The sequence below is a fragment of the Passer domesticus genome, chromosome 1 (assembly GCF_036417665.1).
Source record: "Passer domesticus isolate bPasDom1 chromosome 1, bPasDom1.hap1, whole genome shotgun sequence".
Taxonomy (NCBI): Eukaryota; Metazoa; Chordata; class Aves; order Passeriformes; family Passeridae; genus Passer; species Passer domesticus.
In genome coordinates this window covers 131,200,341-131,272,429 of record NC_087474.1, presented here as the reverse complement: position 1 = coordinate 131,272,429, position 72,089 = coordinate 131,200,341, and the positions used below count along the sequence as shown (strand labels likewise).

Below are 72,089 nucleotides of genomic sequence, written 5' to 3'. Positions count from 1 at the left end.
CTTAAAAAAACTCACAATGCTCATGTTTCTTGCGATGCAGCAGAAAGTCCTTGTGAGACAGCAGCCACCTTGTGTCCACATGAACAATATTGATTTTCATTTTCCTGGACCTTTAGCCTGAAAAGAAAGGTGCTCTGTATTACCGTGTAGATGGGAAGGACAGCAAGAAATATTTTAAGCTAACTATGAAATTACACCCAGAAATTGCTTTCCTTATTGTTACAGAAAATAGTCCTGCTGTTTATAGCAGACCTGTGGCTGCAGATGAAGAATCCACACATGTGACACAAATATTTTGCACTGGGCATTGCTATTCCACACTTACATGACTGTGTTAAATTGGAAAGAGATAGAACCAGCTCAAGCCCCAGATAAAGCACAAGACCACCATAAAGAAGGATCATAGTTCATGCAGGACCACAAATCAGGTCCATCATGACATGGAACAGTGAGACAGAATTGCACTCGAGCATAATTAAGGACTAAAAGGATTATTACAGCTAGTAATGCTACCCCATTAAATAAGAACTGACAGACAGAGAGGTCTTGCGGCAAATGCCTGACATTTGAATCTGGCAGCTTGCAGTTCACTTGGAAGGAACACAGAGTGGATGTGAGAAGCTAGAGAGTCCTAAGAGGAAAAGGCAAAATTGCAAAGAAAAACTGGAAACACAGCACAAAGCAGGACTGACAGCCATGACTGTTGCATCTTGAAAGAATTTTTAAAGCTTGTAGTATAAGAAAGTAATGCATCATACTCAGAATTACAGAATATGCAGGGCTGGAAGGGACCCTCAAGGATCAATCGCTGAGTCCCATCTCAGGCCCTATACAAGGGCCACACCTTGTGCTTTAGAGCATTGTCCAAACACTTCTTGAACTCTGTCAGACTTGATACTGTGACCACTTCTCTGGGGAATCTCTTTCAGTGTTCAGTCACCCTCTGGATGAAAAACATCCTCCTGATACCTAACTTAAGCCTCCCCCACTCAACTTCATGCTCCTTCCTTAAGTCCTGTCACTGGTCAAAGAAGTGAAAAGCTCAGTTTTCTCATTTTTTGAAAACATTCCTCCCAGCTTAAGACATTTATTTGAGGGCAGCTCTCACAAAATGTGTCACTCTGGCCCTTTTACTCATGTCCGAGTTGTTCACAGAAACTGTTGGTGGCAAGTTAATTCACACCTCTGTAAATTTTATCTTAGAATTTTAAGGGTGGTTGGTTTCTTGATGGTGGGGTGTTTGTTTGTTTGTTTTTTGGGCTTGCTTGGTTGTGTTTGGGTTTTTGTTTGGTTTTTTGTTGTTGTTGTTTTGTTTTGTTTTGTCTTGTTTAATTTTCAGGTTTTGGTTTGGTGTTTATTTTGTGAGGTTTCTTGGGTTTGCTTTGGTTTTATTATCTTTCAAACAAGAGTCACATGACCTAGACTTTTAATTTCTTTTTACATATTCTATTGTGTATTTCTGGCATATATAATACACCACAAAGTGAGTCTGCTTCAAATAACACATTATAACTTGTAGGTTTTGAGTGGGTTTGAGATCAGACAGCTAAATAAAATGAAGTCAGTAATAGTCACAACAGAAATCTAAAGGAAGAACATGAAGGCTTGGTCCAGAACTTTATATAGTTAGGAATAATAACTGAATATATGTCATCAACAAGAAAATTAGGATGATGGTTTTTGGAAGACAAAATAGATAAGAAAGCATCTCTGGAGCAGCTGTAGTGCATTCAAATATGAAGTCATCACATGGAACTCAAACTTGACTAAGGCAAAATGCAAACATATTTGGAAACAGAAAGAAACATGACAAACTAATGCCAAACTGCATGAATAAACAATTAGTTTACAAAGGAACACCTTCCTTTCAGAGGAGACTCTGGAAAACAGTTTTGCAAGAACAGAATCTAAAATGTGATGAAGGAGTTGGATTCTTCATTCCTCCAGTCTTTTTTATTTTCAGAAATTAAATGCCAGGATTTTCTAGTTTTAACAGATTGGCAATAAAGGAAGATACATTCTTTCTTGTGACTTCTACAAAAAGGCTTGATAAGTCTCAATTTTTCCTGACCACTACTCTCCAGTGATGCCTCACACCAAAACATCTTACAGTTCTTAATGTATCTGTTCTTAATGTACTGTCAACAGTATCTAAAAGCAACTGTTCAAACTGCTAATGGAGCCTAATGAATTAATCACCTTCCCAGATAATGAACACATGTGGGAATTAATGTCTGTACAGAATTTGAAAACAAAACACAGGTACTCTCCCTCAAGAATTATCATGGTTGACACTGGCATTACAAAAAAAGTATGGGAAAAGAGCTATCAGGAAATATTTGACCTCCAAATTTATGCCACAAAATCAGTTTGTAAGAGTCTGTAACAGTGACAACCTGCATCTAATGTTATAATTGTAAAGATTATTCAGCAACAAGTCATTTCTGCATTCAGGAGTTACTTCCACATTGCTGTTACAGAGGAATACCACCAATGTACACACATGATCTACTCCTTCTTCCCTCTGTTGCACTGTCACTGCAAATCCTTGAAATAACATAGAAACCCTAATCTTAGGTCCATACCAATGCACCCAAAAGATTTCCTAACATTTCATTTGGCAACCAGGAAATCATATAAATTCACTTGGAAGGTGTGTTCACACACACACTGATTAAATAAGTGTAAGTAAACAAGTGTACTGAGAAGGTCAATGGAAGTGGTTAGAGAGTCAGCAATATTGATGTAAAGAAAAATATTTGAAAATTAAAAATAAAATTTCACTACAGCAGATTAAGTGACATCATAGACAGCCACTGGGATACTAACAATTGCACATATATTTATTTATATGACTGATTTTTATCATTATTAAATAATTTGAAATTACTTTTAAAAGGAGTAACAATAATAATTGTAATTTTTTAAAAGTAGAGAAAAGACTGTCTGAGTATCATGAAACACTGGCAATAAAACCAGCAAAGCAGCACAAAAGCATCCCAGGGGAAGTAGTGGAATCTCCATCATTTAGGATATTTAAAACTAAACTGAACAAAATGTTGGAAAATGTCCTGTAGGGAATAGTCCAGAATTTGTAAGGAGACAGACTGGATGACCTAACAGGTCTCTTTCCATCTGTAATGTCTATTACTCTGCAATTGTCTCATGTCCTCAATCCACACATTAAGCAATCCCCACATAAGTACAGTGCCAAATGGTTTGGTTCCAAAGCTCCCACTTTCTTTACTCATCATTTAAGACTAGCAGAGCAGATGCTACTTAGGAATGAAAATGTCCATAGCAAGATCAACAACGAGGAATAAAATACAATTCTGAGGCCCAACCATGTAATTTCTCTCCCACCAGCAGTTCTCAAGCTGTGTTAGTGCATACAGTGTAACAGGGTACCATTAGGGGAATACAAACAGCTGGTAAATGGTTTGCAGCTCACCTCAGTGTTCTGCGTTTTTAGTATGACTTGGATTTGTGAAATCAGCATTGTTAAATCCTGTTGCAAACTACTGTGCATCTCAGAAACTGATGAAAAATAGTTCTGTAAAATCTCAACCCCATTGTCTCAAGCTCTACATTGATGACAGTTTCTTTCAGCTACAATAATAATCTAAGCAGTATCTACCTCTGCCTTATTCTCAACACTCAATCTTGGCTATGTTTATAAATCCTATTTACATACTGCAAGCAGCAGCAAGAAGAGGGAGGACATTCATTATTACAGACTTTACCCCCGAAGTTCTCTTCTATGACTCCATAATCTGCAGTATTACTTAAATTGGGAAAAATCAGAAAAAGTGCTCTTTGATCAGGGATGGCTATTCTGTTTTCTTAATGGAGAAATACATCAGGTTCCACATTTACAAATGAATGTGTTTCTGAGCATGAGTTTGCAAAGTGTGAGAAAGACTCATATTTCTATCCCTGAACACAGAGAGGGAGGTTTACAGCACTGAGATAACCAGCAGAATCACACCTTGCTTTTTACCAGAGGTGGGGCTTTAAATTTTAAGGGCCCTGTTATATTTTGTTGTTCATCATAAGGAACATGCCATATGTAGAACATCTTAACGTTAGAATTTTACTTGTTTTAAACTACATTTTATTTAATAACAGATTAAATATATAGATTTGACTGCTTTTGGTTTTCTAAATATGAAAGCTTTACTTTGAAAAGTTTTCCAAATATTCAATTAAGTACTGTACAATCAAGTAATAAATTCATTGCTTCTTTGCAAAGCACATAAAATTAAAAAAACACTTGATGGTTTTCACTTTTTATAACAATGTTAACATGCTTTTTACATTGTTTTTGACTTTGCTTCTTTTTATATTCACACAGGGACAATTAATTCATTAGCATAACCAACTTGAATTCCTTCCTGGCACAGTGTATGGGAGTTTGCACATGGCGCAGGTACCTCAAATTGTTTATAGAATATAATTATGAATTTATATCACTAGAAGTTTATCTGTGGCCATGTTTATTCCAGAATAAAAATATCCATACACAGACCCATAAAGACATGTAATAGTTATAAATGTAGGATATAACATTTTCCTGTATATTCATAATCTGCATTGTATCTGGTCTAAATTGCAGATTTTTAAAACAGGGATATTTCCATTGAATCAGGGGAATCCCAGAATGGTTTGGGTTGGGCAGCGTTATGATCCAGTCTAATCATAGAGGAGCAAAGTGAGCTCTCTATGGATTATGGATAGAATCCTTAGGTTTGAATACTCCATGAAACAAGATTAAAACCAAACAAGGTTAAATGTTGACATTAAAAATTTGATATATTTTTTTTAAGGAAGGAAGGAAGGGGCAGGAGGGAATGAAGGAAGGAAGGGGAGGGAAGGGAAGAAGGGAGGATGGGAGGACAGGAGGACAGATTAATTAGAAACATACCAGCACTCCATGGGTCCCAATAATATCTTGTTGATTCCCATCATCTGCTCTTCTTGGTGGTGATGGTTCCCCACCAAAAAATACAGAATTCAATGGATTAATATACATTTGGGCCAGGTGGGAATGCCTGGGTACCTCCCCTGAGGGGGTGCAAATTCGACACTCTTACAAGACTTCAAGTCAGTTGCATCATTTTGCATCATGTGCAGTGCTCTGGTGCAGGGTCTGAGGCACCTTTTTGGGGGCCTTGAATAGACCATGACACCCCCTCACCTGCCACTCGTGCCTTTCCCATGGTGCGGGGCCCTGCAGCTGAGACTGTTTGTGTAAGGGAGGATGGGCGTTCGCTGCCTCTCACCAGAGGCTACTTCACACACCCAAAACCTCTCCTCCACTGTCCTGGGCTAGGGGGGAGTCTGCAAACCTGGCAATGGATAAGTCTGGAGCTATGGCTTCCACCCAGAAGCTGGGCTTGGCTCTTGCAGTGCTCTCTCAGCCTTATCTATTACCTTCCAGAACTGAGGTGCTTGAACAATAGTTCTTTTTTTAACTTGAATAGCCTTAGGCAGTTTGACTCACAATTTTCCGGGTTTCAGTCAGGAGGCCCATTCGGGTTGCACTTCCAAGGGGCAGCTTCGTTACACAATTTTGCTATAATAGGGAAAACCCTCATAAAAATGTTTAAGCCCTAAATCAAAACCTTTCACTCTCTGAAAGTTGGAAGGGACCTTCAAGATAATATAGCTCCAAATCCCCTGCCATGGGCAATGACACCTTCCACAAGACCAGGCTGCGGCAAGCCCCATCCAGCCTGGCCTTGACCTCACCACCCACACAGCAGAGAATTTCTTCCTAATATCTAATCTAAACTTACTGTCTCATCTCAAGACACTTTTTTTTTTCCATTGCTATTATAAATTAATGTTACATACTCTTTTCATACTGTGTAAAGCAAAATCAAAAACCTATGTTTTCTAAACAGTGCTGCATATTTAACTGCAAAGCTAAAATATTAAATTTAATTACACATTTATTATTTATATCTAAGCAAAATGGATAAAAATATTTTCTAATTCCCTTTGGAAGCTTAAAAACACCATTTTAAAAAATGTATCAAAAATATGTGTGACAAGTGAAAAAATACTGAACAAAATCTCAAGTTCATATTAAAAAATTTACTAAAGAGGTACACAATGAGGTTATGTGCAGCACCTTGTCTGAAATAGAGAAAAAACTAGAAATCCTAAAATAAATCTTGAGATTGTCTTTAAAAAAAGCAATACAGGAAGAAAAGCTATTATAATCTACATCAAAAAAAATAGTTTACTAAACCCAATTGCTATAAAAATACAGAATAGGCTAAAACAGAATAAAAACGAAAACCCAAAATTAACTATTTAATTTTCTTTTTCTATTTACCACCTGTGAAGGTTAAAAGAAAGCAAAATAACTGGGATGTTATCTTGATTTTTAACAGCATTTATTCCAAATTACTGCATTATGTTAATTATGTGTTCCAGGAAACCTTCTGCAAGAAGCACCATGCAATATGGCAATCACGGCTTACAAAAGATACAGAAAACAAACAGAAAAAACCTACTCACAACACACAGCAACATGTAGCAGAAAGTCTGCAGTTTTGTAAGCACAAGGATGAAAATTATCTTAGTTTTAACATATTAGGAAGAACAACAAATGTTGCCATGTTAAAACCAAACATGAAAATAAATAAACTAGCCATGTCTTGGTTTGACAACGAAGAATAAAAATACCATTTTGTATAGTACCATATTTTCACTCTTGATTTTTCTTCATAGAAAGAAAGACAATCTCTTATGGTATCTCATTTATATATACTGAATTCCAAGTATAAATCACAGAAATAACAGATACATAGATGATGGATATATACGTTATTTACATAAGTTAAGCGGCAAATTTAAAATGCATTTAAAGTTTGAATTAATTTTTTACATACAAGTTTTTAAGCTACTTGTCCTTTAAATGAAGGGACCTAAAAGAACGTTTCCATTTTTAATTTTTTTCAACATTTTTTACATTTTAAGTTTTTCTAGACTTCAGGGCTGAAATGGACAAGCTGTTTGCTTATGCAGGGTATTGCCTTTGTAAATCCATCACTCCACCAGGATAGCTGGCAAAGCTACCTCCTATAATTCTAGAAAATGATCTCAGGGTAGAAACATCAGACATGCCCAGGAGTGATACACTACTTGTCAGTTCAGCTAAAATTTACACAACACACAGCTAGGGCTAAAGAAAACTCTAACAAATGATATGGCTCTTGGATAGCATACTCTATCTAGTAATTTATAAGCACAATGAAAATTGCTTCAGATGGAGAACAATTTGCCTGTTTATGGTATTTCAGTTAGTTTTAGAGATTCCTGTGTTCTTACCTCTTCATTTTGAATATTTTATTTGAGGAAGCCACACTACAATTAAATGAGGTAGAGGTAAGCATTGGTACCCTTATGCAAATTCAAGTCAAGACTGTTTTCTATTTTTTTTGAGACTTTTCTAAAAACATCTATTATCCCATTTCACATTTTCCTGAATGTGTAAACATTGTTGAGAAGCTGCAAGACCTGGCTGACTATAGACTTGCTGCCTCCCCATGAGGAGGAAGTCATTGTTTGAAAAAATGCTGCTTCTTGCAACTTACAGCTGCTTCTTCTTCCAGGGTTCAAATGGCTGCTTCTCATCTCTAATGAGAGTGCCTTCCATTTCAGGAGAATAAAGCAACTCCCAAGGAGGACAGGAGCATTTCTCTCTTTCCAGCCATAGAAGAATAAGTGAGGATGACAATGAAACACTTTTCAATGACACCAGAACTTAGCACCAACTTCTTTTCCCTTACTCCACACTCCCATCCTACATTCTTGTTGATGCACTCTGAACTTACAGACCAGGTTTCCCATCTTTCAGTAAGGTGATCATTTTTGGATAGTTATCCACAGGAAAAAAGGGAAAGGTTTTACTACACCATGTGAATGCCCTGATAAAAGCAGACATGCTCAGACTGTAAAAGAAGAATGAAGCAAGTGTCTTTCTACCTGCAGCTCAGGTACTTTGCTTTCTTATTGAAGAAAGACATATTAAAGGAGCTAAAGGGATGCTGGGAGTGGTCACCTTACATTCTCACCTTCCATTCTTACAAACCTTTTACCTCTAAAAAGATAAACCAGATATGATTAACTACACTGGTAGTCTATAAATCTACAAAGCGCACATAAGTCAAAATATGAGAGGCAGAGTCATATTAGGATGTTAGCATATCAGCTGGTACTCTTTTTTATTGACTTGACTGGCAGTAAAAATTAATTTGTCAGAGACAACACAAATGCACAAAATCCATTATAAAACTAAACTAACTAACTAGTTAAAAGCAAGAATTCCCAAGAAAAGTGCTATAGTTGCTCCAAAATAAAACAAAATGCGTGATACATTTAATTGATGTTTTTTCCTTGCAGGAAAAGGAGAAATTCCTAAAAAATAAAATCCTTCCAAGAAAGTCAACTGCAACTCCAAGGGCACAGTAAGGCCATGCAACACAATGTTCACATGAAAGACAGCCAAATTAACACTACATCATCAGCTAATATATTTACATGCCATATTAAAATAATATATAGAAGCAGTAGTTTCACTCCTAATAACTTCATTAGTAGCAGACTGTGAATAGGCTTGCATTGCAAGTTGCAGATATGCTTTTAAAATCCCCTTGCATGTCCTATTTTCAGTATCTTCTTCCCATTAGCTGAGTGCCATACCTATGGAACATCATTCTGAGCAGCTATCTAAGAAATGAATGGCAGGTCTTCCGACACAGTATCATTCATGTTCAGGTCTACTGTGCTCTTCCTTTACTTGCCTTGATAATTATTTTGCTCTTTCTTACACAGGTAAGAGGTCAAATTGTAAATTTAGAGAACCTAAGGCTATGAAAATCATCATGACCATCTAGGCTGACCTCCTGAATAATGCAGACAACATAATTATATGATTCCAAATTAAATCTATAAAATCCTGCTAAAGAAATAGTTTATTATACTGAATGACTTCCAATTCCTATTTAAAATATTTCAGATGCTAAAGAGCCTATCATATTCCTAAACCACTTGTTCCAGTGGTTAATTACCCTGAGAATAAAATTCTTATCTAAATCTGCCTAACTTCACCTAACATGCATCAAACCACTCAGCTTTCTACAGATGAAAGACCCTATCCCCAGAAACCTCCTCTACGTCGCTGTTTTACTGAACTCTCTTCATAAACTTCTTTAGACAAATTAGCATTCTAATTTATCTCAGTCATAGTGATAACATTAAACCAATTTAACAAATATTTTTGAGAAACAGTAAACCTAAGCTTATGGAGAAACGTATGAGCAAACATACATATCAAACACAGAAGCAGAAAGACAGAATAACAAGCAACCATAAAGCTGGGAAAATGATCTTACATTAGTTATCTAGTGTAAAAAAAAAATCACTGGACAGAGCAATTTCATCATACTGTTCTTGCAAAATACTCAGCTGTTTGAAGCAAAAAAAAATATTTTGATCATTTAGGTCATTAATACAGACCTGAAATATTCTTACTCACAAACAAATTCAAAACAAAAGAAAAAATATTTTTAAAAGCCATTCAAGATTTTGGCATTTACCATGATTTAATATTCTCATTCATTCTAATCTCTCAACATTATTTCATCACTCCTTTCTTCCTAATTGTCATAATAAGCATGACTATGTAAGCTAATATGTACTGAAAAAAAACCCCAACTAAACAAAATGAAAATATTTCAAATGTAGCCCCAAGGAACAGCTGAGGAAAAGGGCAAGGTTTCATACTTTTATTAACAGTTTAGACTGAACTACAGGTTAAAGGTTCTGTAACACACTAACAACGTGGTTTCCGTTAGGGTATAGCTTTTGGATGGTTACCAAGACAAATTTTAGCTCCTTGTACAATTCTAACCCTGTTTGCTATACAAACTTCTTTGCCTCATTCAACTCCTTCCATAAACTCATAACTGCTACCAAGACTGGAAGAAGTCAAATTATTTTTCTAACTCACAGTGAAAATACAATATTTATCATTTTCTACACCTCCATCCTTTTCCCCATGTGAACGGAATTTTGTCTCCTTTGCAAAGAACCAACATAGTTTCCAGTATATAATGAATAATTATTATATCAGTATTTTAAAACTCAAGGTAGTATACCTAATAGGATTTTATAAATTTCCTACAAGTGAGATAAAACAGTATTGTGTTTGACCAAACCAGATTTCCATGAAGCTAATAACGACATAGAGTTAGGCTTGAAGACTAAATGACTGAAAAAATGCTGAAACCTTATAATGACCAACAGAAAAAAAAATATTTCTGAAAAGGTATGGAACCATGAAATTATTTTCTGGAACAAACTAAAAATACTATCAGGATAAAATTATAAAAGCAAAGTGACCTAGCCAATTATAACCAATGTAAAAATGAGACACTCTGTTCAGACAGAGGAGTTTTCAGAAAAGTTACATTAGCCACAATAAAGCAGGCAATTTGAGAGAAGTCTGAATGAACAAAAAGCTTCAATTTTAACAAGAAAATTCACAAGTTGACCAGAACTTCATATTCCTAGAAACTTTGAACCAAATGTAAGTCTTAAACTTTTTTTTCCCCAAATGAGGACAGTTAATTGCATAATTAGGAAGTATAACAGTTGTTACATAAGAAAGAAGAACCACTAATTTAAAATATAAGAAAGACAGGACCTCAAATGCTGCTTCTCATTTGGCTTCCCCTCAAGGCACTTCACCATTTTTATTGCCTCCCTTTGCACACTCTCTATAATAGCTTAATGTATTTTTTTTATATTGTGGTGCCCAAAACTGTCCCCAGCACTAGAGATGAGGCTGCCCCAGTGCGGAGCAGAGTGGGACAATCCCCTCCCTGGCCCCACTGGCCATGCTGTCCCTGATGTCCCCCACAACAGGCTTGGCCCTCCTGGCTGCCAGGGCACTGCTGACTCAGATTCGACTTGTCAACAGCCAGCACCACCAGATTCTCTTTCCACAGCACTACTCTCCAGCCTCTCATTCCCCAGTCTGCACATCCATCCAGGGCTGCCCCATCCCATGTGCAGAATCCAGCCCTCTCCCTTGTTGAATTTCATACAGCTGGTGATTGCCCAGCCCTCTGATTCGTCAAGGTCTCTTTGCAGAGCCTCCCTGGCTTCAAGGGAGTCAACAGCTCCTCCCAGTTTCAGATCATCTGTGAACTTGCTATGCTTCTCTTCCAGTCCTGTGTCTGAATCATTTGTGAAGATTTGGAAGAGCACAGGGCTGAGGCTGGAGCCCTGCAGAACCCCTGCAGTGACAGGTCAGTCTGATGTCATCCCATTCACTACAATCCTTTGTGCCTAACTCATGAGCTAGCTGCTCACCAATCCCATGATGTGCTTATCCAGTTGTGGGCAAGACATTTCATCAGAAGGATCCTGAGAGATGGTATCAAAAACTTTACATAAATCAAAAAAGATTACATTGGTTGGCTTTCCTTGTTCAGCTGGGTGGGTTACCTTGTCATAAAAGGAAAGCAGATTTGAAAAGAAGGACCTTCCCCTTATGAACCCATGCTGGCTGTGACCAATGACTGCATTGTCTGTCTTTTGGGTGTTGTGCAATACCTGCCAGAAAAATCTTCTGCATAATCTTCCCAGGCACTGAAATGAGTCTTCAGGCTAAGAAGCCTGTCATTTCTAGGATCATTCTTCTTGCCCTTTTTGAAAACTGGGACAATGTTGACCAGCTTCCAGTCAACTGGAACCTTTCCAGATTCCTAAGACCATTCAAAAATCATCAAGAGAGGCCTCATGATGACATCAGCCAGCTCTTTAGCTATTGTCAGATAAATCCCCATCATGCCCTATAGATTTACAGGGATCCAGCTAGAACAGCAGATCACTTACAATTTCAGGGTCAACTTGGAGTTTATCCTTCTCATACTCATGGTCCTCCAGTTCAGGGTACTGGGACGCTTTTAGTCCATCACTGGTGTTGAAGACAGAGGAAAATAAAGCAATAAACATCTCCACCTTGTCTATATCCCTGTTTGTGGGGTAACCGTCCTCATTCTCTAATGTGCCCATGTAATTTCTGCACTGACTTTTGTCATTAATGTATTTTTTAAAAATGGTTTTTAAAAAATGTCCCCCACATTTCTGACCAGCTTCAACTCTAGTTGAGTTTTGGCCACACCAATTTTCTCCCTACAGTGACAAACAGCTATGTATTCTTGTCATGTCACCTGACCTTGCTTCCACAGAGTATATGCCTTCCTTTTCTACCTTATCTCCAAAAGAAGATCCCTGCTTAGCCAAGCTGGCCTTCTGCTTTGTCTGCTTGACTTCTGACGTTTTGGAATTGCCTATTCCTGTGCCCTTAAGATGGACTTCAGCACCTGCAAAAGCATTTTCCAAGGGGACCTTACTAACTACGTTCCTGAGCAGCCTGAACTCTCACCATGTCCAAGGCTGAAGTTTTGTTGGCACTTTTCCTACTGTCAACAGAGATTTTAAACTTGACTGCATGGTCACTCTGGCCAAGATGGCCACCAATCTCTGCTTTGCTCACGAGACCCTCTCTGTTAACAAGCAACAAATCAAGGAGCGCCTCTCTCCACATTGGCTATCTTAGTAACTGCACCACAAAGTTGTCATCCAGGTGTTTTAGGAATCTTCTCGACCTGATTAGACCAGGCCAGAGGGAGGATCAGTTGTTCATATAAGTGTGTGTCTACCTGCTTGTCATTTTCTTATTATTAACTCTCAAAAGAGCTATCAGAAATTTACGGTTGTTCACAGTAAATTACCTCAAGTAAGATTCCCCAATTGCAGCTTGCCTTATGACTGTAATACCCTAAATTCTAATACAGTGACTTAGTTCTACTAAATTTGAGAATGTGAGTTCTAAAAGATATTACAGCCGTTGTGGTAGTCAGTAAATGGGAAATACCAGGGGATAGAAAAGTGAGAATAATCTCTATTAATTCCCTGACTGATGGTAGAACAGGGAGAGTAGATGTTATTCACTTTGACAACAACCAGCAGCTCATGCAGCACATGCATTCTTTGGAATAAGTACAAGCATATGATGCCTTTTGCCCAGCCAACAGAAGCAAAAGGAAGCTGAGGTGCTACAAGGATAAGTTTCAAAAAAACATGAGAAAGATATAAACAAATGCAGAAGGATTCAAAGCATTTCAGAGTGAGTATATAAGGATATAAGCAGTACTGGTTTAGAAAGTTCTAAGGAGATCTAAGGGTACTACTAAACGATACCAAAGGAAGAGAGAGGTAGCAAACAGCTGGATTTTACAGTGTCAGGATAGAGGAGATATACAATACTCACTTCCTGCCCCCACCCCCAAAGAGAAAAAAGAAAGGTAAAAGAAAATTAATTAATTATTTTTGATTGAACAAAGTATTACACCTATTCTAACAACAGAGAAATAATATCGAATAGGAGAGGTATGGGTTATCTTGTCCATGTGAAGATGTATGCTTTAATTTCATGGTGCTCTGGCCACCAAGGATGGGTAGACAATGGGGTACCACTCACTATTCCCACAGCTGCCAGTGTAAGTAGTCAGGAATGTAGGACACCTGGGACAAAGCATGACACCATGAGAAGTCTGCTTTCATATCTTGGCTCCCAAGCATGCTTACTTAACTCTGCGAGATCCACTCCTACATTCACTAAGATTTCACTGTAAAAATGTCAGAAAGTTATCTTTGATGACAATTACGGCATCTTCTTTCAAGACTCATTTGCAATTATTTTTTCTAATAATTTTGATACTACAGATTCTACCCTTACTATCGGCAAGATAGTCCTTATAAGACTGTGTTACATTCTAACCTTTTACTGGGGGAAAAAAAGAAAGTATTTTATGAATAGAATATTTTAACAAACTAATTAGTATGAACTTGAAAGCTATTAACTTGTTGAAAAAGCTATTAACATATTTTCATTACACTATCTTGCAAATTAAATATCTATGAGACTCCAGAATCAGGTCTTTATTCTGAGAGGAAATGTCTCTGCTAAGATTAATTTTTTCCTTTTAATTAGAAAAATAAGGTAACATGACGAATGTGTATGTTTCTCGCAGACATATTTGTAAGTGGTGTTCATTGCACAGTAAATGGTTAAAGACGTCAGACTTTAACTTATGCTAAAACCTAATACTTCAGTTCCCCAAATAATAAATCCTTGCTTTTTGGCATGTTTCTATGCTCATGTGAGAATTACACTTCTCTTTTTTATTAAAGAAAGGAAAGAATTACAAATATGAACCGCAAGAAATGTTTCATGTACTTAAAAATGAAGTAGAAAGAAAATGCTTTATCCTTATCAAAACTGAGGAAGTGTTTTGCTTAAAACAGTAAACCTCATCACAATTTAACACAGAAGTTTTAAATAGTTAACCCCATAATGCCTTATCTCAATACTGTGCTTTCATGAATCCTGCAAAAATTCTCCCACCTTTGGACAAGCTGTGAATCTTTATGTTTTGCATATGCTCAGCAGAAAGTTCCTTCCAAAAGCAAAAGTCTCTTAAAAAAATCCCTACTGAGTACTCTCCAAGCTAGAGATGAAGGAGCTAATCTAGCCCTTTGTAGTTGCCTCTGTTCCAGGCTGTTACAATGCCAAAGACAAGAAGAGACAGCAAGGGAACATTTCCTTCTGTGCCTTTTGTTCCTTCACTAATTGAGTACTGAGAGTTCATAGATGTGAGAAGCATAAAAAAGGCAAGGGAAGACCAAAGACAATTAGGTAGATTAGACAGACAACTGCTATGGGAACAATGATACAAAAGGTCAGAGGGAAAAAAAAATCTTCAGAAGGGGAAGAAACTAAGATGAGACAGTTTTAGACTCGTATTTACTCATGAAGGACAATGAGCAAAATCAGGACACAAAGTAAAGTGGGTGTGATGTCAGGGAAAGAAAAGCTGTCTTAAACAGATGTTGCCAGCTGAGAGGAGGTAGAGGACAATTCTGTACCAATATAACACATCCTGCTTAGAAACTGGATCTCAGTCTGAGTTTGCAAACTCAACCATTGCCAGTGGTCAGCAAAGCATGGCCTTTAACTACCTCTACAAGTTGGCCCCTGTTTAGACGATTATTATTAGTGCTCTCTCAAATTAATTACCAGATGCCCATGTTATCATAATGAGCTATGTGAAGATCAAAATAATTCCACATCATGGATTTTTTTTAGTTGACTTCACTTTAAAACTTAGCAGTCTATATTGAAGAAACTACAATTTTTCTGAGGGATTGTTTTCTAACTGGATATATTACATCCCAATTACTTTTATCCCTTCATTCAAATCATAAAACACTGCTAGAGAAGCACTACTATTACATGTAAAACTGACAAAAATTTGAAATGGCACCACCAGTAATGGGGTAAATATTCTATAAAGATCTTTTTAGTGCCTTGCAGGAAACATCATCATCACTGTCCCAAGCCAATAAATAATTCTATTGTTCGATAAAACATACACTGAATTTGTCCTTCTACAGAAAAATAAAATCTTGTTGAATAAATGTGAGATACCAAGATCCCACTGATCATACATAATGAGGTGAAACGAATAATGTATTTAATAATGTATTTAATTCCCTTACCAAATACAAAGTCATTTAAGAAAAATATCTTTAACAGTAAGCCAATTTAAACAAGAAATTTATATTGTAAAAGCAATCTTTGTATTTATCATATGTTCCTTATCTACGTAATCAGAAAGATAAGAGGTAGATGTGTTTTGATCAATATGACCCCATTTTTTTCCTTTCAATTCTTTCTCTATTTTTCATTGTTGGGAGGTTCATAAAAAAGTATACCATCTTCCTTAGTTGCACGCACCAAACTGAAATTTACAGAGAAGTTTAGACTTTATTAATCTTCTTATTATCATCAAATACAATCAGATACATGGTACTGCCCCTGCTCTTATGAAAATTGACACAAAGTAGGAGACACCTGTATCAAGTGCTGCAAAAGAATGCCAAGAATTCAAAATTAATATTTTAAAATAAAAAGGATAAATATTAAAGGATGGCCTCCCCAAAATGAACAAGATCCAAATAAGAAGAACATGTACCTTTCTTATCTCTGGCTATTCTGAAGAAGAATCTTAAATCTAACTTCAGAGAAATGTTGACTGCGAAGCACAGAAAGCATATTTGTTGCATTAATAGGTACCATTTTACACAGCTACTTTCTCGATTAAAAATGCATTTTACAGTGATGCAAAGAACTGCAAAGCTGAAAAGAGGGATTATAAAACAGAAAGGGTAGTCTTTAGTTCAAGAAATATTTATATTGCTCTCCGAGGAGATTTATTTCATCCACCATATAGCATGTGTCAAGAGTTATGTTGATCCTTCACCGGGAGCTAAGTACCCTGATAGTTTTTACATTACCATGCACCACAATAGCAAGCCTTGACATTGGTTATAAGTGTCAGATGGAGCCTTCATTAATTGTCATCATCTTTAAGACATAAAAGAAACCCTCTCTTCTTGAATGTTATTACACAAAAAGTGTACATGTTATCTATATACAGCAAGAGCAAAAATGTTTTGTATTGTAATAATAATCATTTAGAATATATGGGGTGGAAAGTGTACTATTGTTAAACTGTCAGTCAAAACCCTTGTTATACAAGGATAGAACATCACATCCATCTATAACAGCCTTTTCTGTCAGTCAAATGTGTTGTTCTATACAAATCTAGCATCAATTTGATTTTTAAATTGGCAGAGGCTCTAAAACATTATACTTATGTGATACCAATGTGATCTAAGTTGCTGTTGATATCAGAATATAATGCAGGTTTCCTCTAAAATCTGGTTCTGCTTTTAGACATCTGCAGAACATAGATGATTTTGCATATGTAAGCACATGAATAGCCAATTTAAATTTTTCTTTCAATATGTTCCAAAATAGTGTTTGGTGATAATCTCTAATTTTAAATAATAATTTGAAAAGTTTGTATAAGTGTGATGAAATTATTTTTACTATTACACAAAACCCAAGAAATACTCCTGTTTATCCATAACTTACCTTCACTCGGAATAAGATTAGTCCCTTTATCTCAGCTATGGGTTTATGAAAATGGAGTTAAAAAGCACAGAAGTTCTTCAGCATTTTTTGTGACATTAGACTGAATGGGACACACTATTCACTCACAAAAGAATGCAGAGTTAGACTCTGTTCCTTGTTCCATGGGAAAAATGAACAAAAATAAAAAGCACAGTGAAATTTAAATTTTATTGTATAAAAAATGCAAAATAATAAGACAATCCCTGGCGCTTCTGAACTTATTCCCATGCCCATCCTGACATCTACCATTTTTCTAGTAATTTACTAATTTTCCTACCTGGGTTCAACATAAGCCTATCTAATCAATAGAACGCATATCTAATCAATCTTCCTGTAGACTGCTAACAAATTCAACCACCCTATTTCTCCCATCTCTGAAGTTTGAAAGTAAAGGCAGTAAAAAGTACAGGTTACCAAAAGCAACAAAAGGTTTTTGAGTTGTTTGTTTGGATTTTTTTAAACTTTCATAAATCATTAATCTAGAGTGATTTATTAACATCCTGAAAATTATTTGGGCATATACAACATATCAGACCTTTTCCATAGCCATAATCAGTACATAATCATAAACTTTTAATGTACATGGCATTCACAACAACTGCATGGAATACTGCCTAATGACAGGGTTCTAAAATCTTCAAGAGCCGGGGGGCAAGCACAAACAAATTGCTATTGAGATGATATCACCAATCACTTTTACACTTGGGGCAAATTCAGATGGATTGTTACTGAGATGGTATCAGAAATATGTTTTCCACTTGCACTGTTTCAGTAGCACCTACAGTCAAAAATCAAGGGTTCCAATGCCTAAACCATCTACATTTTCAGAACACTAAAGCTTACAACTCTTAGTTAAGGCACAAAATGCAAGTCCATACTTTAGTTTACCAGCCCAGCCACCTTTTTAAAGAACTGAGATAAAACAGCTGGTTACAGTAACCCTGAGTATATCAGACACAGAACTAAAATATATACTACTCAACAGTAGTTTTCAAAATCAGTCCATAATTCAAAAACTCCCAATACCTTCCTTTTGTTCTGAGCTTCAACATGTTAACTTTCCAGTAAAGGACCTAATATTTCCATGATTCATTTAAAACTTTACACAAAAACTCTCTTATAAGGTTTTACTAATTCATTCACATCAGAACTGTGAATGCTTAATACAAAAGCAGTTTCTAAGGCAATCAAGAGTTCAAACATAAAAAGTAGTAATGTATAATTAACCCAATTAATATTTACAGCAGTATTTACTTAGGTTGCATGCCAAAGGAGGCTATAAAAATAGGCAGCTTGCATACCGGTACTATGTACTGTCTTTCCATTCTGAAAAAAACTGTGCACAGCACATTGTATATATTCAATTGTTAGTCTCACATTTTATATGGTCAGCAATGTTATGTTAACTGCTTGAGTTTCTGTGCTTTTTAATTCAAGACTGAGTAGCTTTTATCCCTATCTCAATTATCATTTGAAATATCTGAACTGGTATTTGAAAGCTGGTCTACAATTAAAAAGTGTCAACAAGTCAACTACACAATTTATAGAATCATGGAATGGCTGAGGTCTTGTCCAGCTCCTGACAAAATCCAGGTTGTAAACAGCTGTGTCCAGTTGAGTTTTACCTGGATGGAGACTCCATAACCTATCTGGGAAACCTGCTCCAGTATTTGATCACCCTTAAAATATGAGGGACAGAGTAAATTACTCGCTTTCAGTTAACAATTATATTGACAATTCTGAGGAAAAAGATACCAACAAAACAAACAACTAAACAACAAAAAAACAAGAAACCAAAAGCTTTTTTTTGGTGCTGTTGCTTATTCTACTTAGAAAATTTATCATAGATACTAGCAAAGCTTGGAGTTTATTTTTTCCCAAAAGAAGTTTCCTTCATAAGAGTGCAAGTTTTTGATATTTTAAAAATACATAGGACACACCTCCTATTTCTGGATGTTTAGAGTATGTCATCAAAACAGAATTTAGGTCAAAGAATCTTAAGTAAATAGAAACACACATAAAACCTTGGAAATTCATACTTACAAAACAGACCTGTTCATTCTTTTCTATGCATAAGCATGCATAGAAAAAAAATTAGGTAAGGTTTGTTTTAACTTTCAACTTTCTTTAAAAATATCTTACATAGCCTAAAATATAACACTAATAAGACTAACTATTTCTTCTTTAAAGAGTACTGGAGAACTAATCACAAATTACTAAAAAACCTAAGGAATTTAATGTTTGAAATTAACATGAGGAAGAAAATTTTATACACTGGAGTCAAATGCAAGGAAATATATTTAGGAAACCATTCACAAGATTTTTCCAGGTATTTTAAAGTACAGAGCTAAAGACATTACTACCACAGTCTCAGAAGATATTTGCTACTTTCTACTAGAAACTAAGAAACACATATGATCAAAAATAAAATAATTATATTGTCAAAAAAACCTCCCAACAAATCAACAACAAAAAAACCCAAAACAGACTCCAGGATCTCTTACTTCTCAAATAGTAAAACTGAATGGTGAAACTGAGTTTATATAATACCTTAATCTGAAAAAAGAAAACAATAAACCAACTTTAAAAGTGAACGTTAGCACACAAACGCCTCTTCTCTTCCAGCAAGTAAATATGAAAATTCATTCTTTCCCCAAATTTGTATTTTCAAACAAAACTGCATCATGGTTGATTTTCAAATGTAGAGACAGTCACAGAAGACAGTGCATAAATTTCCACACTGACCATCAAATTCAAATCATTATTTTGATTCACAAAAATGTCAAATGTCTATACAATGTCCATTTGGCTGTGTGCAATCACTTTCACTGAAAAATCTGGCCCAAAAGATGGATTATATGTATAAAATACCAAAAATTCTTGCACCACCAATACACTGTTTTATGCATCATAAACTATGGAACAGAATTACTTCTCTCAATAGATCTGCATCATCACCAGAGCTTCTGCCTGGCTGTATCAGGTGGTTACTATGATTTTCTTCCTCCTTCTGTACTTCAATAATTATGCCAGCAGAATACACTTAAAACATACCAATCTTAACATTTCAAAGCACAGAACAGATAATAATTTATGTCTGCAACACTAAGAAGGGAGCAGATATTTTACATACCTGGAAATCAAAGAAAGGTGAAGTGCTTTGTCTAAAGGCTCTTGGAAGAAATGAGTAACAAAGCCATAATTAAAATTCAACATCAAGCTTCATGTTAATCCTCTAGACCTAACTGTCTTTTTTCAAAGTGCATGATTTGGAACATCAAAACAAGAATCAATTCAGTCCCTTTTCTCAATACATGCTTTCATGATAAAATAAAACACCACATTCAGCTTCTTCCTACATATTCACATGAACAATCATCTTTCTTAGCAATCAAACTCATGAATTCACTTTGTATTACAAAAAACAATTACAAAGAAAGTCAAGTCACATGTAAAATTTAAATTCCACATTCAATTTGGCTTCTACCTCTGTGTACCGAGGGGCTCACAGGAAAACACACGTACGTGCCAGGTATGCTAGTAAACCAACTTGTACTAGACCAATTTAATTAGTTTGCTTTCAATGCAAAGGTGCAGCACCTCAGCAATTATGAGATCGTTAATACAAGAGAGCATAACAGCACCTTTAGAGATCTTGTCTAACCTCTAGGCACACATATAACTCCCATTAAGACTAATGGGAGTCACATGTGTGTATCCAAGGGAGAAGAGACCCATTAAAACTGATACAACATATCCATTAATCTTCGGGTCACTCTTAAGGTCAAACATTATAAAAATGTTTATGAACAGTACTTGCTAGGTATTCACAGTGGCTACTTTGGTTTGGTACAGACCTGTGAGCAGTTAAGGCCATGGAAAATGTCTGCATTAAAAGCATCACCGTGTTTCAAGTAGTGGCACAGAAATTTGAGAGTGCTTTTCTATAGTCAGAGACATTTTTCTATCATATCCTGAAAGAATTAGAAGGGTAGAAATGACAGGGAAGGTTAGACACAAATGAAAACCTTGGACAAAGGAATGCTTTAGCTTTTCATTTTTCTTCCATCCCCCTCTCTTTCTTCATATTTCAGTACCTTAGTTGTGGTTTTCTGCTTCAGGAAGAATATTAACAGCAGTGACAAAAATTCCCAATCCATGCAGCCTACTACAAAGACACTACAAATAACATTTTGATTACTGAACCACCAGCAAACCACAATAATTTAAGTACTGTTTGCATGGAGGAAAGGGTGTTTAAAGTGTTTCAAAGGGAAAGGTAATCTTAGCTTGCTCTCTATTTCTTTAGAGAGCACACCTGAAAACTCCCTTTTTCATCCCTGTAGTATATTTTACACAAGCATGTTCCTTTCCAGTTTCTGAAAACATAAGTTTATCCAGTCTGTAAAACCAACCTGTTCAGCAATGAAATTGCTGTCTTTATCCACATTCAGGCCTGAGGAAAGACAGAGAATTCTCATCATCAAGGCCAGATGACCTCATATGAACAACGCAGATGTAATAGCAGGAGGAAATGTGAGTGTCAGATGAGTGCAGAAATGAGGAAACACTTTGGATATGAAGCACCCCTATTTGTTTACTGCTTATTTCAGCAACTGGAGTAAACAAGACAAGGTGTCTTCATCAAGAGTTATTCATGGATAGTTCTGAAACTCAGCCTCGAGAACTCAGGTTGAAACTCTTACTCTTCATGCAAGACTTGTTCAGCACTGCCCTTATACTTCCTGCTACAGGGTCTGTAAGTATTCCAAGCATTGACAAGTTAGCCCTGCAAGCTTTAGTTCAGACTTCCTGTGACGGACACAGATAGCCAGCTGCCTCTGCACTGTCAGGTCAAAACAGAGGCAAGGGTTCACCTAGAAAGCTTGGCTCCCAGAGACAGCCACAGCATCAGCCCCACCAAGAAAAGCACTTTGCTTCACTCTTGAGCTGCAGGTCTTCTACTGTCTTCCTCTGTGATGCCCTCCTGACACAAACTCTCACTTCAGAAGATTTTAAATTACACACTCTCCACAGAGCCCCATACAAGGAAGTGTTCTTCATTGTTCCTAATTCAAATATACAATGATAAAATAATGATAATAAATTAATTTCATGATTCAATTAACTACTTCTGAGCAGAATTAAATAATTACATGGTTTTGTTTTAAAAACAAAGCAAACATTACCCTAAATACCTTGGTGTACATAGTGTACTATTGTCTTGGTTTGAAAAGACAGGAGCCTGTGAAGGAAGGCAAAAGCCTCCTGTGAAATGGAGAAGGTAAACCCCCTCCCTCCGAATTATCACAACTTCAGAATTAAAAAGGGCTCTCAGGCAAAGATATGGGAACGGGAATAACAGTTCTTTACTAGGAAGAAAAAAAACTAAATAACAATGTAATTTAGTACAAGCAAAACAACCACGGGCAAAGTGAGAAAAAACCTGACACCCTGAAAAGTCAGGGTGCTGATAGCAGTCCAGCCAAAAGGTGGCTGCTCCTCCTGGAGCGGCGATCTGCAGAAGGGTGTAGATCCCTTCCGAAAATGTGGCGAAGGAGCAGCTGGGCCTTGGTTCCTGATTCCTCTCGGAAATCCAGCGAAGAAGGCTGTCTGTGGTCTCAGAAATGCTTGTTTTATGGTGTCAGGGATGCTTGGCTCCTCCCTCTGGGTGGAGCATCTCTCAATGGGATGATGTAACTAATCTTACCAGCCACAGTGAGTGATTCAATAGCCCATTAGCAGGACATTGTCTTCCTGGCAGTGTCATTGTTCTTGAAAGAGATAAGAAAAACTGCCCAACCCCCAACAGATGGCAAAAAAAGAATACACGCCTATTTTACAGGCCAGGACACCATATAGCCCATTAGCAGGAGATTATCTTCCTGGCAGTGTCATTGTTCTTGAAAGAGATAAGAAAAACTGCCCAACCCCCAACAGATGGCAAAATAGAATATATGCCTACTTTACAAGCCAGGACAACTATTTAAATATTTGGGGGTGATTGTTTTTTATTAGAGGTAATAAGGTTCCACCTCAATGTCTTCCCATTAAACAGAAGAATCTTTCTAGCTCAAAACATAGTTATCTCATTTTGCTTAAAATGCTCTTTTCATACAAAAAAGATCTAATCCCCTTTTTGTGAAATCATGTGAATTCGCCCTATTCACTTCAAGCAGGTATTCTAAAAGAGGAATTACTCATCATTAACAAAGTTACGCATCTGTTTTGCCTAACTGCTTTATCACTGTGAAAAACTACATGTAAATATTGAACAGTACTGTTCTTTCAGCATCCTAATATTCATAAATGTCTGCATTTTCTTTTGTGGTACCTGAGGTATTCCAAAGTGCTATTTAATTTCTCATGAGTTACAAAAAAATAGTACAGAATCCAACAATATGTGCCTACGGAACGCCCCCTCAGCAGAGATAACCTCAGGAAGTTATCTGAAGAACTATATAACCTTTAATGTTACCTGGGAACCTGTGTTCATGAATATGTCAAAACTAAATTTAGTTATGGTTTGGAAATGAATAAATCACTATTTGAGCATATTTTAACTTTTATTTAACAGGCATTGACAATCTCCCCCAACCTGTTCAGAGAGTTCTCTTTAGTTTTCTTCCCAGAACAGTAATAGCCAACTTCACAGTGCAGTTTGCTTCACCTGAGATGTACAACACAATTAAATTATAGCTCTTGAATCACCTACAACACTTTCGAGCCCGTGAGGGAAAACCTGACACCGATGCCAGGAACCAACGGAGCACCCACGTACGGAGCAGTGCAAACGCCGCAGGAACACGGCCCGCAGTGCCCGCAGGCTGCTTCCCCATCTGCTTGCTTCTCCTCTCACAGGCCTGTGAGTCCTGACCGCAAACGCTCCGCAGGCCTCCCCATGGACTCCACCCCAGACCGCCCTCAACTCCAAGCCGCTCGGTGACCAGGCCACCCCAGGCCAGGAGTCTCTTCACGCCCACACCAGCGGCCCCGGGCAGGAGCCGCTACAGGCTCGGAACACACCGGGCCCGCCGACCCGAGAGCACCGGCCCGGGGCCGCCCCGCCCCCCCTCCGCCATTGGCTGCTGCGCCTCACCCCGAGCCGCTGATTTGCTGCTCGGGCTGTCAGTCAAGCAGCGCGCGGCCCGCCCTGCCGCGGCCGCCGTGCGGGGAGCGCTTCCCGCGCGCCGTCCGGGTCTCCCGGAGCGCTTCCTGCGCAGCCGCGCCGGGCGCTGGCCGGCGCCCTGCGGTGCGTGCGGCCGCTCCGCTCCGGGCTGCTGCCGCTGTCACCGGCTGCCGGGACGGTGCCCGCGGGCCGGGGCAGCTCCGTCCGCGCAGAGCTTCGCTGGGAGGCTCGAAGCTGAGCCCGGCGCACCCGCGGAGTCGCGCAGGGCCGGGCCCAGCGGCGGCGCAGGTCAGTCGGGACGCGGGGCGGGTCGGAGCGGCCGCGGCGGGCGGGAGCCGCTGCAGGGGCCGCGGCCTTCGGCGGAGCCCAGCCCGGCAGGCCCGGGCAGTCCCTTTGGCTCAGGCCCCGGAGCTCATGCAGGACCTGCTTATAAAAACTTGTGTTTGGGCTCCTGCGGTCGCCGGTCGCCCCCGTTCCGTGAGTCCCGCTGGCGTTCCGCCTCCTGGTGCCGCAGCGTGCAGAGACGGGGAGCATCCAGCTAGGCCCAGGCGTGCGGTAAGAGAGGACAGCCTGGTGACGACCTCTGCGGAGAAAAAAGGGCATAATATCCTGTCAGAGGGGTATCATCATCTGAATTGTGGTATCAGTTGAGAGACTGAAACTTTTATACTCTTCGAGGGTCATTCCTCTGACTGCCTACTGTAGGTGGCAAAGAAATCTGAAGATGAGGGTAGCAACTTCTCACTTTTGTTAATCCAGTTTTGTGCAGCCTGTAAGTAACAAATCATTGGTTCACTAGAAAGTAAATGTGGATTTATTCTGAATGGCAAATGTGTTGTGACCAACAGACAAACTCTGCTTATGACGTAGTCCATACTGGAAACCACAGCACTGTGTTTCTTGTGTGATCTTTCACCTGTCAGCGTGAGAGAGGTGTTCCCTAAGGTCAAAGATGAAGTATGACTAAACTTGGTACTAAATGAAGTAAAGTTTGTACTAAAACTTGAGTCCAAAATACTTTGCCATTTGATTTCATTGGAAGTTAGTTCTTGTCAGACTTTTTTTGAACTTTTCTTGACATACGGTTTAGCAACAGTTGATAAAGTTGTTGTTTTTTGTTTTTTTTAACTAATGCTGTTTTAATTCTTTTTGAAGATGTGTTCTGTCAGCGTTTTCTTCTTCAGTTTTTTTTTCATCTTTCTGCTGCAGTTCCTCCTCAGCAGCAGCTTCAGTTATTGGCTGTCCATCATGGCTAGTTTATCTGGTAAAGTGATTAGTAGTAAAAAAACTGAAAGTGTCATTGGTGGTACTTAATTAGAGTAGTAAATAAGCTATTAAAGGGAGGAAAAATTAAAGTTTTGTTTTTGTTTTTTTTCAGTGCTTGTTTATACTGCATGAAGTCATCAATTTCCATTACTTGCCTATGGGGTTAAATTTGCGTGTGTGAAATGTATAAATTAGCTCATTAAAAGAGCTTTTTTTTTTTCTTTTCATTACAATTTTTAGTGGAAATTGAATAAACCAGTAGGGCACATAATCAAGAGTACTGAAGGGATTTGACACTTATATTTTAATTTTTCTGGAATTTGGTACAGAAATAGATGATCATGTCAGTATTGAAATGTCTGCTTTGGTTGCTAGTGCCTCTAGCATTAGATATTAGTAAGAATACTGTTTTGGAGTTAGTGCTGTGTTGGTGGTTGGTCTTGATGTTCTTAAAGGTCTCTTCCAATCTTGATGATTCTAGGCTTCTGTGATTTACTCTTTTAATTACCATGCTGATTGTAGTGTTCTCCGTATCATAAAGTTTTTGATTGAGTCTGTGAATTAGAAAGTGGAATACGTTTAAAGCTGTTATCTGTGAAAGTTTTGTAAGGATCTTCTGTTGCACCCACTTTCTTGCCTGCTAGTCTGGATTTTTTGGGGAGAGTCTAAAAGAGGTGGGGTGTTTGTGCCTTTTTATGTAGTGAGAGTTCGTGTGTGTATCAATATTTGAAAAACCTCAGTGTTATGTGTATATATTTGCAGTTTTTAAAGTAGGAATTGAAGATGTTTATTATTGAGTACAGTGTATTGTGGAATTGCATTAATCTGGGGCCAAGGCAACTGAAATAGTTCTGCTTAGCATCTTGCCTCTATTTTCACATCCTTTTAACTCCTAGGCTTAACTTTGTTCAAACTTGGGTTTTTATTTGTCAAGAACACCCTTTTCAGCAAATGAAAAAAATCTGTTCCCATTAATGTTGCTTTAATTAAGTAAATAATTAAAATTAGATATCTCTGTATGAATGTCAAAATATTTTTTGCTTTTCTTAGAAATGTTGAAAACTGTAAAGTAATAGTAGCAAGCTTACCTATATTTGAATCAACTCATGCTCATATATCTCATAGCTAATCTTAGAACTCTTAGTACAGTAGTACAGACATATAAAACACCATGTTCTGAATTTATTTTTAAAAATATTTTATTTCTTAGGTAATGATCCTTCAGATGCGTTATGGATCCACCCACTTATTAAAGGGCTCCCAAGTAGCTAGAATGGCATGCCTCAGCTCATGTTTCTAGAGTATTAGGGACTAGGCTTGATGTATGTCTGTCCTGTGCAAGGAGGGTGTTTTGACTTGGGAGAGAATGTTTTGTTTGTTTGACAGCTCTGTTTGTCTCCTATTAGATTATTTCATTATTCACCCATGGCTGTAGGTGAAGACTGTAGGTTTAATTTCATTAAACATTGTAGAGACTCACAGAAAGGTTTTGATACTTAAGATGATCCGGGACATGTAGGAAGTAAATGTTCCTGTAACGTACTAAATTAAATTAAACTAAAACATTCAAACAGGTATTATTAGTACAAAAAGACTTTATTGTACCCTTCGTACAGTAGAGTAGGACAGGTAATTTTTATATGCAGATTTTGAGTATCAACAAAACAGTTTTTGACACTGTTACTAATCCGAGGACCTTAATTTGTTCTTTGACATCAAATGCTGTTGTGTAAGCCAAGAAAGCCATTTTACCCTCTCTGTTTATAGTCTTTTGAGGTGACAGTCTTGAAAATGGCTAAAAACTGCTACCTAGAGAATATTTGGGAAGGAAGGAAACAGGTTTATGGCTATGTACCAAGAATATGGTGTAAAATAAATGGCTCTTCAATATATAAATCATCCGAGTGTAGGGAATGATAACTGAATCCAGTATTAGCATATAGCTGGATATAATAATGAAGCACATGGTCTTTCAGGGAGTAAGAAAAAAACCCTAAATGTTTAATTACATGTTCAAAATGTGAGATAGTGGGAATGTCTTTTCTATTTTTTTTAAACATATGAAAGTAGTTTCAAAGCCATGAGGTTCAGAGAGAAGGGAAGGGGGGATAAAGAAGGGAAGAGATGGACAGCTTCTTGAAGGAAAATTAGTAGTAAGTTAAACAGTAGACAAAATCAGTCAACAATTTGAGACTATAATTCAAGTACCTTGTTACTCATGTGTTTTATTTCTCTGTTGGTTATAATGCTCTTGCAAAAATTTCAAAAATTCCACAGCACTGTTGTTGCGCTTGGAATTTCTGCATTTATTCAGTGAAAACAACAATCAAGAAGATGTAAAGAAACAAATAAATTGGGTCCAGCTAACACTGACTGATAAGCTTCAGACATAAAGAGAATTTCATTGAATTAGCATGTAAGCATGGTGTGCTCCAATAATAATAATTAAGATAACAAGAAATGTAAATAAACATTTGAATTAAAAGATAGCACTGTATTTAATAAGAAATGTTCTTCTTATACTACAATAAATTCATTCTATATTAATGTCAGTCTAACTGAAGAATAAGATATATTACTTTTTTGATATCTTGCTTCTTAAACCTTTTAGGTATTTAATGATTTTTGGGCAGAGAGGGCTTTTTTTAAGACTCTCTAGGTAATAACTTTTTCAATAAAGAAGTTCACTGTGTTTGTGCCAGTTTAGCAATATTTCCTTTAAGCTGTATGGTTCCTGACAGAAACTAATGTAATCTATTTCTTATTCAGTCTGTTAGTGATATTAGTGCTGGCTTTCTCTGAGAGCCTGGCTTAAGAATAAGAAAGTAAGATTGTTGCCCTGGAATTTAGGAAAGCAGGCTCTGGCCTCTTCAGGGACGTACTTGGAAGAATCCCCCAGGGTCAGGCTCCTGGAGGGATGCAGCAAAGCTAGTTGGTACTCAGGGATCATCTCCTCAGTGAGGAGCAGTCCACCCCAGCAGTTATGAAGTCAGGCTAAAATGCCAGCAGCCATGCATTGATGAACAGGAACTCATCACAAAAGTCAGACATTAAAAGTAAATGTGCAGAAGCAGGAGCACATAGCCTGGGAGCAGCAGAGAGACAGTGTCTGAGCATGCATGGATGTGATTAGGAAAGTCAGACTCTACCTGCAGTTGAATCTGGTGATGGATGTCAAAGACTACAAGAATGGCTTCTGTAAATACACGAGTAGCAGGAGGAATACTAGGGAAAATGTGGTCTCATGCCTGAATGAGCAGGAAATGTGGAAAAGGCTGAGGTTATGCAGGCTGCCTTTGCTTCCATCTCTACTAGCAAAGACCTTCAGGAACTGTAGAACGCAGGGAAAAGTCTGGAGCAGGGAAGATGTACACTTGGAAGAGGTTTAGGTCAGAGAATACTTAAATAAAGAAGACATAGATAACGCTCTGGGAATGAGCCCATGAGTGCTGAGGGAGCTGGCTGATGTAATTGTGGGGACGGTCTCAATAACCGTCGGACTGGGAGATTGAGGAACTGGGAGAAGTGCCTGTAGACTGTTTTCTTCTGTTTTCAAAAGGGCAGGAAGAAGTCCTCAGGGAACTACAGCCTGATCAGCTTTACCTTGATCCCCCAGAAGGATGGAAGGTGATGCAGCAGCTAATCCTGGAAACCCTTCTAAGACACATTAAAGAAAATTATCAGGAGTAGTCAACATAGATTTACCAAGAGGAAGCCATTCTTGACCAACCTGATAATTTTCTACAATGAAATGACTGGTGTGGTAAATAAGGGGAGGGAGGAGAAGATACTTGCATCAATAAGTCTTTCAGCAGTGTCTCCTGTGACATCCTCTTGGAGAAGTTGCTGCAGTATGGGCTGGGTGAGCAAACAGTCAGGTCAGCATAAAATGTGCTGAACAGATGGACCACAGGGAATGGCAATCAGTGGTGTGAAGTCGAGTTGGAAGCTGGTAACTACTGTTGTACCCCAGGGGTCAGTACTGTGTTCAGCCCTGTTTAACATGATCTGGATGATGCAATGTGCAGTTAGAAGATGATAATTTTGTCAATTAAAATCAGTCTTTCAGTGAAATACCCTAATGTAAATGTCTCCCCAGCAAGGTCTGGTTCCCAAATGTTAGCTATTTAGGAAGAACATCTGAATTAATGCAGTTTTTCAGAGCATCTAGAAAGTGAATTAAAATTTTCAACCTAAATGATAGTATGTTGTTTATGACTCAAAATGGAAATGTACTCACTGAGTGTATTGCTGCTCCAGTTAATGAGGACAGCTGCTACAACTTGTTACCTCTCATGGACTGCTGAATTTTACTTCACTGTGGTGTTTTCAAGCAGGCTGCTTATGCTGTTTTGAGATTTTTATTTGGTCTGATTTTTTTTAGAGATGGGGTTGGGCTTTTTTCCTTTTGACAGCTATTAGCATACATTCTTTTTCACTTAGACCACTGAAGAGAGTCACACCCTTTCTGTTCCTCTCATTTTAACTAACAAGTGTGCTCTCAACATCAGCTGCTATACAGCACTCTCTGTAAAGTTGAAAGCAGCAAATAAAATAAAAAAAAATTAAAATGGCCAATGTGTTGTGCTAAAAAGATGCAGGTTCATAGTCAAATTGTGCTGTATATGCACAGAGAAGGTAGCAGGCTCTCTGTTTTGTAGCTTCTTCAAGAGCTAAATTGTTCCTTCAGCCATACAGCTGACTTACAACTGCAAGCATCATCAGTTCAAGTCTAAACTTTACAAAAAAGGAACGGATGCTGTCTTTGTAACATGCCTCTGTCAGAGATGAGGGTAGGGGTTTTTTTTGTTTGGAGGTGGATACAAGAACTTCAGAAGTTTGAGTTTATTTCAGGCTCTTTTGAAAAGGAAACAAAATTCAGATTTTTCTGAGTAATGGGGAAATATAAGAGAAATAAAAAACTTTGAGGTAGAGGAAAAAGAGGACATACACACTATAGGAAGAAAGGAATTGCAGCAATGGTGCAATTCTTGATTCAAGCTTGATTCTGACTGGGTCTGGGCACTTTCTCCTTTTGCAATGGAGGACTTGAGGAGGTTTTTTGCCTTTAGGAGGAAGTTGAATTGAATGCTGCTAATACTCATTGTGTTTGTATCAGTAGCTGCCTGGGAACAATGTCCCTAAAAGTCTTGTCTTTGACACTCCTTATCTCCTCTCTTGGTTTTTGCTAATATTGTGAGTGGGGTTAGAAAATAAAGGAGTTAATAAAAATTTAAATTCTAAGAAAACTTGAAAATATACATTAAAATAACAGTATTCAAAAATAATATTAATTCTGTAGTCAGAGAAGCAGAAAAAAGTGTCACAGGAGGGGTTTGATAAGGAGGAAAAACTTTTCCTGAAAGGGAAATTAATATAATGCCATGACACTATGGGGCATAACTAAATCATGAAGGGAAATACACATTGGAATTGCAGAGGGATTTCAGAAGCTGTAACAGCATACAACTCAGGCCGCCTAGCAAGGAAATTATTATCCCTCTTCTAAACTGTTACTTGTAATACATGTATGCAACCATTCAGTTGATTCTAAAATGCTAATGAAGTTACAGGATTGAGGAGAAGTGTGGTGGAAGTGTATCAGTCTTCCCTTGTGTGCTTAAAGTTCCCATAATTACCAAGTAATAAAATCGTCAAGGGCTGGGGACATTGAGCACATCAAATTTTCCCAGCACCCCTTGTAGTCATTGTGTATGCCACACGTTTCAAGGTACAATCATACCAGAAAAGCTGAAAGTAGGGAGGAATTTCATAGTTACTTATTTAAACAGAGTAGCCTCTCACTTGCAAGTCTGCATAAATCCTACAGAGGACTTGTACGAATAATTATTTTTCTTTGCATTTTTGAAAGACAGCTAAAAGTTTCATTATTTATATTTGCAGTGTTGTGGTGTTTTGCTTGCACATTCAGCACGTTGAGATTGAGGACAAAAAGAACAGTTCTTCAAGTCAAAAGGCTTGAGTTTCTGTCTTATTGTTGACTGGTGGTGGATATAAGAGTATGATGCTGAGATCCAAAGGCAGCTGGTTTCATGATTATCTGGTTTTCCTGACCCTGTTCTTTTTACTGGTACTGCATGTATCTGACCTGGTTTTGTACTATATCTGCAGAAAAATAAGTTTAAATGGGTTGGGCTTTTGCCAGTTCAACATGCGAAACAATTAAAGTTCAAATGGGTGCTAGTGCTAATCTGTAAGATAAGAACAGAATAGACAGTAGAAGGAAAATTGGAGACAGTTGCTGTAGCTGTCAAAAATTACGTTAGCTTAGGTTTTTAAAGAACACAAGCCTGAAAAATGAGACATTTATGTCAAGTACTGCTCTTTATCCTTGCACCAGTTGAGAGTTTTTGATTATAATTTGATCAAATTGTTCATAAGTTATGCCATATAATACAAAGCCAAAACTTAAGACATAGAGTGAATAGGCTTGTCTATTTCTTGATGCAGGACGTTATTGTTTGTAGCAAATCTTAAATATATACAGTCTGTAACAACACTGGTTTTACATAGAGTCCTCCTTTTGGTACAGATGTGGACAGGGGTTAATTATGATTTAGGCATTTAGGATAGCCTTTAGCATTCTTATCTAATAAGTATCTCCAATAAAAGGTTAAAGGACCTTACGTTCCTGCAGTTCAGTACTTGGATCAGCATTGTTACACTTGCATATTGCTGAATATTCATGACTGTGCAGTTGGTATGCATATGTATGTGAAAAGGAAGAAAGTTGGAATAAAATCTGGGCAGTGACTGTGTTTCATAAATTATAAGCATAAAGTGTTTAATGCAAAATTGCAGGGTTCTGTCATCTGTGATAAATTTTATCAGAGTATATAGAGCAGGTGTTGCTTCTGAATCTCTTGTATGTATCTTCTCAATCTTCTTCCTGGCATCTCCATACTTATCTGGTGATCCGTTCGTATGACTCAGACAGGTTGGAGCAGAACAGAGACACAGAGCTATGAAATGAGAATTCAAGTTAAATGACTTTTTGTTTGTTTTTTTAGGTAGTTTTGAATGGAAGAAGTGTAAGGAGGGGCACAGAAAAAATGCATAAAATTGGGATTGACACTGTGCTTGACAAATAAGGGGATGTGAGATACAGTGCCCTTACAACAATGAAATGCTGATGTTACATATATCATGAGGTGGAAGACCAACTTTTCAGAAAAACAACATAACCAGCAAAGGAAGAGTTATGGCTATAACTGCCCTCACTGGAAGAGTTATGGCTATAACTGCCCTCAGTGTGCTCACAACTGTGCATTCATGTTCTGTCATAGGACTGTTCTGAAATGGAGCTGCATGGTCCTGCCACCAGGTGACATTTCACCTGCTTTACACGAAAGAGCGTACATTTACTAAGCCTTGTGTTCTTTTCACTGCTGCACATGCATTGCAGTGTTACTTAGCCGTCCTTTTACCAGAACTTCGTATCCTTATCACACCCAAAATGTCTTCCAAGTACAGGAGTCTCTCAGTTATCTGTTGATCACATCAGCAGGTGAGACCTACATTATTAACTTAATTCTTAGCTTTGCTTAACTTTTGCACCTCCTGATGCTGGTTCAGTCAGTTTGCTCCTTACTTACAAAGGGCTGTTTCTTCCCAGCTAACCATCACAGCTGCCACTCTGTTCAACTACTTTAACCAAATCTCTCTTCACCATTTTAGTTCATCAACAGTAAAGGTAAGGCACTTCTCCACATAATTGCCATTACTTAGTTCCAAAAAGAAAAGTCTGTTGTGTACAAGACACATACATTGCTCAGCATCTAGATCAAGGGATTTTTAACCATGTTTTTTGGAAGTCTTCAAGTTACAATGCAGCTTTGTTTTTTACACTTTCAGGTTTTTATCACTGATTGCTTTAAAAGGAACAACAGCTAGATTTCATTTAGTGGAACAGAGAATGAGAATTTATAAGTGAAACTGACATGTCCCTTTAGACATGAATTTGTAATTTGGTGTACTAAGGAGCAGGATGACAAAAGAGGAAATCAGATGAGGGAGGAAGAGAAAAAGGATATGGGATTAAGAATAATAGTGATGGAACATTAGCTTGTTATGTTTATCTTCCTGTTTATTCCAATAAATGAAGATTAGGGCTTATCAAAAAAGTTGGTAGGAGGATGCTGTCTCTGGCTTCTATGCTACAAGGAATACAAATGTACTTTGAGGTTTTTTAGCCTTGAATTTAGCATTGCGAATTTTAAAAGGTAGTATTTTAAATATTAGTTATGAGGTAACTATCAGATCTGGTTGTTTGGATCTAATAATCTGTCTTTTAAGAGTGCTGACTAATGACAAATTTATCTGAAGTCAGTAGAAGCTTGTAGCATTCAGAATATTGTAAGGAGTGGCCAGTAATAGTCTTGGTTGCTAGCATTCATTGATGAGATGTGTTACACTGATGTGGGATTTTCAGTATCCATCAAATGCTGTCAGAAATGACTGATTTACAGCTTCTAACAGTGCAGCACTTTCCTGCTTCTCTTCATTACTGTTGTATCAATTCTGGCTCTTCTGAGCTGGTTTTGATTTTGTAACTTGAAGCCCTAATATTTTGGTTCTGGCAGGTAGTTTATGGAAGATAAATCAATGAACTATCGTTAATGTTTCCTTGCTGTCTCCAGGCATTCAACAGTGGCTAATCTCTTGTATCTCACTCATGTTATGAAATCTAAGTTTACTTCAGTAAAATTGGAAAAGCAGCCTGTGATTTGAATGTGTCTTTGTCTTATGCTTGGTCTTTGAACATTAAATGTAACTGTAGCATTTTTTAACATCCATAATAAAATTCTTAATTTTATCTGTGGGAATTGTTTGTTACACAGTCATTCAGTGTTTTCCTTGAATTTGTCTATTTTGACAAATAGTCCTTTCTCCCAGGAATATAAGAAATAAATAATAGTTTCTGTGATTGCAGTGTGTTACTGACTTTTCAATTAGTGTTAATAGTTATTCCAAACAGTTAAAGAATCAATTTATGTTCTTCAGAAAATGATAGGTATTTGTCTGAAGTATATAGAAATCCAGACAGTAATACAAAATCAATCTTTTTTAAGGTTATTTGAGGTAATGATATAGTGATAAGTTAATTTTACAGTGATTAAGAGACAACACAGTTGGGGCTCCCAATTAGACTTTGATCTGAGGATATTTCTCTCTGCACTTGATAAGCAAGAAAGAGATGAGATTTAATGGTGAGACATGAGGCTTTGAGCAGCTGGGGTCCATGTTCTGTGTTATGAGAGTTGGTGTAAAGGAAGATTTTAAGGTTAACTGAATATGTATCGTTTGATTTCTCATCTTTAAAATTTATTGATTTTAAATTGACATCTAAAATATCCTCTGCTATTGAGAGTATCCAAAAAGAACAGTTAAATGATGAATTTTCACAAAGAAAAATGTAGAACACTCCACATTAAAAAAAACCTCAGCGTTCTTGTGATGGGCGGAAAGCTAGTTTTCATTGCTATCTGTTGATAGCCTAACTTCATAAACATCAAAGGAGGGATAGTAAACCAAGGCTATGGCTTGCTTCCCTGCCCTCACACACACCCACTATGGCAATGCACAATACCAAATGTAATGTTGCTCCAGAAGGAAAAAGGGGCTGTGTGTTAGTATTGTCTCCAGAGAGGAGATGATTTCTAGCATGCCCACTCTGCATCCTGCTTCCCCATGCTTCGACCATTGAACTCCATGGTGGGACTTGGCAGAGTATAGTTTGTTGAAAAGGTTGAAAAATTGTTACCTTTAATGTATATCCTGTTGTTTCTTTGTGTAGAGATACTTTATAATAATAAAATATTAATAGCGAATGTTAAGAGAGACTTTATGTCAGGAATTCTTCCATGGCCTGGAAATTAAGAGAGTTGTCCAGGCAGAAGCAGTACAACATGATTAGCGATGAATATAAAGGAATAGCATAGGAATGTAAGGATAAAATTGATGACTCTGAGGAACAAAATAAGTTTCAATTTACAAAGTACAAGAAAAGAATCAATGAAAGGGTCCAAAACTCTGAGTAAGAGGAGGCACGAAGGGATAAGTCCATTACCTAGATCTGTTATTAAATAAGAAAGGAGAACAAGGGAAAGACTTTCAAAGACTGATTCTTCCCTTCATACTTTGTAAAAGAGATATATTGTGACCTGCTACTTTCATAAAATTAATCTTAGATAGGAAATAAGAGTGGAACCAAAGCACAGAAAGAATAGCCTAAGGAATCTTAATATAGATGTGCTCAAGTGGCAAATCCTAATAAAATTCATCCTAGAATGATTGAGGAATTAGGCACCGCTGATTTTATTTATTTATTTAATATCCCAGAGGGTGGAAATAGCCAGCAAAATGGGTTTGCGTGTATCTGGTTTTGTGCCTCTTTATTCTTCTGTTAAGAGAATTATTGAAACTGTCAGTTTTGATTCCAAATAAAGGTTCAGGAGTAAATAGTTTAGCAATTAATTTGTATCTAACAGTGTGTAGAAGAGAAATGGTAAAACAGTGATACTGGTTTGGTGAGACCTGTTTGTAAGAAACCTCTATATTTTTCTCCTCTAAATAAGAACAGCAAGTTTAGTAAGAGAAAAACTTTAGGTACAATGCAGCTTTATTTTAATAAAGCTTTTTCCCTACATGAGTAAACTAGGGAAATGTAATATCAATATTGTCTCCATTAGATGTTGATGTTATCAGCATCAAGTTGAAAGATTGCCTTTACAGAGTAATTATCTATAGTACCCTGTCAAGATGAAAAGGCATTAGTGAGTTGGATGATGGAAGAGAACACATACTTAGAAAAGTTACTGATGGTACAAGCTGGAGAGAGGTTGAAAGTCTAGGGTTTTCTTTTTTTCTTTGTTTTAAACATAAGGTCTGAATTCAAAATACTCTTGATGAGTTTGGAAAGTGTAAACTCAACATGAAAAAACAATGCAGGCATTTAACTTGAAAAAGTCAAAATATATTAAACCAAAACAGGAAATAATTGTACAGATAGAAAAATGAGAGAAAAAGGCATGAAAATATAGTAGATCTGAAGGTGAGTTGCTTTGGGAAAAAAAAGTAAAGTTTTTGTTTTGTTGTGGATTTTACTTGGGTTTTGGATTGTTTTTTCTAGAGGATCATACCAGGCATGTTGTAGGAAATCAAATACTGTCTAGTTTAGCAAATCTTCTATGGGCAGTTGGTCCTTTCGCATGCCTTGCTGCTTTTTGCTCTTGAGAAGGTGCAGCAAAATGAAAATTCTTTTTCGTTGTTCTTGATTTCTGCTATGGAATGAAAACTCCTGATTTTTCCTAAACATGCTTTATACTGAATGTGAGAAAAAGAGTCTTGGTAATTATTAGGGCCATAAAACACTGGAACAGACTACTTAGAAAAACTGGAATTAGCTTTCTTGGTAGACACATGTCAGTATATTCTTGAGCTTGTGTTCATGCTGCATTAGGATTTGGTCTCTTGTAGTCCATTCAATCTCTCTGTAAGTACAGTGTTAGACTACATGTTTTGTCTACACCGAAGAGATTGTAAAAGAATTAAATCACAAAATCAGTAAAGTTAGTGGATGTGCTGCTTAAGCATCCTAAATGTAATTTTAAGTTCACAGAATGAACAAGATTGGAAAAGATCTTTGAGCATCAAGTCTCACCTATGACCTAACACCACCTCATCAGCTAAACCATGGCACTGAGTACCGTGTCCAGTCTTTTTTTTTAAACACCTCTAGGGATGGTGACTCCACCATCTCCCTGGGCAGATGATGCCCAATCTCTTTCAGTGAAGAATTTCTTCCTGAAATCTAACGTACACTTCCCTTGGCACAGCTTAAGACTCTGTCCTCTCATTCTGTCACTGGTTGCCTGGGGGAGGAGACCAACCCCAACCTGGCTACAGCCATCTTTCGGGCAGTTGTAGAGAGTGATAAGGTCTCCCTGAGTCTCCTTTTCTCCTGGCTAAACACCCCCAGCTCCCTCAGTTGTTCCTCACAGGCCCCTCACCAGCCTCATTGTCCTCCTCTGGATGTGCTCAAGCATCTCAATGTCCTTCCCAAACTGAGGGGCCCAGAACTGGACACAGCATTCAAGGTGCGGCCTCACCAGTGCTGAGTACAGGAGAGGAATGACCTCCCTGCTCCTGCTGGCCACCCTACAGGCTAGGATGTTCTTGGCCACCTGAGCACACTGCTGGCTCATGTTCAGTCAGCTGTCAACCAGCACCTCCAGCCTGGGTGCTGTCCAGCCGCTCTGGCCCAGTCTGTACCTCTGCAGGGGATTTTTGTGACCAAAGAGCAGGACTCTGACTTGTTAAACTTCATGTTGTTGGACTTGGCCCATCTATCCAGCCTGTCCAGCTCCCTTTGCAGAGCTCTCCTACCCTCCAACAGATTGACACATGGTCCCAGCTTGGTGTCATCTGCAAATTTACTGATGGTGGACTCAATCCCCTCATCCAGATCATCGGTGATGATATTAAACAGGACTGGCCCCAGCACTAGTCCCTGGGGGACGCCACTACTGACTGGCTGCCAACCATTAGGAACAAATTTTGGTTTTTAATTTAATAAATACATTTTTATTTTGCTTCTCAGAAAGTGATTTGACAGATCATGCTTAAAATTATTTTAAGGCTTCTGCATATATGTCTATTTGTCATGTAATGATTATGCTAGAAAAGCCGGGAATGCGATTGCAGTAGCTCTGAGATAGAAACCCCTTGATTACTCATCCACAATAGAAAAGCCCTGTGGAAAAAATGGCACCCAAGAGATTACTTGGATTTGTATATTTCTTCAGGCAAAGTTTACAGACCTGTAAATTTAAATGTAGAATTTTTGTGGGCAGAATGCATTGACAAATATGCCTGATGGTAATACATCTCCTACTGATAGTCCCAGAACAGGTCAATAATAATGCTTATATTGATAGCAGCAATGCAGGAGATGTTACTTGGTATTATAGCTAAAATCCATGTTATCCCCTTAATTATAATTACATTAATATTGGCAGGCTGTTGACAATACTCACATTACTATTGATAGATTTCTGTCAATAACATGTTTCCAAATAAAATATATTCATTCATAATTTCTACATTGCTCAATAACAGCACTAATATATACCAGAAGAAATTCCTTTTCTCCTAGTGATATACAGTATTTTTTTTTTGTACTGTACACATGGGCTTGTTTATTTCTTTGGTAAAAAAAGACAAAACAAACAAAATATAGGTTATTTAAGAAAGGAACATTATAGGGTTTTTCAGGTTTTTTGTTTTGTTTGGTTGGGTATTTTTGTGGTGTTGGTTTTTTTTTTTGTTTTGTTTGGTTTTTTTCTGGCAGGAAGTTTTTTGTTTGTTTTTTTTTCTGTGCAATATCTTTGACAGTACAAAGGGAGAACCTTACAAGTACCAGTCTTTACTATTTAAAGAGTATTTATGTAAAAGATTCATCACGCATTGAGTTCATTGTATATCTGAATGTTGATACCTGCCCCTTTCCTTACTGCACCTATGATTTTGGGTTCTTATGTTTTGAAAGTGACTTAAAATAAGAGTTAAAACCGTAAGGATGACAAATAGAATTTAATGAAAAAACATGGAAGAAAACTAATGTTCTCTGTATTCTGTGTAGCTCAGCAAAATATATAATGCAAAAATAACATTTTAAAAAGTACAAGATAAATGTCTAAGCACTTATAGGGTTGTTTTTATCTAGTTTTAAGCTACTATAGTTCCCATTTATTTCTACTGTGATACTGTTGTGTCCGAAAACAATATAAACTGAAAAACGACAAATTTCTAAAAGGACTTTGTATAGAAGTAATTTTTAAAGGAAAATTTCCTACCATAGCAGAATTGAGATTAATATTTAGGGCTCTTCTCTCAAAGAAACAGTTGCTCTTATTCAGATCATTAGGACATTTGAAGACAATTTCATAGGACAATGCAGATTTCAAACTGTCCCTTTTAATATTTGCCTATGGGAAATAAATATCTTCCCTTTAAGTGCAATAAAACGTTAGATCAATTTAGAAGAAAGCAGAGTGGATAGCAGAACACTAAGCACAGAGAAATGTGCTTACACATTAAAATCAGAAGTATATGGATATAATCTTTAGGTAACTTGCAGGGTCCAGTCAGCCATGGCCTATGGCAATCTTTAATTGTTCTTAGCAGGAAAGAACTTCAGAACAATGCACAGATTTATTGCTTGAATTGAGAATATTTAATTTTTCATCAAAAAGAAAGCTTTTATTTTTTTTTTCTGCATAGCTATGTTACAAGCATAATTTAAAAGATAGCATATTTATTGTTGTTTGTTATTCTTCCTTTTCCACATAGTCTGCCTAAACGTGACTCAAAGTTCAATCAATTTGATAGTTGGTAGTTCAGGAAGAGACATTAAACATGACACCATTAGACAGTATATATTGTGTTGGTTCTGATTTTTTTAAAAGAAGACTTTTTGGATGTGGCAAAATTTCAAAGGTTAACAAACAGCAGTTGTGCTGTTTGGGCGTGTTGTCTCAAAAGTGGTTCCCATTTTCTGTATACAAAGTTCCAGTGCATTCTGACAGATTCAATGAAATTATTTTCTTCAAATACAGTTCTGTGTAGGATGATGGACATGCAAAAAAAAAAAAAAATCAATTAGATTCTGCAGTGAGGCAATGGGAAGGTCAAGCTCCAAGTCGCAGAGAAGATTTTAGTCTGCTCTCCTGTGAAAACTGGGAATAAATTAATTGCTAAAACAGGTAGGTTCTAGCATCATTTGGTCAAGTTTCAAGAATTTCTGAGCAAGAAATTTCAGTCTTGGTAGACAAAAAGTTCCAGCTTCCTTGTTTCCAATTGGAATTTCTCGTGTAGTGACTTACAGTCACACAGTTGCATGTCTTTATTTCATTGCATCTCAGAGAAAACTTTGGCATAATATTCTCTGCAACCCTTAGGAAGCAGAAGATTATTCATAGACCACTTCTTAGCTGCCTTATTGTTCAAGTTGAACAATCTGAGTTCCTTCAAGCTCTTCTCATATATGAGGACCTGGGGTTCCCTGATGGTAATAGTTACAGGACTCTTTTCAATTTGTTGATACTTCTTTTGTACTATTCATAGAAAAGAGGCTAAACTGGACTTAGTATCCCAGGTGTAGACTCACCAATGCTATGTGGAGGGTAATAAGCACATTTTTCAGTCTGCCAGGTATACATATTCTAATGTGCTGCAAGGATGCTCTGGTGGCTTGTGTTCAGTGTGCTGCCTGTTCCCTCATGCTCTTTTTCAAAGCAGGTATGCAGTCAAACAGGCTCCCAGCCTATGTGTATTTCATGATCCATCTTAATCCTGTGGATTTGACACATTTTCCTTCATCTTCAGAAAATTCCTGATGACCCATTCTTCACTTGCTCCGGTTTCTTTAGATAATACAGCTATAATGCGAGAAAAAACATCTGTAAATATTTAGTCTACCTTGTTTATGAGAAACTTACAATAGAAGTTGCTCATAGCACCTGCAGTAATGAAAAACAGTTGGAAAAGATGGTTGAACTGATGTTGGAAAATAGTCTTAGTAGGTGGATCAAGGAAGTTGTTTGATGAGATGTCCCTTTTGAGTAACTGGCATTTTTAAAGGAGGTTTTGTGTGTGAAATGAGTAGAAGAAAAAGAAGACATACTTTTAGGAGTTATGAATGAATAACCAGTGACAGGTTCCAGAACAGGTGGTTATCAAAGGCTCTGGTTCCTAAAATGATAGTGGAATGAAAAGATGAGGAGGGTGGATGGTCATTGGTGCTTGTGTTTTTGAAGTGATGCAGCAAAATCCAGTAGGGGGTTGAATTGACCTTTCAATCATAAATTAGAGGAGGGAAGTTATTTGGATCGTGCTGGAAAATGTTTCCTGTGCTTTGGTTTCTGCTACAGAAAAGGCTAAGTGTGAGGGAGACAGACTTGGTATACAGCCTTTGTGTCCTGGTTTTTCCAGCCAGTGTGGGTTCATGCAATGAACCCTATAGCTGTTTGCCCAGAGGAGGTAGCACTGTACTACCTTCAGCCATGTTTTGCCTGCTGATAAAGAAGGAGGAGCTTAAAAAAGGTGAGTGGAGCTATTGTATGCTCTACCCTTGTAGCAGTCTTAGTTAATTGGAAACTACTGTTGTACACCCTACACTAAGGACAAAGTCATATTTTCTTGCAGTGATAACTAATTATAAATGTGGAGGACAGCAGGAAAGCTGCAGATGATGTTTTATATTGTGTTTTAAAACTTCCAGGGTGTTATTTTTCAGCAAACATGGTTGTTTGTTTGAAGGTTTTGTTGGTTTTTTTTTTGTATTCTTGGCATCATTAGCAACCATTGCTACCAAGAGCCTCTACAGCATCTTTTACTCACAGTAATCTTGTATGGTTATTTTTCTCTTACAAATAAGAATTTGGGGCACTACCTCCTATAATTTTGCCAGAAGGCTGTGGACTCCTTGCAGGTCTGTTATGCAAAGAATCTGGTTTAGAAAGTGAAACATGTTTCATACTGTCTGAAAATACTTCTGAATCACTTTGGGGTTTATTCTGTTGATAAAAGGAAGCAAAAATTGATTACCCCACAATTTTGCATTGAAGTGTTACCTGTATTTTCTTTAGCAATTTACTGCATTTATTTCTCAGCCAGACTTCCAGATGCAACAACATTTAAAAGAAGCCATGTTCAATTTTTTTTTTTTTTTTCTATGATGCTTGAGCAAGGGGAGTATACATTTGTTGATGTTGCTAATCATCTTGCCTGGAAATGTTATATAACAAGTAGCACAATCCCACACCTGTCAAAAACACTCTAGAAAATATATGCAGACTGCAGTGAAGTACTGTATAATAATTTATGTCTGAATGCTGAATATTTCTTAAATCTCATATGATTTTTCTCTAAATAACTCACTGCCTTTATTAAGAAAATTTTATTCATTCCCACCTTAATTTTCATCCATATCTTTATGTAATTCCTAAATTTGTCTATATTTCTATAGTTTTGCTTTCAGCTGTAGCAATTGAAGTGTTCATATGGCAACACTTGGTCTACCTCACTGTTCTTTTCTAGATTTTTTGGTTAGTGTTTCATTCTCCGTAAAACACCATATAGTGTTGCAGTTCTTCTTTCTGATCTATTTTAAGGTTCAATTGAATATTACAATTATGCCGTGCAATATTTTTAAATGTATATATACATTTATTAGTATGTATATATAAATCTGTGGATTTTTCTGACTATCTAGATGATGTTGAACACTTGTTTATAACCAAATGTTAACTGTTTGTGAGAAATGGTCAAGCATAATTTCTTCTGAAAATAAGATTTTAAACTAATTTAAATGTGTACTAATTTTATATTAATGTAAAGCTACCTGAAAGGAATTGTGGTATATTAATAACATATTTATAGAGCATTCTGAGAACTTTGTTGTTTCTTGTCTACTGCTGGTATATTACAAGTTTGTTATTTTTAATAAAAAATAGAAATAGGAAATGCTCCACTATTCTAAAATCTATTTGTGTTTTGTTTCTAGAAAATTTATTTGTGAAGAAATGGCCTCCAGCATTGGAAATGAAAAGAGTGTGAATCCTGTGCTCAGAATAAGTCAGCTTGATGCTCTTGAACTAAACAAAGCCCTGGAACAACTAGTGTGGTCCCAGTTTACCAGCTGTTTTAATGGATTTAAACCAGGGGTGTTGGCTCATTTTGAACCAGAAGTAAAAGCATTTTTATGTCTTATATTATGGAAATTCACTATCTATTCCAAGAACGCAACTGTGGGACAGGCTATTCTCAATATTCAGTACAAGAATAACTTATCTCAGACAGAGAAATACCAACCTCTGAGCAAACACCAGAAGTTATGGTATCTTATTTTCACTGTTGGTGGAAGATGGTTGGAAGAAAGATGTTATGATTTATTTAGCAATCGTCAACAGCAATCTTTCTGCAAAATTAAGAGCTGTATAGGTTTTGGGTCTGGACTTCTTAAGCTTTGTGGACTTGTAAATTTTCTGATTTTTCTTCAGAAAGGAACATTCGCAACACTTACAGAACGCATTCTAGGAATTAGGTCAGTTTTTTGCAAGCCGCAAAATGTTCGTCAGATAGGATTTGAATACATGAACAGGGAACTCTTATGGCATGGCTTTGCTGAATTTTTGATATATCTGCTACCACTCATTAATGTACAGAAACTGAAACTTAAAATTTCCTCTTGGTGCTTACCTATCACAGGTCTTTCCAATAGTGAAAACACATTAGCAGCTCACTGCAGGGAATGTTCACTGTGTGGGGAATGGCCTACCATGCCACATACCATAGGCTGTCCACATGTTTTTTGTTACTACTGTATTAAAAGTAACTTCTTATTTGATATGTATTTTACATGTCCTAAATGCGGCTCAGAGGTACACAGTCTTCAGCCATTGAAGCATAAAATTGAAATGACGGAATTACATATCTGATACGAGGTTGATTTAGTTTTATACTGTACATGATAGATATCAAAGAGATTAACAGAAGAATTCAGAAATTATTGAAAGCAGACTGCTGAAAGATGCTTTTGGGGACTCTGTAATTTATATAACATGTATTTTTACTGGTCTTAGGTTTTTATTGAGTAACAGTGCCATAATGCCCTACTCACTTGGCAGGTTAGGGGAAGGTAGTTGGATTTACTCTGGGTGGCGTGTGGGAGAAACAACACCAACATTCTCAGGAGGTTCAAGACTTGCAAACTTTAGAACATTCTATTTGAATAAGGCATTTAGCAAACTTTGATTTAGCAACCTTAAACTTACCCAGACACAGTGCCATTACGAACTCACCTAGTAGATGGATTAAGTGGGAAAGTTGTTCTTTCATGCCTAAAGAATAATTTTAAATTTGAATTCCCAATATGATGTTACACTAAAAAAACCCAAAGGTATAAATAATGTTTAAGGAAAACAGTGCAGCTTCTAGACCTTTCTGAGATGACAGCTAGTTTTCTCAGGCAGATATGTCTCTGAGCTTCAATTAAATATATACTGTCTTCCCTCAGAACCTGAGGGATGAAACCCATCATCCATTGGAATGTGGCAGATATTCAGGGTAACCCACATTCTTCTGAGTTGGAGACACTGAATAAAACTGTTCACTCACAAGATTCTGTCTGTAGGAATTGCCACTTGTGGTTTTTTGGTGTGGTCTAGGTCGGTGTCAAATCTCAGAGCTCACTTCCATAAAGAAAAAGATCAAACACAGTTATGTGCTTGATTAATACGTGCATGTTAAGATATTAAAATAGGTTATTGCCTGCTTTTTGCTTTCACTATTTGCTTTCTTAGTTGCCTTTGCAATGTTTTAATTGTTCTAAATGTTCTTCATCCATTCACTCTTCAACTTGGTTTTATAGGATTATCTTATTTTTAATTGCAGTCCTTTTTTAACAGGAAGTGTTATTTAGCAGAGTCTTATTAACACAAAAATACATTACATCCTCTTTTGAATGTTAATTTATCAAAAACCATATATAGTTAAATTAAATAAATTGCTTTATGGTGGCTCTGTTCTTGATTGGCAATCACCAATAGTCAGTGCCAAAAATAGCAGGGTAACAGCTGATTGAGTAACTTTGATCTACTTTTATGAAATGGTTTATTACATTCTTCATTCTGCATTCTGATTAGAACAACCCACTAGTCTATTTGTTTGAAGATCTTAAATTCTAGGTTTTGATCTTTAGAGTGACACACAGTGCTTTCATCTGATGTAATTAGATATAGTTAGCGGGTGGGCAGCCAAAAACTTCATTAATTCTGCTACTGTTCTGTGAGTCAACAGAGACTTCAGAGCAAGTGCTTCCAGATACTGTGCTGCAATATTTGCTGTCAAATGTGTGTATTAGTAGCCTGCCATATTTCTGTTATTTGCTGTTGCAAATAGAACCAGCAGGTGCAAACCTGTTTTAATTAGATTATGAAAACTGGCAAGTCATTTGGAGAGCATTCTGAAGTTACTTCTTGATCCTGAAGGAATTTTGTATGAATTGTCCTTCCACATCACTTCATAGCTTTTCCCAAAGAAATGGTTTAGCAACGCTGACTTCAAGGTGATCTAATTTCTCCAGAAACATCATCAGTATTTTTGGTACTTTATCTTTGTTTATTAATAAAGACTTGTATGCATTCAAAATCCAGTGTTCATAGCTCACAGTCATAGCAGACATCTGTTTGCTGTGGACTCTTCATTTATTTTGAAGTTTCAGAGCAATATTTTATCAAAAGAACATGGATTCTCTGTATTGGCCTCTGCTAGGTGTCATGCCCTTCTTATGTTGGAGTTTGCTTCTTTCCTATATAGAAATGTTTCATTTTCCTGAATATTAAAGAATGTTACCTTCCTTTTTCATTCCACCTCCCTCTGTCCTGCTGTTTGATGTGCGTAAGCTGTATGAATTTCCTGGGGTTTGTTTTGTCTCTTGCAGCTTCATGCAGGCAAAGTTTGTGCTCTGTTTTTTATCCCTGTTACACTATCAATAAAAAACCTGTTTCAAGCAGTTTAGTACCTCTAGTTTACAGCTGGTTTCTGCTAGCTCTGCTATATCACACTTTACTGGGGTTTTTTTTCTGGAATTAAAATTCTAATGCTTAACTTATGCTAACTTACTATAGCAAAGCACTGGGCTACTTCTGTAGCACCTCCTCATCACTGTGTTAGGTTTGTAGCCCATAGTATTTACAGAGTTTGTAAAGTCTATGTCTTGTGGCATAAACAGTTTTTGTTACCCTAAGAACCTAGATCTTTAGGTGGGGGTTTAGTTCTTTTATTTTCCATGCAAGTAAGCAGGTACGAAGCATCCCACAGAAGTAGGTGGTTTGGGAAAAGTATGGTTTTTTATGTCACATACACTTGTTTATTTTTTAATTTTTTTTTTATCTCCCATATGGTAAAACCTTTGCTCAGTTGTAGTCACTAAAGAGACCAGGGTTCCAACTTGAGTATTGAAAAACTTACCTTTTAGTACTTCAATATTCAGCATTTTCCTGAAACACTTTAAAATTAAAAATGTACTTTCAAAAATATTTTAATTCTGTTTTGTTGTCTCTTTTGGTCTATAAGTTGCAGAAGAGTCTTGGTTAAAGATATTACAGGAAAAAAAATCAGATTCTTTGTAGAGTAAGCAAAGAATAATTAGTTTTACATATTAATTACTTGGATAATTTGTGCTCATAAACATTATATTTTTCAGGTTTAAACTCTAATAAAGGACTGCTACATCTGGTCCTACTTCTTGCAGTAGAGGGAATAAATTTGTTTTGGAATGTTAATCTTTAAACCATTAGAATGTACTTGTGAGATGTCATATGTGCATCAGTGAAAAGGATAAATACTTAGAATTTAAGGAAGCTAAAGGACCAGAACTTCTGTTCAGTCCTGGATAGGAGTTACATCCATGTATTACCAGTTTTCTTTGTGCTGTGTTGACTTCGTGTGCTACATGAACCATTTTCATTATCAAAAATCAAAAAATGAAGGCATGAATGAGAATTACCAGTTGCCACAGGGTGTGACTGGGGAGGCATTCACGTGAAAGGAGTCAGAGAATGCTGATTTTTAACTTCCACAAAATGCCATTCCATCTACTCTGTACGTTTTAAGGGAGGTCTTATATAAGTAATTTTATAGAAGATTAAAAGTGGGAGTTTCTATGAAAGAAATAAGAGGGATAATACTTTTTTTTTAAGTGTGAGATATGATGAACAAGGATGATCTCAGCATTAGTAAAGAGATGGTGTGAAGAAGATGAAAAATATGCATTTGCTAAATACAATCTATTATAATGTCCTTATTTGAGTATACTAATGCAATTGTTATCTGGGATGTGTCATTCTTATGAAAACCGAGTTGACAAATAAATGATGTTTTTAACAGGAAGTTCTGAGGTTTGCCTTTTTCTTAGGAGAGTTTTTCTGGAAAAGTGGTTATTTCTTACTCAGTGGGTGACTTCATACTTTGTCATGTATGAGACTAAAATGCAAAGTGAGAAACTAGTTTAGACTTCTCTTCAAAAATTTCTTCCATTTTAGGTTTAAGCAAATTACCTTTTCACATTTCTTCTTTTGAGCAGACTAGTCACACCTGTTACACCTCACTTTGTGTTTGCTAGGAAGCTGTGTTGGCTTGTACTGAGAAGAGAATATTGTAGCAAGACTAGGCTCAGGATAGGGTAGTGCTTGTTGCCACAACAGATAATAAACTGATGGTCATTTACTTTTTAGAACATTATGGTAGCCTGAGCTACTGCAAGTCACAGTGTATACAACCAAAACAGCAGAAGCAGTTTCAAAGTGGTGCTTCAACCTCTTACCTGTTCCCTGGAGGAACTCTTAGCAGAATTGGTTGAATAGATTACAGCTGCCTGCCTTCAACCTCCCAAGAGCATTTTACATGCTGACAACGTTAAAACATCCACCTAAATTGTTACCACTGACTTAAGTTTCTGCCATTCCAGGGGAGTTGGCTTCCAAAGTGAGGAGCTGGCAAAGTGGCCAAATATTCAAGGAAAAGACATTTGTGGGCAGAATCCCTCTCTGGGGGGTTGGCACCAGATGAATCACAAACATGCACAGGCATGTTTGTTCAGCATCTGCTAAAGCAAACTAGTCATCTTTTCTGTTCTCTGGAGCATACCTGGGTTTAGAATTCTCAAATTAACTCTTGATCTGCATGCAAAAATGCAGATCTGTTTCAGATAAGAGGTGTAGGCCAACTTGTACAGCAGCAGGTGCACATAGTTCTATGTCTTGCAGGCAGTTTTTAATAAGTACAAAATCCTCAGCTGCATACCTCTCTGATCTTGGGGCTCCTAAGAGAACAAACTGGTGCAAAGTATGATAAAGTTGGCCAGTGTGCTACTATTCATCTTATATCTGTCTACTTTGAGGAACATATTTCAGGGATATTTCAGGGAGGAAAAAGGTTATCAGTCTTGTAAATGCTCTGCATTAGGCTATATTTGAAGGCCTGTAATGGGAAATGAAACATGTTGGAGTAGCTTGGGAGAGTGAGAAGCTGACTCTTCTCTCTTCTGCCATTTTCTGTATTCATTGCAATCTTCAAACTTCTTGACTGCAGAACTGGCAACTTTCATTAATGTGACCAGAGCATCCTGTCATGTTCCCTAGCTTTTAGTCACTTGCCAGTAGCTGGTGTGCCATCTTGTTTAAAGCCCTTACCTAAACAGACCTTCAGGACACACTGTGCCAAGGAAATAATCCTAGATAGCATCTCCAGATTGTGCAATTGGCAGGGATACCTCTGTTGCAATAACTGTGTCAAGGATAATCCTTGGAGATGCCTTAATGGGAAAAATTCACATGTTACAGGTCCAGTAGAAGTCGTCAGGTACCCAATTCCCTAACAAGGTTGTTTGCTTACTCTCTGTAGTTCTCCTTTGTGGCCTGAAGACAGGGTGCAGAAAGGATCAGGGTTTTCTGCCTAGAGCCAGGGCACTCCCTGGGGATAGGTCCCTAGGAGAGTGCTTGTTGCAGCAGGCAAAGACAGTAAATTGCATCTGTTGCAGTACTGCTTCTTACATGGGAATATGTATTACCTCAATACTTGCAAAGAATGTTGAAGCTTGTCCTGTTCTATTGAGATCTACTGCCTGTTATACAGTTACTCTGAATGAATTCTCTCTTATTGTACCCAGTTTTGATACAGTCTTTTAGTCATGGTTGTGCATGGTGCAGTAAGGGACAACAGGCTTGGTGTTCTGGGTGTTGATGTCCAGTTTGTCACTGGTGATCTTCATCTTAATTTCGGATGCATTAAAGCACAACAGAAACTGCAAACATACTATGTGGGAGCCAATTATCTGGATAGAGATGCATGACTTATGACAAGGCATAAGAAGCAGTGTGCATAATGCAGACCTAGGGCTCATTAAGTTTTTCTTAAAATGCTTTTGTGCCTGTTTGCACTTAAATAGGTAGATTTCTCATGGGTGACTACCATAGCCCCTAAACAGTCTCTCTGTAATTAATAAAAGCTTATATGATGTATGTGCAGTACTTATTGATAACTTCTAACTTCAGCCTCTTTTGATGCAGGCTACTACCAAAGATTGTGGATCCCATGGATTGTTCCACCTAATAGTCACATGGTTCAAAGACAGAGAACAAATAATGACGATTGCTTCAGGATACTTTTCATAAATGCTCTAACATCTCCATGACTGCTACACTACCAATAATAACAACCTATCTCTGATGTATTTTGTATTAAAAAGGATAAGAATAAGGCAAAACTGGAGACAGGTGCTGAACACCAGAATTAGAGCTTTGGAGGAATGTGGCTGCTGGGTAGACAACATGAGGATTTCAGAGGGCCTGTTGTATGCAAAAACTGTACACTCCTGTTCGTTCTGTATACTGAGGACAGAATGGTCCATGTGGTGTGTGGTATTTCTTCTCCAAAAGCTATGCTTGAATGGCCAGAGCATGCTGTAGGTGCAAGCATGAGATGGGCAATTAGCCAAGTGGCACAGCTTCTATTACACGTGTTGTGGAAAACAGGGTAACAGTTCAGTTGTGTTTGGCTGGTTGCCTCCAGGTTTAAGCAAGCTGGCCATTGCAGAAGATATAGATGGACCTGCAGCATGCTGTCTCTTGCATCCTTTCACAATCCCTGTGACTGATGGCAGCAACAGCAGTCACCCTGTAACAATTTCAAAGGTGGTAGAGTGGCAAGGCACAAAAAAGTGCAGGTTGCTCATTGCATCATTGCTTAGTGCCACAAAACCCAGCTTCATAAAAATATAAATTGATCCAAGAAAAACTGGTGCATTATCCATGCTTGCAGAACCAATATAGATATCGGGACATGGAGATTAGAAGTATGAAGAAAATGGCACTTGGAAGTTTTTCACATACACAGCAAAACAGCTTTTGCTGCAGAAATGCAAAATGCATTAGTCATTAAGAATATATACTGCACATTTCCAGTCACCTACAGCTATTCCTGGAAATACACAACAGGATCAAAAAAGAAATAACATTCAAGCTGTGAAATACTTTACTGAAATGTCTCAAGATTTTAAAGGAAATTAAAAGATTGTAACAATCAAACTCAACTCTTGCCGAATGTAAGAATAAAACAGTTTGGTAATTCTTAAAATTAGCTCCACTAATTAATTTGCAGGCATAAAACTCTCTTAAGATACCTATGATTGTGAGAAGTTGCTTTTCACAATGAAATGGTTTGTTCTTATACCTAAGCTATTACTTTAACTCATGCTTTAGAGAGGTTGTTGGGGGACATTCAAGGAAAAGCATGTAACTGCTTTTCCATTATTACAGAGAGACACTGCTTGCTTTCTCAGGAACTGCTTATGAGCATGATGTTTTAGATCTACTTGTTGAAGCAGAACATGTATTTTTTGGTAAAAGCATTAATTTTTTTATAAAATATATTAACAACGGTGACTGTTAATATTGTCCTTGCTTTTTTTCGTTCTCTTGTAAGACCTTATGGAATGGATAAAAATTTTAATTCTATTACAGAAGTAAAACCCTTTTTGGCATTTTGTAAGTCAATGATGATATTCTGTTAGTAACTGCCTTTTCAGTAATGTGGTGGTCTAAATTCTGAATTCTATTATTTTACATCTGCAGCAACTGAAAGTATATTTTTTTATAAACAGCAAACTTCACCTCATAAAAATTCATTACATAAGGGCATAAACAAGTACTTTTCCTTGCAGTCATTGGCAGTAAGTGATTCATCAGTTTTCCACAGAAAACCAATTTCATTGCAGATGTTCTGCAGACTCCCTGAATTGTAGAATCATCTCATCCAATCCCAGCACAAGGAATGTAGGAATTTTTTTAAAGGGTGGAAAAAAGGCTGTGCTTAGTCTTTTTAATAGGATTGAATATCATTTGCTGTCTCATCAGTTTTGTGAAATAACCATAAAGTAATCAGCTTGCCATTCTTTCCTTCCCTGTACAGGCTATCAACTTACTCACAATGCTGATTTCATAGCAAGTGCATAAGTGAATAAGTTGCAGGAGAGCAAAATCTTCCTTTGAGGTTAAACAAAATGTAACTGGGTTACATAGTTGTCTCTCCTTCTTTTCTTCATTTTTTCTCTTCTCCTTAATTTCTTTTTCCTTGCTTTTTTCATTCCTTTCTTCCATTCTTTCCTTCTTGTTTTATACTTCAAAATATAGAACTTTCCCATAGTAATCAGCCACTAATTATCATTGTCCAACAAACTTGCCCTTTTTCTTCCTGATTTTTTTTTAAATTAGAGTTTATTTTTCTAAGAACCAGTAATTAACTGGTTAATTCAATTCTGTTTTTTCACAATGAGCCAGAAATAAAGGATAGACCTAAAAACTACTTCTTGCTAGTGTGTGCAATTTTGTTTAATTCTGTTCTGTATAACATATATAATCCACCCTACTATATTTCCACTGCATTAACTTATGTAGACACAAAATTCAATTCTGATAGCTGAAGGATGAAAAGGAGACAAAGGAATATATTAAGATGAAAGTGAAAACGTATGGAGAAAGTTTGAAGAAGAGAAACCAGAAAAGTAGCTGGCAATCAGCAGGAATGAGAAAGAGATTTTTTTTCCAGGAGAAGGAATTAATTTTATTGATATCTCCAAGAGGGTGTTGAATTTAGCCCATAGAGAAGAAGCTGATAGTACTAAAATGCACATTTGGTAAATGTTCATTACAGCTTTAAGTCTTTCTGTAACTCTTCTATTCCCCATTTTGTTTTCTCCGTTGGTACTGTTCTTAACATAGTTTAGAGAGAACATTCCTCCAAACCTGTAAATCAGTTAACTAAAACTGACAAGATCCAATCATAAAATTAAAGAATTGTTTAATTTGTAAAAGACCTCTAAGATCATCAAATCCAACTGTTGTCCTACCACTGTCAAGTCCACCACCAAACCACGTCCCCAGGTACCACATCTACAGGTATTATATATCTCCAGGATGATGACTCAACCACTTCCATGGCAGCCTGTTCCAATGCTTGACAATCTTTTGCATAAAGAAGTTTTTCGGCCAGGTCCTCATATCCTATCACTTGTTGTTCAGACAAAGAAACTACCCCTACATCCCACCTCGCCACAGCTTCCTTTTAGGGAGTTGCTGAGGTCAAAAAGTTCCCCCCTGAATTTCCTATCCCTCAGACTATACAACCCCAGCTTCCTCAGCTGCTCCTCATAAGACTTGGGCTCCAGACACCTCACCAGCCCTGCTGCCTTTCTCTGGACACACTCCAGCACCTCAATGTCTTTTTTGTAGTGAAGGGCTCAAAATTGAGTGTAGGACTTGAGGTGTGGCTTCACCAGTTCCAAACACAGGGCAATGATCACTGCCTTTGTCCTCCTGGCCACGCTCTTCCTGCCATAAGCCAGGATGGCATTGGCCTTCTTGGTCAGTCAGGCACACTGCTGGCTCATGTTCAGCCAGCTGTCACTTGTCGCCAGAGAGAAGAGATTGGTGCCTGTTCCTTAACTCTCCCTTCAGTGTCAACTTCTCCAGCCTGAACAGACCAAGTGACCTCAGCTGCTCCTCAAGGCTCTTCAAAGGAGGGCATCTTTTTTGCCCTCCTTTGGATACTCTTTAACAGCTTAATGTCTTTCTCATATTCTAGCACCCAAACTTACACGCAGGACTCAAGGTGAGGCTGCATCAGCAGGTAGGATAAGGTCAAATGGGACCTGCCTGTTACAAATGCGTGCTGGATCAGCCTGATGCTCTGATTGTCCTGCATGTGCCATGTGATGGCACTCAAGATGATCAGCTCCATGATCTTCCCTGGCACTGAGGTCAAGCTGACAGACCTGTAGTTCCCCAGGTCCCTTTTCTGTCCCTTCTTGGAGATGTGTCACATTTGCCAACCTCCACTGAACAGGGACCTCCCTGAATCCAGAAATGCTGGTAAATGATTGAAAGTGTTTCAATGCACATTTCCTTATCTTGTATGTATAATGCCTTATCTTGTATCTGTAGACAAAAAAATAGTATGTAATTTGATGTTGAAAATGAATGGTGAAAGTCCTAAAAAAGAAGCCTTTGTTCAAAGTTTGAGAAAACGAAAATACAGATCCAACTGACTTTTTTTGACCAGATCAGATACAGGAGTTCAACATTTAACAGGAGTGCAACATTTAACAGCTATGCTATACTACATCAGAAACTGAACCTGTCTGGGTTTTTTGGTACTCTGGCCAGTATACATGGCACAGTTCCCATCTATGTTAGTAAATTCACTACCCATCATAAAAAGATGGCTTTAAATGCTTGAGCCCAACTGAGTGTATTTATGTCTATAAACAACCACAGAGAGTTAATTTCGAAGTCATTTCAAATGGTAAGTATTCTCCATGTATTGCAAGTATTCTCAGATTGTCCAGTGTCACTGAGCTCAATAGTAGATAAAAACAGACAGAATGCATGCTGCCTTCTTCCACTAACCCCCACTAAAAAAAAAAAAAGTCAGTAGAATTAAGGAATCATAAAAGCAGCATCAGTTTCAACTTTGACATCATTGGTGCTGCAGAAGGATCTGTGGGTACCCCAGCATGCTCTCTACTTCTTTATTGCTTCTCCGGTTCATTTCTTTCCCAGGCAGAATCCATGCATGGTTTCCCTCCTGTGACTGTTAGAATAAGCAAAGGAGCTCAAACTGCCCATATTTCCAGGCTAGAATCCATGGTTTCTTAAAAACAGTGCCACAGAAATAGTCTCTTCATTCCCATTCACGTTCTTTCTCTGCAAAGACAATGGGGCAAAGCCTAGACTGGGTTTAAGCATGACTTAAGAGCCTGTCTCCTAGGCTCTTTCTGTCTAAACTTATATCTGGCTTCAAACCACACAGGACTATGATGTTGGCTGTCTCAACAAAGAAAAAAATAATTTGTCATATCTCCTAGAGGATAGTGCACTCAGGCTATCTGTATTTGCCCTATTCATATTTAGAAACAAAAGCTTGAGCCCATACTAAAGCCTATGCAGGCTTTCACTTCTTCAAAAATCTACAGAATTTTTCCTGCATGTCTGTATTAAATAGTGTTGTAAACAATATGGATGACTAGCAAATTTAAATTCAAGAACAGGATCAGATTCTTAATTTCACAGCTTTTTTACATAGAAAGGATGAACACTGATGTTGTCATTAGTCCTGCTTTCTCCTTGTGTATCCATAAAGATGGAGCTATGGAGTAAGTGCAAACAGCACAAACAGATCTGTTCAGCCCTAAATTCAAGTGTGGTGAAAAATGAGAAATTGCACCCTGATAGCAAGGAAGAATGGGTTTCTTCATATGTAAGTTTTTACACATATAAAGATATATGGTGGTTTATGAACTATTATTTTTAAGATCTACTCTTGTAGAATTACAGACTTCCCTCTTCTGAAAGCAGTGCAGCTGTCCCACAGGGTGCCAGAGATTGTAAGATCAGGCACCTAAGGAGAAGAGTTTACACAATTTTGTAAGAATGAGCTGTGACAGAACAAGAAAATATGTTCCAGGAGAAAAAAAAACTATAGATATATGGACAAAATAAAAAGAAGAGTAAGTAATTTCAGAGAAAAGCTTAAGGAGGACTTGGAAAAGGAGAAGGCACTTGGCAACTGGGGACAAGAAAATTTACCTCATGCAGCCACTTGGATTGAGGAGAGCAGCATGTAAAATGAAGAAAAGTTGATTCTTACTGAGGTATTGAAAAAACCTTTTGAATTAAGTTTTTCCTTTAAGATGCCTTGCTGGAGTTTTCTGTGTGAGAAACAATCATCCTGCTAACTGCAGGCTCCAAGTGAATATGGGGTTTATGTGGGAAAAGATTTTTCTTTCTATGATATAGGTTACACTGACATGTAGAATGGAAGTTTAATACTGTACTTCATCATTAGTCCAATGAAATTACAGATATCAGCTCCTTTAACAAATTAAAGTTATACCACATTGAGAAAAGGATTAAACCACGTGCAGAATTAGGGTTATCTTCACTCCTTTCTGGCCGTAGACCATAGAAATTAAAAGGACACGTTGGAGAAAGTTGCTAGGAGACTGTAATCACAAGTGTCAGAATAATACATTTTTATTTAAAATAGGAAATGTTGATTAATGAACATACTTAACAGATAATGAGTAAAGGTATTGAAAGCATCTATGTTCAACCAAATTTCAGGTGAAACATTTAATTTATATGTTGAAAAGCCATTGAGAATTGAAAGTATTCAAGGTAAAGCTAACCAAGTCAAGCAGTTAAAACTGAAGGACACGACAATTTCAGGAGTACTTGATTAGAAGCCTCTAGATACTAAGAAGCAAGAGAAAATGTTTCCAATGTGTAAACCCAATAAGTGTAAATCCAAAGGACAAAAGAGGAAATTATTTAGCTTTTAGAGTCTCATGTAGGCATGTTGTAGAAACTAAGGTAAGATGGACAACTGCTTTGGAAGCAATGAGTTGATTTAAAGGTAAGATACTGGAGAAGATGTTGTATATGTAGCACATTAAAATGAGAGAAAACTAAGCAATGAATTAAATTAAAGGTAAAGCAACTTCCGCCTAAATGAAAAGGTAACTTTTTAAAGCATAAACAAAAGGGTCCTAGGATTTATCATGGCAAAACCTCCAGTGTCCACATGTTGACTTCATTTGTGTCAATTTAAACAGGTATTACACCCTGAAAACACTAGCATGATATTTTGCACGCAAGATTTATTATCCTTCGGATCTTGGAACCAGGAGTCCAAGTTTGTTACATAGCTTGGAATCTAAAACTATGAGACACTGGCTCTCCTCTCTCACGTTGAGGTGTAAGTGGTAATGCATAATAAGCAGTTTACTGTGATGACCATCTCTGCTTCAGGAACATAGAATGAGTTGTGTCCTTATTGATTCATGTCAGTGTCAAGGAAACCAGTCAACGAGATTGTCCATCTAAACCAAGTAAAATAATTTGACTGCCAGGAAGAAATTGCTTCCTATATGTCTATAGACACCTGCAGAAGACAGGAAATGACATACTGGTCCAATGTCTGACTGCTGATCACTCAGCCTACTAGTAACAACAAAATCTTATGCTAGATACAAATCTTGCTAAGTCTTCTGGGAAAAAAGTCTATAGTAACAGAACAGGAGTCACAAAATGCTCTTGAAATAATGGTAGTTTGAAATAAACATTCCATCTTAAATGTAGAATAATCATAAAGCAATAAAGTATTTCTGTGGTGGTTTTACATGATAAATAATAAATCTAGACATTTCTTTTTACCAAGCCATCACTTCACTAATTCTAAACTAACTATTTCTAATTAAGTATTGTATGAATATCTTTATATCTAAATACTTATTATTTCTAATAAGCAAGAGTAGCTGCATGCAATGAGAAAATAGTCATGCCTAAAACAAATTGCAGGAAAAATACATTTTTGGTGATGTTAGCTGAAATGACAGCTTATACAGAGACAGTGTAATTTGAAAGAGTGCTTCATTTCATAAAAAAGAAAATTAAAGCTACTTTAATAATCAGTTCAAATTTGAGGAAGAATATAAGAAACACAATGTACAACTGATAGTTTGTCCTCTATCCAGTAAAATAATACAGTTAGGAAAAAAATATTCTGCTAATTTGTACTGGAGAACAGCAAATGTGCCTTATGTGTACAGAAAAAAAAAAGACTGTAGCAATAGTTTGTACATCTGAAGTTTATAGATGCTTCCATTAACAGTTCCAAGCCTTTTTGCTTTTTACTTAACCATTTTATTTCTGATCTGAATAAGGGCTCCTGGGCAAATGGGAAAGGGCTGACACTACAGATTCCTCTCTTGAACTGTGCTTTTATCACCTACCAGAAAGAAAAGCGAATAAGAAAAAAATTACTGTTTATTATTTTATGAGAGAAATTAAAAACAATACCAAAACATATTTGTTTGAACTCTGATAGTATCACTATTTAGTCATCTTTATATGGTATGATATTATTCTGGATTGCTTATTTTGTTTCTATTCCAATTTAATTTAACACAGTCTTGAATCTGTATATTAGTTAATGAATCCAAACTCACCAGAATTACAACATGAATAAGCGCCAACAACTAGCAAAAATAATGAATTTCTATTGTGTAAAGGAAAAAACAAAGTAAAACTCTGTATAAATTATTGCACTCTCTTTCCTCCTGCACCTTAGACGACTTGTTTGCTGAAATACTGAATTTCTGCTGAAATGCAGTTTCCTCTTTTCAGGAACCTTAGGGCAGCAGTTACTGGATAAATTTGTTGTTTAAATCATAGTTATCATATGGGGTCGGAAAACAGATATGTAGAAATTAATAGCTTCCTAGGAACATATGAGGGAGAACTTATTTTAAACTTTATATTCACAAAGAAAAGACTAAATAATAAATAAATGTAATTAGTTCTCAAACAGAAACAATGAGGCTCTATAAATATGTTCACAAAAGTACTTCAGCACCTAAATCCAAGAGAATGATCCACTATTAGGGTGGACTATGTTGGCACCCTGATTTCTACCAATAATGTTATTACTACTGCAAATTTCTTAGCTATGTCTTAGTCTGGTACTATGCACATCCCAAAGAACTGCTGCTTGGGGAGAGCAGAGCATGACAATGTCCAGCTTGTGTCTAGGAGAATTTGGGGTTTATAAAGCAACCATCCTATCACCTGTGTCTCCTGAAAGGTGTGTTTCAGCAATCAGCCACCAGGATCCCAAAACATGCATTGACAACTGTCACATATGAAACACAGAAAGAGGCAGTAAGAGATGCACCTGCCTATATCCATATTTTTAATAGAACAACAGGTAGAAGTGAGAGATTTGCTTTCTGTAATGGAATTTCAACTCACACATACCTGTGAGGAGACAGCACCAGCTTTAGATTAGGCTGCAGGAGAGACAGCAGTCAAAGATGTAAGAGTTTATAGCATCTAGATGTGTTCTTTTAATTATCTGTTTCTTTTCTGTGTATGTTCATCACTGTGCTTTCCACTGGGAGAAAGTTATCCCTTTTTTTTCAACTAAAAAGGTAACAAAGTAATAAATTTGCAGAACTACTTTGTCAATTAATATATCTTCTTCCTTCTTCTTCTGTTCATTGCTTGTTCTCTATCTTCTTGGAGTTCAACCTTTGGGAGATACTGAAGACCAGCTTCCACAGATGTCAAGGAAAACTGAGTCAACAATAAGATATGATGGCATTTGATGCATTGTTAAATGTAGTAATTTCTGCACTTGTCTTATTTCTTCTTCATTTTTATCTACTGGACCTAAATTATATTCAATTGCATAATTTCCAAATGATTTTAAAGTTCACCACAAATGGTAAGATTTTATTTTACTGTGTGCTAATAAAAATTACACTTTTTTGTGCCTTTATATTCAAATCTGAGAAATGACACAAGACAAAATACTTCATTTCATTATTTTTTCAGTAACAGCAAAAATACTTGCATTTTAGCTTACAATACACCACTTTACTTGCTTTTGGAGCCTGAGTCCAGAAAACCCCTTGAGAATGTAAACTTTAATATATTGTTTAAGAAAACAGTCATTTGCTGTTCATGAGAAACAAAGTCTTCTATTTTGTGCGATACCTGTTTTAGCAAATTAAAGACACAATTTTACTTTACTTATTTGCCTGATAGATTGGATCTGCTGTACAGACACATGGCAAACAAACAGGTGTTAGATTATGAGTTTAGAATACTGACTGAAATATCCTGCATATATACACCTAACAAACAGTATTTATGCTGTTGGGTGAGTTATGATGTAGAAATACACACAAAGGAACTTTGACTTTAAGATTTGGTAGCTAAGGAAAATGATTTGCTGTTGTGCAGTTCCTCCTCCACACGATGAATTTGTTCTGAGTCTTTATCTCCACTTGCATCAGAATACCCACAAAATCATCCAGATTGTGTCTGAGAAGCATTGGGAGCCACATTTCCTGCACTTAGGCTGAGCAGGGAGAGTTGCATCAAAGTAAATGTTGCTTTCTCTACTATTTTCCTCCCACCTTCAAATCTGTTAATAAAATTCAGCTGTTCTCTTAAACAGCATTTACCCTCCAAACACTATGTTAATTTCATGCATAAAAGCAAGATGTGTAAGTTGATCTCTGTGAGATATGGAAGGACTGGCAGAGGGAGTAGCTGTGAGTGCTTAGTCAATATTGGGTGCCATCAATGCAGTAGAATTAGACAACATGTAGACTCATGCCAGGTGCATTTGGACATTTAATTTTGATACTGTAATTTGTAATTTATATATCTGTCTGTTAGGGACAGAAGAGAGAAAGAAAATAAAGAGTTGCCACTTCAGGACACACTTTACTCTCGGTAAAAAACCTACCTCACATTTCAGACAGATTTAATGTAGTGGGTTAGAATTGCAAGGGTAATTTCCAAGGACATGTAGTATTTCCTTTATTAATTGTTTGGGTTTTTTTTAAGAAAACTTAAACATTTTCATGTTTATCCACAAATGTTTGTTCCTGCCCTCTGTATGACCACAGCAACAAAAACCATACTCACCAGCTGGCTCACCTAAATTGTTTCCAAATACAACTGCAATAATTGTCCATTTATCTTTTTTGTTCAAGTGTCCCAAATCCTTTCACACAGGCTTATAATTCAAGGAAGTTGAGGAGGACTGGAGAATAGAGACTGGCATGTTCAATCTCCATTTTTACACAGTAGCAATCTTCTCGATAAGAATTTTAAGGTTCCTCTTACATGAATTATTTGTACATGTAGCAGTCTTCCCTGTACAATGTTCAAATGTGGGCACTAGATAAAGTTTTAGGTGTTGCAGTTCTATAAGGACCTACTTTTCAAATGGTAATGACAGTAGAAATGGTTCAAACAGCAGCAGAAGAAAAATTAAGCCTTATATTCAAGCCTTTTCCTTTTTTATTTTTTTTTTCTTTATATCTATGTTACTAACATTAATTTATGCTCAGTTCATGTGCAGCACATATTAAGACTTTTCCTATCCTCAACACTGGTTTTTTACGTTTTTTTTTTTTTTTCATAAACAACTAAACCAATGAAATAGTACTGAATGAAAAGGTCCTTCAGAATTTAACAAAAGGAGAATAAAGTTTCATTCATTCTCTGTTGTATCCGCTTCATTCTCTTTTAAAAATGAGACACAGATACATGTCCAGGATCTCCCCAACTCTCATTCTGCAAAAGAGAAAACTATATAAAGCATTTTCCAGGCTTTTCTAAAAATTGGGTCTGTTGTAGTAAATACAGTCCACATGTCAAGGTAAGGTGTCCTTTGAAAATTTCCATGTTATCCACATCATCCACACTAGGGTTTTCCATGGCCTTCACTTTTCTCCTGTTGGAAACCAAACAGTGGCCAGATGGAGTGGACTGCTCAGGTTCTATGACAGCAGCAAATCCAAACACAGTTTGTGCTTTCCAAGGGCTTTGGAGAGTACCCTTGAATCTCACAACATAATTGTAAACTGTAGTTACAAGCCTGCTTTAGCGTGTTAGCAGTTTTGAGTGGATATCTGCTGTCAGATATCCTACACCTTTTTAAAACACCAGAGAAAGAAAAATGTCTTCATTCCTCCCCCCTCTGCCTGAAATTCAAGCATCTAAGCTCTAAACAATATGACTGGTTTATTTACAGTAAAACCCAGATATATTCTCCAAGACTGTAAATTGCATTGTCTCATATTCTACCAATGTTTAGGTAAGAAAATCAATGAAACTTACACAATCACTAAATTTCTGAATGAAATTTCAAAACAATAGTGAAGAGGGAGGAACTGTAAAGATTAACTTCTTGCCTATTAATATTACAAACAAATACTTTATACTAAAAAACCCATACAGAAGTATTTGTATGACTACAATTCATCCTTATAAGGAAAATTTATTTTCCATAATGTGCTATATATAACACTATGTCTAACAAGACAACTCAATTGCAAGAGTAGTCCTGCTTTCTCTCTTTGAGCTTTGTATTTTTTTTCAAGTCTAGCTAAATCCTTCTCAAAAATATATTATTTTATATTTGTTTAGGGCTGAAGAAATCAAATATTTCTATAACTGAGTTATTTTCTAATGGTGTCAGACATGTAGATTTTGAAAAGTAATTCAATGTGGGTGTTCCCAAAGCAAGACACACAGATCCTATGGTCACTTTTGAAAATCCTGGCAATCTAATTTTAAAATTTTAATCTAATTTCCTGTGCTTATTTATAGAACAGAGCAAGCTAAGCCCTTTGTTGAACTGCAGCCATCCTGTGAGCTTATGTTATCAGTTAAAAAAACGTACCCTGCCCCAATTTCACAAGTCCTTAATTACTCATCTCCTCCCACAGAAACCATTAACAAGTGATATATGATACATATTTCTTAAAATATAGCGTGAAATGCAAAGCAAAGTGTCAGGCTGTTCAGAAGCTATGCATATTTTGGTGACTCAGAACAATGCACAACAGTGTAAGGAGATTAATAAAATTAAGAGTTCATTTTCATTCCCAGTTCCAATTGGTCGTATTTAAATGCTGGGTTGTCCTAAGGTTAAAAATAAGCCCTTCTAGTTTTAAGCTCTTAAATTGTAGCTTTAATCCTTTGTCTCATTTAAATTTGAGGGACTACATTAAAATAGGCAGATTATAAATATTCATTACTTATTTATTTATTTTTTAGGTGTTACCCATTGCAAACCAGAGGTCAGCAAAATGCAATTTGATAACCTTCCACTGATTATTGAAATATATTTTCCACATGATCACAAAAAAATGTTGTTTAAGTTCTGTTTTCATATTTCAACTCATGATTTCCTCACAGAAAATTGATTTGGTAGCAACTATTTTTAAGGAGTCCATCAGACTTCAGATCCTATTGTATTTGTTTAGGAAAACAAAAGTTGTATATATTTAAGGATGGGAGATACGTGATCTGGGTAGTTACTGACAGAGTAATCCTACCTGATGGAGATTTTAGAACAAGTATGGATCATAATATAATTAATTATATAAATCAGAAGTGAAAAAAATTCTAATTTCAGCAAAAGCCAATCGTGCAGGGTAATTGTACCTTTCTTGGCTAAATTAAAGGGTTTTCTAGGCAAAGAAAATGTACTAGCTAAAATATATCTGATTTATTGCAAAGTAATTCCTGTAGGAAGTTGCTTATTAAGTTAATGAATTTAGATTAGTGAAAGAATTGTAATATGGGTAAGAAAAGAGTACAGGTGATACTGCTCAGGGATACTGTTAGTAGAAAAAATAAAATAGTTACAGTGATACTAAATTAACATGGGAGAGGTCCAGACTATCAGAGCAAAATTGACAAGTGATGGGGTGACATACAACAGTAGTAGGTGTGGGGTTTTGGAAAAATAGCAAGGCTTTGTTGTTTACAAAGTGGAAATAATAGAGGAAGAAGATAAAGTTTGGTACTATTAATCAGTCACATAAAATACATGAACAAGCAATGTGAAGAGGCTATTGAAATGAAAAAATATGATCTGAGATTGTGTCAAATAAGATATCTGCAGTACAGAGAGGAAAGCAGGATTTCTGTTGTAGAAGACATTGGTGAGATCTCACCTCAAGTGCTATTTAAAGTTTCTGCCATCTGTTTACCAGAAAGATGTATGGAAATGAAAAGAAGCATAAAGAAGTGGACCTGTAATATCTGCCTACAGAAAAGGAAGAGTATGTTTAGCCTTACCTATTATATGCAGAATTGCTCACTTTCCCCAGCTCATGAGATGACTTTATAGTCTTGTAATTGTGTTGAAGAAGTATTTTGAGCTGACATAGTCAACTTCTGACGTAAGCATTTTCTTATAGAAATCCTTGCCTAATAAAGAGAATGTAGAATGTGTAGGCAGAAAAGTGGCACTTACAAAGGTGGTCCTTACATTGTAAGGTTAATTTTTCTTTTCCCTGCAATCTCATAACAGTTTGTAAAAAAAAGAGTTCCTTCAAGGAATGATTCAAAATGCATAAAATTAGGCTACTTTCCAAAATGGCTGAAATTGATGACGTTGATATTTCTGCATAGTGTTTCTTCTCTTGCAATATTCAGACACTTGTATGTTTAATGTAAATGATTAGAAAAACTTCAGAGAACTGAAAATTATGGTTCTCAGTGGAAGTTTCTGGTATATTTTACTGCCTAGCTAGTTGGGGAATGCAGACATGAGAGACATAGACATAGCCAGATTTTTTTAGAAGATGAAGTGTGTCAAGTTTTTTTATCATCACACCCATTTATAGTAAACCCATGACCTGATTCGTGGATGGACTGTATGAAATGTGAGCTGTTGGAATTGAGGGAATGGAATTTCTCCCAGAAGAGGGAAGATGAGCTGATATACCACTGTAACCTACATCAAAGTGGAAAATGTGAAGCTGCATGTAGACGTTAAGGGACACTTACACTCAGATCAACCACACCAATCTATACCCCCACCTTCTAAAAAACAGGATGTGAATCCAAGTGAAGTTCTACCAGCACTTTGGATTAGATAGAAAATAGCATAAAGCTTAGTATATAATGTTTCTGTGAAGTTGATTATATATTATTGCCTTGAAAAATTGTATTTCTTCAGCCAAACTGTTATTCTTTCTTCCACAAACTTTTAGGAAATAATTTATGTTGCAAGGTTCATTAGTGGAATTTCAATTTAACAAAATCTACTGAGTGTTAGCAGACCCAGCAAATAACTGAGATCACTAGCTGGAAGTGTTTTGTTTTAAAGCATATTTTTATAGGGATATATATCAAAAACAAATAATCCTCAGGCCGAAACTTTTTTATACTCTGGAGTTTTTTCTCCCATGAATACATGAGAGATTTGCCTTGATAGCTCCTATTAACACAAGTGGGAGTTGCAAGCCAATCCCTTATGCATTTTTTGAAGAACTTATCTCAAAGCTTTGCCCAAAGCAAATTTTTATGATAGCTTAGCACCCCTGGGAACAGGGATTTATAATGGCAACAACTGAAAAAGACCATAATCTATAGTTTAGTGATGGGAATAAGTGTACTGTTATACATTTTCAGTTATTATGCTGCTGAACTTGAACTCCAAATTGTTTCCTTCTTGAAGAAATATTTGAAGTAGTTTTGTTGAAATAGCTATTATAATGCTTTAAAGTTTCTGAAGTATTTTAATATTGTCTCAGATTTCAACCTTTCCTTTGATTCCCCAGTCAAGCAACATGCATTAATAATAGAAACTATATAAAACCCTTAAAAACTACTATGTAAAGCAACAAACACTCTTGTAAGTGTAACTTTAAAATAATGTTTTCCTAATATCTGTAAATTTAATCTGTTACTGGTAATTTTCACTGTGATAAAGGATCTGACTTGTTCTTTGGGTAATCATCTCTGTTTTAAAAACTTCCAAAAGGAAATAAGAAACAGTGAAGAGTTAAGCTAAATGGCATGAGTAATGCGCTGCAAATTATCTTGTCAATATTACAGCCCAACATTTAAAACCCAAGGATGATAAAAGCATCTAAATTAGAAATCTGTGTAAGCTGGGTACTTTTAAATGGTAAACGTTGCCATTTTGTAATTTTAAATTTTTTTCTAGGTTTCAGAAAATACTAATGAAAACTTAACAAAACAAAGTTTCAAATGTTAATGAAGCAAGTGGGAAGCTGGTACTAAGTTGTTCATGGTCATTGTTTTGGATCCTATAGACAGAAAAAAAACTTCCATAAAATACATAATGGTGAAGGATTTTGTTTGCCATATGAAGTAAGAATTTTTATTTACAGAGACAGATTTTAAAGAACCTTGGAAAAAAAAAGGTCAGATTTTCATAATTTTGATCTAGAGTAATATATAATAGCATTGTTTTTAATCTAATTAATGCACTTTCTCTCAAGGTCACAGAATCACAAAGTAGCTGAAGATGGAAGGGACCTCTGCAAGTCATCTGGTCCGAGCCCCCTGTTCAAGCAGAGCTACCTAAAGACCGTTTTGCAAGATGGCTTTTGAAAATCTCCAAGGATGAAGACTCCACAGCCTCCCTGTGGCAAGCTGTGTCCCTGCTCAGTCATACTCCCAGTGAAAATGCGTTTTCTGATGTTCAGGCAGAGCTTTCTGCATTTCCAGCTGTGCCCCTTGCCTCTGGTCCTGTCATGGGGCAGCACTGAAAAGACCCCAACTGTCCTTTTTGTACCACCCGTTCTGCTATTTACAGATATTCATAAGGCCACCTGAGACTTCCACCAGGCTGAGCAGTCCCAGCTCTCTCAGCCTTTCCTCAGAGGAGAGAGGCAGCCTCTTGTCATCTTTCTGGCCTTTTATTGAACTCTCACCGATATGCCCATGTCTCACCTGTACTGGGGCACCCAAAATTGGGCAGAGTACTCTGGGTAGGGCCTCACCAATGTTGAGGAAAAGGGAAAAATCACATCCCTTGACCTGCTGACAACATTCCTCCTAATGCAGCCCAGGACACCACTAGCCTTCTTTGCTGCCAAGGCTTATTGCAGGAATCTGAGGTTCTTTTCTGCAAAGCTGCTTTCAAGGTGGCAGGCACCCAGGAGATACAAGGTCATGGGGCTGTTGCTTGGCAGGACTTTTTTCTTCCCCTTTTTGAACTTCATGAGATTCCTGTTGCCTCTGGATGGCTGCACAACCCTCTGACAAACCCACCACTCCTCACTTTTTGAGTCTTCAGCAAACTTGTCCCATCATCCAGATAATTTCATGTTAAAGTTCTGAGTGATCTTCTTTCATCGTCAAGTCTCTTTCCCTCTTTCTGTTCATCTTTTACTATCTCTTTTGTGCTCCCAACAACAGGAACTGTTGTTCTGAGCACCCAGTGATTCAGGCATATTGGCTGGTGTGCATATTCAGAAATCAAAGTGGACCTTAGACTGTGTAAGGAGGAACAGAAAATCTTGAGTGGCAAATTCAATCTAGGTCATACTGCAATGGCAAAGAAAGATGTAACAGAAAGACTAAGTTAGCAGTTAGTTCATTACCTGTTGCCAGCTCATGTGTATTCACACATAATACTCCAAACTGCACTATCCTTCCTGGTATCTCTACATAAGGTGTAGAAAACTGTAGAGACATTTCATCATCAGGTATTGAGGGCTTAAGAACAAAATGTTTGGACAAGAACTGTGCTTTCTGATATTAATAAATTTTTTACACAACTCAGATGGAAACTGATTTATAAATCACTTCTTCTCGGAACCAGTCCTGGTAGAACATAGGTTAAATATAAAAAAAATAAATTGTGTACTTCCCTCATAAAAATGTATTGAGATGAATCAAACACTGATCAAATCCATTGCACTTACTGTACAATTAGCAACAATACTGAATTTGTACTGGAATCAAGTTTTAACTGGAAATCAGGAAGGCTAAGATTATGAGAGTATAAACTAATTTGGTCCGCTAATATGAAATGTAAATTTGTAAGAATTTAATGTCTAAAAATACCTGGAATAATTAGACTATATTAATGCATTGTTCAATTAACTTCTACTTGTGGGAGTTTTGATGCAACTGATGTGATCTTTCCTGCCAGTTGTTATTGTTCTAAAATGATTTTAACCTGGCTTACATATCTGTGCAATAAGGTTGAATTTTAAACAATGGTAAAAGCCAGGTAGTTAATTTGGTTTTGTTTCAATAAATTACGCCCTCACTTCTTTGTCAAACTAATCTGTGAGCTGTATGTCCTCTAATGTATGCATAAAATGCCACATGCCTTCAGCCTAAACATAAATACCTGTGTACCACTTTTCCCTTCCCTAGTATTAACTTCTTATAATAGTAACAAAGGGTGATCTTTCTAACAAGAAAATAACAGATTCTAGAGTTTTTCTCTATCTCTTTCTCTAATGCCAACCATATTTTTTTCTCTCCTTCTAACAGTCAGATGAATGATATAAAATGTCATGTCATAATGAAGATGAGCAATCTCTTTATCACTGAGTGCTTGTATCTATACAAAATGTGATGCACACATCCCTTTTTGCTGTTCTGTATTTGTCTGAAGTGGATTATAGGAGATTAATTTTTCTAGGTTCTATATTAAAGTAGAATACTACATAAACAGAAAAATCCCATTGACCCTAAATATATTTGCAGCACTATTTCATATTATGGACATATTCAGATTTCATTTGCACTGTCCTCCCCCTAGGAAAGCTGCTCACCAAGGGAATAAATTGAGAAAGAAACACAGCTCACTGTAATGAAAAATCAATGTTAATATATATCCCATACTTTCTGGGAATAGAAAGCAAACAGGTTGCTGTCTAGTTTGAATAGCTGCATAAAAATGTCGTATGCAAAATAATCTGTCATGAGCTTTCTGTATTCAGAATAAATATTTCTGAATTGTTTTAAATATAGTTCTATTACTTCTTGTACCAGTAGAATCCCAGCTTATTTATTAAAACCTGAGGGCCCATCACATGGAAGGTAGTAATCAATAAAACTTATGCCAACTGATGTTATTCTGTATGTCAAGTCATATTGCTACAGTTCTGTCTCTAGGATCTTACAAAGCGGTAGCTTGTTTGCAGTGTTCTTTTCTACCTTCTTGGCAATGACTCAGGAATTGTTTCTCATAACTATAGCAACTGGAAAAAAAAAAAAAAAACCCAAATCATATTCCATTCATTTCTAACAAAAGTCGAAAACCCCACACCAAAAAAAGCAATAGAAAATTCTGCTCTAATGTACCGTTACTGCATTGCCTCAGATGCATTACGCAAACTGAATAAATTACCTTCTGGTAAGAAGCCTGCATGATCAGTCAGTCACATCAGCATGTTGCCAGACCTGACTAATCTAAGCAAACAAACCAACCAACCAACCAATCAACCCACAAACTGTATATGACATTGTCAGATCATCTGAAACACTACAGCATTCATCCAGATTTACTTGGTATTTTAAAGAATGACCTAGATTTTATATAAAAGATTTTTTTTTATCTGCTCTGAGGAAGCTAAGGGAGAGAGTTCTGTTTGGAAGGAAGGAGTTTTAAGAAGAGAATCATCAAGGATAATGTGGTAAGTTTTATGGTAGAGATTCATGAGGGAATGATGAGGCCAAGATAAGTACTGTCCTTAAAATGCACTACTGCCCGTTCTATGGCTCTTCAGGGATCAGCTGTTTAAAGCTGGTTTTGTTAATCTAATATGTATTTACATATATCCAGAGACAGGAAAGGATTTCTGTTGCCATTTGGTTTTTGACAACTGGTCTGCTATTTGGTTCTCATACATTCCTTCATTAATGTCTTGGACATTGCAGGAAAAGAAGACAAGACACCAGGAATGTGGTTTAAGTAGGCCGTGACTTCATAAATAACACATCTGGGAACCATCTGGAAATGACTCGTCCAGTGCAGGTCATACTTCCTTTGTAATCCATACCACGTGGTGGCAAACTGCCATCAGCCCTCCACCCTGCTAACATGGCCTTAGCATCACTCCTGAGATCCATGGGCCCCCTTCCCCTGAAGAGGACTGAAAAATGAAAAAGGAGGCTGTGTCTTAACTCAAATGTAGCCCAAACTTTCTTTGCAGTGTTCTGTTCCCTTCTAATTTCTGTTTACAGTTTATCATAAACTGTAATCCTTAGTCAATAATTACCTTCACTGGAAATTTGCTGTAGTGAAGCAACAACTTTTCTACCCCAGCCAAATTCCCACATTGTCAATAATTGCTTCCATTAGAGCAGCCAGCATTTTATTCCTTCTCAAGTCAGAAATTGGAATAGAACATGGAATTCTATTGAAAGCACACTTCAAATGAATAGTTACCTGATTTTTCTTTTCAATTAATTTATAAATCAGCCAAATTCCTCCTGTGATCATCTAAACTTTCTGGTGTGGTGTCCTGAAATCACAGTCATTTTGCTGTAACATGATCTGGCTGTACTTATGACCTCTTGTCCTAATCTCAATTCTGCCATTATTTTCCCCTCCATATTTTTTGTCATGATTTATCTTCATCCATTCATATGGCCACTCCCTCATCCTGAATGGATTAGAACAACCTCCTGACTCCCTGCTATGTTCTTCATTTGGGCTAACACCTACCTGAAAGGGAAGAGATGAGCTTCCAGAAGGACTGGATTTCTGATGTAAAGCCAAATGCACACTATTAGCCGGACAATATATTTATAGTCTGACATATCATTGTGAAAAACAGGCTGAACACGGATATTTCTGAAACTGTCCTCTCCATATTCGTGTGTCATCCCACAGGCATTATCAGTCCCAACCCCAGTCTTCCTAGTTACTATTGACATGTCAGCTTCAGACTACTATAAAATCCACTTAGAAAGTATGGGAACCCAGTTTGGGATGATAATGGCTGTACTACCTGTTTTTTGACATTGACCTAAAATAAAATATTCTTTATGAATTAACTGCCTCCCATGGAAAGCATCAGTAGCATGGCATCCTTGTCACATGTGAATAGTTTGAGAAATTCTTACATTACTATAATACAGAAATTTACTCTATTTTTAAAGGAATAGTCTCATAAACAAAGGAATTGTAAGCGGCAAAGACAGCTTTTCTTAATTTTTCATATGTCTGATTTGCAGATACCTGGGCCAAGGCTCTACTTGGATCTGTTTGGCCAGTTCTTGAGAAACTCTGCAACTATCCCAACCTTAGACCTACTTAAATTCATACAAAGTTTCTCTTAGGCTGATAGACTCCTGAAATAATAATGATCAATACTAATGCAAAAGAAAAAAAAAATGATATCTTGCCTTGTATTCCAAAGAAAAAACCATGAAACATGGAATTTTTAAAATATTTTAGGACAGATTTCTCCACTTAGGACAGGTGAATAAAGTTATTCATACTTACACACTTCAAGATGTCTTGCATGTTGGCAAAATTTCTACCTAAATCAAGATTCCAGAGGCCAACTGTAAATAAATAAGCTCCTCACTGTCAAAATATCTCAATCTTTAGCTCTTTTAATATCTTTTATCTAATTTCTTTTATCTTTAGCTCTTTCCCTCTTTGATTGATCTGAGAAATATTTATCTTATTTTTAATTACTTCTAAAAATCAAAGTTCTACCACTTATGCAACTGGGAAAATTTACTCACCTATAAATTGTAAACCTATGTCAAATGGCTGTTATGGCTGAGTGTAGACCTGCTCTTCTATTCAAAGTTGAAAAAAACCAGGATCTCTCAAAACTAAATACCCTATTTCATGTTTTGTCTTTGAGAAGAACAAGGGTCTGGTCATTATGTAAAACAGCAGATGGGAAAGCATCAGTTTCAAAATGACTACCCAAAATATTAAAGGTACTGTATCTGTAGTTAATTTTTTTTTAATACTGCAGTCGTCTAAATTATTTTAATAGTACTAACAGCTTTAATGAGTATTTATTCTAGTCTCCAGCTGAATTAACTAATTGTAACTCAGAACAGAGAAAGCAATTCATTATTTTTCATTGGTGGACAGTATCCTAAACTCGCTGGCCAAAAGACTATAAAGACAGCAAACTTTTTTCTTCTTATGAACTCTTAAAATAAGGAGAAGTTCACTATGGTGACTGCTTTCATAAAACCTTGAACTTTAGCCAGTCCATGTATGTAGATCGATACTCACATTAGTGTACTTCTAAGAACCTGCATATCTGTGGGTTGATCTGCTGAAACAATCTGGACTTTTTACTAAAAGGTGGATTTAGACAGAAATGTTCTTAACAATGTTCTAGCTCACCAGTGCACGAGGGTCAGTGAAGAAAAAAAAGAGCGAGTTAGACTCCTGGCCTCTGGGGGATGATGGTAGATAGGATCTCAAATTTCGTCCTGCTGGTGTGAGAAACAGACTTTAATAGACCTCTAATCCTTTGGACACACAAAAGCAGACAAACACACAAGTTTCTGCTTCCTGTCTTTGTACAGCAGCTGCTTCTTCTAGGACCAGTCAGGTACTGAGAGAGATCTCCCTGGAGCTATAGATGCATATGTGTACATATAAACAGAATGCCCTCAAGGGAAACCACTCTGTGGATGAACAGGAGCCAAGAAGCTGAACCCTTTAATTCACCAGCCACCTGCTTCTGTCTTCTCCATGACTGGGAAGAGTCTGAGCATTCAAAGAGAAGATGGGTTGAAAAGATGATATAAAAATCAAGTGTCTGTTGATGCAGATTCCTTGCTGAGCCTCTGAAGATGGGGAATGGGTTCTCCAGATGGACAGTGCACAAGGCATCTCTTACAATGCAAACTTTGAAAAACAATTCTCTAGCATTTTGATTCAGAAGCTTTCTCTTGTTCCTAAAGCTTCATATAATTATATCATTCCCTAATTGCTACTGAGAGAATGTGCTTTGAGTTGCAAGCTGATGAGAAGAGCAATAATTAAGAGGGTATACCAAGTACATCTGCCTTAAGCAAAAGTAATTTGCAAAGCTGAGTTAATGCATTCTTTGTCTATCAGTGATAT

At 36.9% G+C, this 72,089-nt stretch overlaps 1 protein-coding gene across 4 annotated transcripts; it reads left to right on the top strand.

Moving 5' to 3' along the window:
* Nucleotides 1–24,283: 24,283 nt before the first annotated feature.
* Nucleotides 24,284–47,498, top strand: PEX2 (peroxisomal biogenesis factor 2). Of its 4 annotated transcripts, none has more exons than XM_064389779.1 (2): nucleotides 24,284–24,545; nucleotides 43,111–47,498. In XM_064389779.1, exon 2 carries the CDS (start codon nucleotides 43,130–43,132, stop codon nucleotides 44,042–44,044), a length of 915 nt encoding a protein of 304 aa, XP_064245849.1. In that variant the 5' UTR covers nucleotides 24,284–24,545; nucleotides 43,111–43,129; the 3' UTR covers nucleotides 44,045–47,498. The 4 variants fall into 4 exon arrangements, with proteins under 4 accessions (XP_064245849.1, XP_064245858.1, XP_064245866.1 ...); XM_064389788.1 differs by lacking the exon at nucleotides 24,284–24,545 and adding an exon at nucleotides 24,572–24,812; XM_064389796.1 differs by lacking the exon at nucleotides 24,284–24,545 and adding an exon at nucleotides 24,846–25,029.
* Nucleotides 47,499–72,089: the final 24,591 nt, after the last annotated feature.

Excerpts from the sequence above, each read along its gene's own strand:
- PEX2 (XM_064389779.1), top strand. The coding sequence starts at position 43,130 with ATGGCCTCCAGCATTGGAAATGAAAAGAGTGTGAATCCTGTGCTCAGA.